Here is a 72,089-nt window from a genome sequence, read left to right on the forward strand (position 1 = left end):
TTTTGTTTGATCAGTATCGTCTGTGATCCAAGCACCTAGATATTTATAACAGGACACACGCTCAATCGTTGTATTGTCTATTACAAGATTAGCTCTGATGTTCTTTGATTTCGTGATTACCATAAATTTAGTTTTTTTCAAATTAATTTTCAAGCCGTAACTGTTACAGTACATATTGAGACTTTGAACGAGATGTTGTAGTTCTAATAGCGTTCCCGTTAGGAGAACCGTATCGTCAGCATATCTTATATTGTTGATCGTCTCACCATTTATTATCAGACCAAGATCTTCTTCCTCGAGTGCTTGTTCACAAATAGCTTCACTATACAGATTAAATAAAAGTGGCGACAAGATGCATCCTTGCCGGACTCCTCGACGGATTTGAATTTCTTCTGTTAGTCTACCCTCAACCTTCACATTTGCTGTTTGATTCCAATATAGGTTGCATATAATTCGAATATCACGGCTGTCTATATTTTTCTTTATTAGAATTTGTCTTAGTGGTTCATGTTGTACTTTGTCAAAGGCCTTTTCGAAATCAATAAAGCAGGTGTAAATTTCTTGGTTCATGTCTAAGCATCTCTGTAAGAGAACGTTCATTGCAAACAGAGCCTCCCTTGTACCCAGCCCTTTTCTGAATCCCATCTGAGTGTTACTGATGTCTGCGTCTAATTTCCTATAGATCCTATTATGGATTATTTTCAGGAACAGTTTTAGAGCATGACTCATCAAAGCTATCGTACGATATTCGCTGCCTTTCCTTTATGTGCCTTTTTTGGCAGTAGTATAAAGGTCGAACGGAGCCATTCCCTAGGTATTATTCCAGTTCTATATATTGTGTTAAATAGATCTAGGAGTATTTTAATAGATTCATCGTCCATAAGTTTGAGCAGTTCTACGGGAATTTCATCAGGACCGGGGGCCTTACCACTTTTCGCTTGTTTGATTGCATAATCTATTTCTTCTCTGATTATATCAGGCCCTGTATCATCTGTATATTCGTTTGAGATTTCTTGTCTATCTTTGTCATCAAAAAGTTGTGATATGTATTCTGTCCATCGATTCATTTTTTGTTGTAAATCTGTTATGAGTATACCATCTGTATCTTTGATCTGTCCTATCTGTGTTGTTCTTCTTCTTCCTGTCAATTCTTTAATCTTTTTGTGTACATTTAAAAAGTCATATTTTCGCTCCAGTTGTTCAAACTCCTGGCATTGCTCACTTAGCCAGCTTTTTCTAGCTTCTCTTATTTTCTTTTTTATCAGTTTATCTGTTTCTTTGTATCTTATCGGGTTATTTGTTTTGTGTACCCTTCTTTCACACATCAACTGTAGTATTTCCTCATTCATCCATTCTTTATGTTTCCTTTCTTTCGGTGTTAAATTTTCTCTCCCTGCCAGCATTACGGCATGTTTAATATTCTCCCATTTTTGGTCTATGTTATCAGTATTTCTATTCAGTTTCTCTATATTTTGTAAATTTTCTGTGATGTTTACTATTGTTTTCTCTTTTATATGTTGTTCACTCAGTCTTCTCACGTCAATTTGTTTCTGTATGTGTTTTGAATGATCTTTAGTTTTATTCTTAATGTGACTACTACAGGATTGTGATCCGAGCCTATATCTGCTCCTGGGTAGGTTTTAGCTGAGAGTATAGATTTGCGGAATCTTTGTCGAACAAGGACAAAGTCAATTTGATTTCTGACTACTCTATCTTTGGTGTCACTCGGAGATTTCCATGTGTACAGTCGTCTGTTAGGTAACTTGAAAAGAGTGTTAGCAACTACTAACTCCTCCGCTTGACAAAATTGTACCATACGGTCTCCTAATACAAGCAGTACGTAAAGGTTATTGTTACAGAATGGGGAACAAAGAAATCCAAATATTATGTATGTTATGCAGACGACGCCGCATTAATCGCCGAGATAGAAGACGAGCTCCAAAGATTAACACATATCTTCAATACAATAACCAAGAAATACAATATGATAATATCAGCAGAAGGAACCTAATGTATGCCATCTAAATACCCACTACGATGTAAAATCGAAATTTATGGGATAATAATAAAGCAGGAAGCAAAGTCTAGATATCTGGGAATAGATATAACTGGTTACGGAGATGTTGAAGAAGAACTACAAACAAATGAACAAAGCTTAAAAGTAAGTAAAGCGGCGGGATCTCTTAATGACCCAATCTGGAAGAACAAACACCTAAGACAAGGCACAAAAACAAGAATCTATAAAGCCGTAATTAGACCTATATTAACATACACGGCGGAGACAAGACCTGGCACATCTAAAACAAGACGACTATATATGTACTAGAAACAACAGAGAAGAAAATACTTCGACGGATATCAGGGAAAAGTCTGTTGGATAGGGAGAGAAGCGAAAACGTAAGAAGATGCAATGTAGAAGATAATAAATGGATGAGTGACAAAACGGAAACAGGACTGGAACCAACACATTAATAGAGTGGCAGATGATAGGATAATACAAATAGCACGATATAAGTCATCAAATGGACGAAGAAATATTGTCAAACCAAGAAAAAGATGGTGCGATAATTTAAACAATTTAAAAAGTTTTTACTTAATAAAAGTTTTTTGGTACCAATCGACTTTTATTTCAATTGAACCGTACACTTGGTGTATGACGAGTAGTTTTATATCATTGAACCCGACACACAGCTACTATTTGACACAATCCTAATGCTTGTCTTACACGTTTTGATACGTCTTGACATAGATTCTATATTTGGTCACAATACTTGTGTTTTTTCTTTGTTTTTTTATATACGTTAGATATGAAAATAGATTTGTCAAAAAAGATTTTAATCTCTTTGTTGCACGTTATCACTATTTTTCGTTTGGCACAAAACTGTATCAAAATTGAATTCGATTATCTATTCTTTACCCGTCAATCATTTTCTGGTATATCCTTATACATACGCTTTTCATACTCGAAGTCTAAAAAATATATTTACCAAGTACATATTTACACTCGCTACGTTCTTTTCAATCCTCTCAATTCCTAAAATAATATCCAACAGTCCAATATTTGCATAGATATGAATCAGAAAATACATGTTTATATGTTTTCCATGGTTTTGTTTTGATTCGTTTTACAAACAACCGCGTGGAGAATCGTTTCCAAGCTCTTTAGTTATTTTCCACGCACTGAAACTGACGTGTAATTATTAAGAAACCAAGAGCTGTTACTCCGCTATATTTGAAATTGATATACAGCTGAATATCTCGACATTCAATTGGTTGTTAGACCAGACATCTGAAGGTAATTTTTTTGTATACTAAAAAAACACGAATCTACTTAAAAATGAAAACGATATAGCACGTGAAATGTTTGTTTATTTATTTTGTATGCTTATACAGAAGCTAAATAACATTTATTTCGCTAGTGTTTAACGTTATTGGAAAATTGTTTCCAATATAATATGTATTTCTGTTGCTTTTGCTTCGTTTTATACAATGCGTTTACAAAGTGTGCAAACTCTCCACTATTTTATAAGTTGATTATTTTCGGAGGTAAAGTTCAAATAGATCGATTTCGTTTATATTTAAGGCCCGTTTTCACACTACGTCTTATTGTACGTTTTGTGGGTCATATAAAACGTACGACAAAATGTACGTTTTGTCCAGTGTATACACACTACGTTTTTCCTTCCGTTTTCTACCTCATTTCTAATTCAGAGTCTCGAGTTGTGTGAAGTTTGTTTAGTGATTTTTTTTTATTATGGATGAAACACGGCTGCTTTCTTTTATTTTTTCAACCATAACGACACTATAACTGAGGAAAAAGGGGATGAGGAGGGAAAAAACAAGATGGTCAGGAGAGTGGGCTTCTAAAAAGAAGCCAGTATTCCCACGTCTCGTTACTAAAAGAACTGAGAGGCGAACCAGATGACTGGCGCAATTATTTGCGAATGGACACCTCAGCCTATTGTCAATTGCTAGAGTTGGTAACATCATACATATTGAAATAAGACACCTCATAAGAAAAGCCATTACACCCCATGAAAGACTCACAGCAACTCTCAGATATCTTATAACAGGACGCAGCGTCAAGGACTTAGAGTTCACAACCATAATATCCAAACCAGCGTTAAGCCAAATAATTCCTGAAACCTGTAATGCAATCTACTTGGTTTTAAAACAGAACTACTTAAAAACTTTTATACAATTCAATAAATTCCCCGAGAAAATCGTGGATGCATTGCCGCAAATCTGACAATATTAGGTTTTTTTAAGAAAAATGAAGCGAACTGCAGTGGAACTAGTCGTCAAATAAGTCAAGATCGGACGACTTGTCTGAACATGTATTTTCACGTAACGTTTTATCCTATCAGTTCTCGCAAAACTATGCTTCTCCCATCATTTCTACGATCTGACCTTGGATTTCATTTCGATTCGACGTACGTTTTGCTGTTTACATGCCACGTTTTATTGTATAGGATTTGTCCTATCCAACAAAACGTACAATAAGACGTAGCGTGAAAACCGGCCTTTAGATTTTGAATTTTTTTTAAACCAAACTAATTACTACTCACAGTGTAGACTAGAAAACTAAGGTTTTTTACTCACAACGACAGTTGTTTTGAGTAGTATGGATCTATATATCAAAAACCTATATATCTCCTGCAGTCGACTTTTTGAAATTAATGAATTATTAATAAATTAAGGTCAAAAAACGGTAAATTTTTAAATTTTCACTTTTGTCGCCCATCACCAAAAAGTGAATGGTGAAACATTCGAAACAAATTTAATAGTAATAATCGTATAATGACTTATAAAGTCATATAACAACCTTTAAAATGGCATTTTAAAATGTTTTATCCTTATTTAATACTTAGAAAGTTGCAAAATAATTCAGAAATTTCTGTTTTGTAATAATTTTTATAATTTTTTTAAAAATGAACGTAAACGTTTATATTACACAAAATGTTGGGTCTTTAGTGCTTAAAATATGATCAAAATTTTAAAGCCATCGGTTAAACTGTTAAAAAGTTATTTTATTTGTATATCTCCAATAAAATCTTTAGTCTAAAACCGCGTTGGTATTCGCCAATTATTTTGTCCGAAAATGATTCAACACTGAGATGACGTCAAGAATTTATAAAGCCAGTGTAAGACCAATAATGACATATAACTCATAAACAAGATCTGATACAGCCACGACGCAAATGCTACTGGAAACGGCAGAGATGAGAGTACTGAGATGAATTACAAGAAATACGCTAAGTGATCAAAGCAAGCAAGCAAGCAATTTAATTAAACCCAGCGGGGTTTAAGAATTACGTTCCGGTGTAACAATTCATTGGAGCGAGGTGTATTAACTCGAGTAAAAACAGGAGTCACTCCACCGCGCTCCAATGCTCCAGATCATCCCTTTCTCCCATATAGCACTCTGATGCACGATAGGGGCACAACTATCAGCCAAATGCACTTCATGTCTTCAACATGGTTTCCTAACCGAATTCAAAACTCAGGACAGCACATTGTCGCTATAATCCTGTTATCTTACTGTGGCTATCCGCGAACTAAAATTGCTCAAGTCTCCGCTCTGAGCCAGGCTTAGTTCCGTGACTTGGTGCTCAAGTGGTTGGGCCCTACGTGCCCGGATTTTTAATGGTTTTTGTTAATATTTTTTTTGTTGCTTGCGCCAGTTTTTGTTAGTAGTTCTTTGATTTTTTTGGTGTCCAAAGCCGTTTTTTGTGTGTTTTTTTAATTTTTTTTTTGTAGGATGCCTGAAACATAAAATCAGAATTAGTGCATATTAGTATAATAATTATCTACTTAAAATTAACTAGGTCCACGCTGTACGTTGCGATTGTCTACGAGTTTTTTGAGCTACGAACTATCTTCTTGGTGCGTTGTTTTTGTTGTTTTTTGTAGTGTTTTCTCTCTGGTGTATTTATTGATTTTCTGTCTAGTAGGTACGTTTGGTTTTATTCTACTATTTGTTGTTTGGGTCTCTTGTGCTTCCATCTGTGGAAAGCGTCGTACCTCATGATCTCTCGCAATATGTGACTAGTATGGTTCTCTATCTCCGCGAACTTTGTCCTTGCTTTTTCCTTCATTATAGCAGTCACTCTAATTTGTTGTAATTCTCTGAAGAGGAATCTTTCTGCAACGTATCTCGGTACGTTGACTACTTCTCTTAGGCTGCTGTTATCTGCCGCTTGTATTTTCTTTTTTGTTGTCTTACATGTGTGTCCCCATGCTAGAGATGCATATGTTAGTATAGGAAGAATTATACTATTTATTAATCTTATTTTCGTTTTAATTCTGAGTTTGCTTTTTGTTTCTGCTAGGCCTCTTATTGATGCTCTTGCCATGTTGGCTTTTTGTATTGTAGCGTCTGCTTTTGCTTCGCTTTTCCACTCGATAGGATTGTCTTGCACAGTCACCTGTTCTTCTGGTTGTTGGTGCCTCTTTTTGAAAAGTACAGCCTGTGTCTTTTCGGAGTTCTGAGTCTTTTCGGATATCTGGTTGTGTATATCGTGTACAGTAAAGGTGACAGTACCGCTCTCAGTGGCAGTACAGCCTCCAGGTTCTCGAGTTCGGATAGGACTTGTCCTATTCGAACTCTGAAACTACGATTGCTCAAGTACGAAAAGATTAGTCTTGTCATTGCTCCGCTGTAGCCGTATCTTCTCATTTTGTAGATCAGTTCTTTATGCCAGACTCTGTCTAAAGCTTTGCTTACATCTAGGAAGGCAGCTCCTGTGTATTGTTTATCATTTAATCTTGTAGCTCACTGGAGTGTTCTGATCTAAAACCGAATTGGGCTTCCGGTATTATATCTAGTCTGTCTATTGTAGCTTGGAGTCTGCTGAGTATTACTCTCTCTACAATCTTGCTGATTGTAGGTAGCAAGCTTATTGGCTTGTAGTTTTGTGAGAATGTGCAGTTTTTTCCGGGCTATGGTAACATTATGACATGGGCCCCTTTCCATCTGTTTGGAAATTTCTTGAATGTTAGCATCGCATTGATTATATTTGTAAAATATACTATGGCTCTCGCTGGTAAGTATTTTAGTCTGGGTATTAGCTGGCTTAGTATTGAGTCCTGTTCGTTATTTGATCTGGACCAGGTGGCTTTTTCGGCGAGCTGTTTTTAATTAGCTCGTTTAACTCCTCCGGTGATGTAGGAGGAAGGATTTCGTTTGAATTTTGGTTTTTCTCTTTGTCTTTCGACTTCTTCTTTGAAGTAGATGTCCTCTTCTGGGTGGTAAGTTAATATACACTCTCTCTCGATAGTACTCCTCATTACCTCTGGTTTTTCCACTGTAGTGTAGACTATATATAAACCGCAGAATTTGCACGGCCAACAGATGCTATTTTGGGCTCAACCTCCTTCTTAAATCCACAATTATATCGAGAAATACAAAATAATAATACGCCCAGTACTAACATATAGTTCAGTAACCTGGACTCTAACAAAAAATAATGTAAACATGTTAGGGTGTTTTGAACAAAAAGTACTAAGATGAATTTATAGAGCAGTGAATGACAATGGAGTGTGGAGAAGACAAAACAACTTTGAACTTTATAGAATATACCAGGAACCTGATATCGTAAAACATATTAAGATAGGACGTCTGAGGTGGATAGGGCATGTAATGCAAATGGAACAAAATGACTCAGCTCAAAAACTCCCCCTTGATAGACCCATTGGTCAGAGAAGAAGAGGAAGACCTAGAACAAGATTCCTTGATAACATTGATGAAGACATGAGAAAGATGGGAATACGTGCTTGGGGGAGAAAGGCGAGAGATAAGGACGACTGGAGAGAAATTCTTGAGGAAGCTAGGACACACGTAGGGTTATAAAGCCAGAATGATGATGATGTGTTTTTGTTATTTATTAGTTGTTGGCAATCTTGGCCAAATCATTCCTCACTTCTTTTGATTGAGGTTTCGCCTAATGTTTCCTTTGCTGTATTGGTAATTGTCGTTTGGATTATATTCCATTCGTCTTTGATGCTATTTTCTTCTCCTCTCTCATTTATTATTTGCTTTATTTTGTCTAAATAAAGGATAAAACCTTTATACATACACTCTTAAGATCCTGCGCACTACGGCATCTCTCAGAACATGAGATAAGAAAGAAAGTCATATTTTTAGATCAAAATGAGCCAGTTTAAAAAAAATAACAAATATTAATTAAATTCCCAGTACATTTACTTTTGCATCTATTTTTTATATCATATTCTCAGATTATTATTTGTTAATTTTGTGTTTTCATATAATTTTACGCTTTATATTATATTTAAATGTTTTACTTTTTTTCTCTTTTATTTTACCCTGAGCAAATTTGATTAAAATATAGCTTTAAATAGATACACAATAAAATCAATTGCTATTAAAATACAAGCAAATAGTATATGAAGTCATTAATCTTACCGATGTCTATATTTTAATGAATCGGATCATGCCAAAAACAACATTTCGCTCCGACTCGCAATATTAGTTTGAACAATTACTGTTGTTTAACAGCTTAATTATTAAGTAGTTGTTATTTCCCATCATTTAATCGTTATATACTATATTATTTGTTTTTGTACTACACGAATGCATACATTTGCAGCTGATTATCATGTTGATAAACAAACGGTAGGCATTTAATTGTGTTATTTATTATGCAATATTAGTTTTAGTGTTTATACAAAAATAATAATAATAATAAGTACCTATACCCACTCCGTTTGAAAATTATTTTTAGCACAGTTTTTATGATACAGCTTGTTCAATTTTTCACTTGCAAAAATTATGTTATATTTTCGTTGTATTATTTTCTATAATGCTCAACCTCAATATTAAAAATCATTACATTAAATCAACTCTTAAATCTGTATCAAGTAATAATTTCTATTCCCACTTTAACCCCACCTGTTTAGACAAACAAACAGACAGTTTTAACCCTGCGTTAGTGTGCCTCGATAAATTAGCACGAGAGGTGTGTAAAATTTTTAAATTTAATCATTTATAATGATTAATCTTGTTTTTTTACTTATTTATGATTCAAATAAATTAAAAATGATACTGTAAAAGTCTTATATTTCAATGGTAAACATCATTTATCTAACATATTGCAATTATGCTAGTCAAAAAACACGAGTAAACAATAATGTACTCAGATATTATTAATAAATAAACTTATAGCCTAAGATTCTACAAATTAAAGAAAAAAATGTACGCCAAAATACATTGACTCAAAATTGTCGCAATTTGAACACGTCATTATTGCTTGTTCCAAGTAAATTGGAGTATCACATCGCATGCATATGTAAAAAGTCTTCCTATCTCTATTTCTTGGACAAACAGAATATCTACTGGTTGTCCTACGTCGCTTAAGTCCCAACTGATGTACCTCTGGTTGCTGATTATCACGTAGTGGTCGACTCAACGAATGGTTTTGTCTTTGTTGGTTTCGAAACTCAGAAATCAGCTGCACACCCAGTTCTTTCAAAAAAATTCGTCTTTTTAATTTATCGTTTTTTGTATTTGTTTTATATATAACTTGAGCATTCACTCCAGCTGTATTCAAAAACGAAAAAGCTAATGTTAAAGTCCAATGCCGACTATTTCTTGATACGCTATAATTAGCAGATAGCTCATCCAATGTGTCTACACCGACTTTGGTTAAATTGTAAAAGTCGATCATTTCAGGTAATTTCTTTTCACCAATTTCCTCAATTATACTATCTTTCATCATGATGCGATGTAGAAAAGAGGATTACATTTTTTGACTTTTTTGGCACATATGAGACAGCCGTTATATCGTCTTTGAAGGCAAATTTTGTGTGTTCAGAAGTGCTGCTGGAATTTACCTTTTGTTCTTCCTAACTATCCCAACCAATGTAAGATGATGAGTCTGAAGTAGATTGATCATAAGCGGATAACTGGTAAACCAGTTATTGAAAGTAATATTACCTTTAGTACTAGAAACTGGCACAATCAAACGTTCAACTATGTTTTGCGGATTGTTATTTTGTCGGAAAGATTCTTCTGGCTGTGTGCCGACCTAAACTTCCATATTTAAACAGTAGTAAGTTTTACATCCACTAGCGCAAATAATTTTAAGCTATACTTCTCTGGCTTATTCGGTATGTATCGAAGAAATGACCCACGTCCCCTGAACGATTCCAGTTTTTCGTCTATTGTAAGATGTTGGTATATATTTAATGTGTCTTACAGCTGATCAGTTGATCAAGATACGATCAGAACGAGTTGATCAAATATACCTCTAATTGCTGCCAATTTGTCGATCTTTTTCTGCTCTACTCTATTTGAAAATTGTCGAATCGCAAACATTGCAAGAAAATGGAATATCTTTTTTGTAACATTGTTGTTCGAATGAGATCAATAGCTTCCATCAGTATTCTAAAGATCTGAAATATTTTGTTGGTTTGACTTGTAAAGTCCCGTCAAATAGAGCAGACCTATAAAAGCTTTGATTTCTAATTTTGTCAGTCTCTTTGTATGTTAGTATGTTATATTGTACAAATTTTACATTCGTATAGTCAACAATGTCATCTAATATTTCTTCTGCAAAGAATAACAATCAAGAACACACTGCTTTCCTCGTGCTATTACTTTTACACCAGGTTAATATGTAATTAGATTTTCCGACCTTGTTCTCACTTGTTTGTTTTTTGGAAGCTTGAACCACTTTGATTTGTCTTTATCTAAAAAGTATCTCTTACCATTATTCTCACCACCATTTTTTGAACCACTTGAAAATTCACTTTCTTCTTCAGCCTCCACTTCTTCAGAATCATCCCTTTTGTGTGCTGTCTCTCCTTGAGCACCTTCTACCAATATGATTGCCTCTTAACTTTCTAATGCGGTTTGTTCTTCCTCAGATTCACTATCAATGAACGATTTATCATCGTCAGAAATACTGCCAAACTCCGCCCATAATCGTTTTAACCTTTCCTGCTCTTGTTCGTAAGACGTAATTATTCTATAACTGATCGCAGTATCGCTGAAAGAAAAATAAAAATCATAGTACACCTCGAAAAAATATCAAAAATATCATGTAAATTTACCTCTATACTCTACCTCGATTTTATAGAAATAAAAGTAGTACCTGGGTATGGTATATCCCAGAACACTAAACGAGGGTTAAAATAGCAAACAGAAAAACGCTGTCTCTGAATATAAGTGTCTTTCCGGTCTCTCTCTTTCTCGACTGTTGACTCCCGATAGCAACAGACTCTCGTAGATGGGTCTAATGCGAACAGCTCTCTCTTTGATAGTTCGTACCGCGAATCCTTTTGACTCTTAAATCATATAGACAGCAGACGCAAATGTGGTCTATCTCTTCCAATTTGTCGATCTTAGTGTTAATACCGCGAGACACATGTGTAAAACCGCTAAATACAGCTCCCCCCGTACGAGAAACAACGGCGAATGAACAACGCGTATGGACGCCTGCGTATATAAATACCACGAGTGTGTATGTGTACCAGCAATATTGGTAAGCCTTTTTTATAAACCTGATTTGGCTATTATCTGTTTAACCCTTTATTACCTCTCCTATTGTGAACCAGCCCTATGTAATACAATTCTTATACTCTAAAATTATATTAATAATTTCACATGTATACAAGCCTTTTTGTACACAGCTGATAATCTCAAACATAATACTTCAGTGTACCACAGATTTTAAATCCGAATTTCATCAACATGCACCGATATACTTAGAATTTTAGCCGCAAGTAGGGAATACTTTAAACAAAATATACCCTATTCCAAAGTATGTTTTACCCTGGGGGTGGAATCCACCTCAACTTGGGAGAGGGAACCTTTATATTGAAAATAAACTCAAGAATCGATAGAAACATGTATTCTAATCAAAAAATGTTTTATAGAGTTTTTTTTTTTCGAAAAGTCAACACTTTTAAACTTATTCGTGATTGAAAATTGAAATTTTTCTTATGTTTTCGATCGATTTTTTACGAATATCTTTTTTTTATTGTTACATTGCATGTTTACAATCTACTCGATACACAGAGTAATAAGTGAATAGTCTGTAAGTAAATTAACGTGAATTAGGTACCGTCCAGTGACAGTTCTCGTATTATTGCGGTAGATCTTTTGGCAATACCCTCTTCAATTTTCTTTGTCAAGTGGTTGGGTGAATAAATTATTTATCAGTTCGTTGTTGTGATCAGTGGTACGATTTTTATATTTTATTAAGTGATTAAAAAATTTACATTTTATACAAATAACCCAAAAAAGAATAAATATAGCTTATTGCTGTAAAACAACAAGTTATATTAATACTCCTAAAATTGGCTTTAATAGAACCAGCAAGACAACACCATGTTCATATTTTAGTAATCCCTTTACATATGTCACATAAGCTTCGGCCTCTTGACGCAAGTCTCATGTATTATTTAAGCAATTATTATACTCTATAGATTAGAAACTGGCAGAAAAACAAACCGAATAAACTTGTTGAATTACAAGATGTAAGGCAAATATTTGGTAAAGCTTATGCAAGTGCAGCCGCACTGTCAAAAGCAGAAAATAATTTTAGTAGAAAAAAGTCAGCAGGTATTGTCCCATAAGATAATACCAAATTTGTAGACATAGATTTTACACTGTCAAAAATAACAGAACGAGAAAATATTTTTGAAAAACCCCCAGATCATTTTCCAATAGCTTATGTTCAACCTAAGGCAATGAGTTGTGAACCTTTGGCTTCTCGTGATTCAAATACTCAGATATCTAAAGGAACAGTTGAATCTCATATTGAAATTTTAGTAAGTAACTATCAGACAACTCTAAGCAGGAGTGATTTAGAAATTTATTTCGTTCTTCTATTCTTCTTATAGATTGATACCGAGTTCCAATAAATTCCAATAAACTTCACCCTTATAAAATACGATTACTTCATTAATTAAACTATTAAACTAAACTAAAAATTAAACTAAAAAAATTGAAGATGATCCTGATCGTCGGCTTCAATTTTGTGAAGAGTTTAGTGAAATCAGAAATAACAACCAACATCGATTGTACAATACGTGTTTTTTAACGAGTGTACTTTTATGTTAAATGGTGAAGTAAATAGACATAATTGTCGTTATTGGAGTAACATTAATCCTCATTTATTCATGGAGACACATACACAAACACCTTAGAAATTAAATCTATGGGTTGGCAATTTAGGGAATCACGTTCTTGGACCATTATTTATTTCGTAAAGGAAATCTGAAAGGAACAACTTATTTAAATTTGTTAGAGGATATTATTGATCCTTTTATCACTGACCTATTGGAATCTGATAATAATCTTTTAGAGGATGAATTATCTTTCCAACAGGATGAAACACCCCCACATATCTTAATGTGGGAGTGTCCCATCTGATATACGCGTAAGACAATTTTTAATTCAACGTCTTTCAGGGCGATGGATTGGTAAAAGGGGTCCAATAGAGTGTCCGGCCAGATCACCGGATCTTTCGCCTTTATTTTTTTTTTTGTGGGGATACTTCTTCTTCTTCTTTTGGTGCCTATCCTCTGTGGATGTTGACATTCACGTTGGTCCATACAAATTGTTGACAGCTGCTCTAAATAGATGTATGCTAGTCATTCCTGCCCACTGTCTGATGTTCTTCAACCACGATGTCCTTCTGCGTCCTTGAGATCTTTTGCCTTCTATCTTGCCTTGTAAAATTAGTTGATTGATACTTTTCATTGCGCATCACATCCCCTAAGTATGTGATGCATGATCATGACGAACATGATGGATACAGGAAATTCTGAGCATGCGGCGGTAGCACCACATTTCGAAGGCTTCTAATCGTTTTGATGTTGCCTCCGTCAAGGTTCAGGCTTCGACTCCATATAAAAGGGTAGAAAATACATAGCATCTCAAGACTCGTGTTCTTATATCAATGTTTAGGTGCATATTATATAAAATCTTCCTGAGGCGATTGAAGACAGCTCTCGTCTTTTCTATACGACATCTTATTTCCTGTGAGTGCTCCCATTCCTTATTTAGGCTGCATCCAAGGTATGTAATTTTGTCGATTATTTTCAAGGGTTCATTATGAGCTGTGAATTGGTGCTGTATTACGTCGTTTTTATTTACTACAAGAATTTTGTTCTTCTTACAGTTTAATTTCATGCCGTATCTGTCACAGGCTTCCACTACACGGTCTATTAATGTTTGCAGACCCTCCGCATTATCAGAACCGTATCGTCCGCATATCTAAAATTGTTTATGATTTCACCATTGATTTTTATACCTTCTCTTAAACCATCAATAGCTTCCCTGAACAGCATTTTCGAGTAAGTATTAAACAACGTCGGTGATAAAATGCAGCCCTGACGTACTCCACGTCTTATCGTGAATTCTTGTGAGGTTTCGTTGTCTACTTGTATAGTTGCCCTTTGATGTAAGTATAAATTTTTAATTAGGCGTAAATCTTTGTCATCAATACTAAATTCTTTCAGTATCTGAAATAATTTTTGATGTTGAACCTTGTCAAATGCTTTTTCAAAGTCTATAAAGTATGCAAAGACTTCGCAATTTACGTCTTGAGCTCTTTGTATCAATACTTGTATGGAAAATAGGGAATCTTGCGTTTCCAGTCTGCTTCTAAACCCAAACTGAACACTGCTAATGTTTTCTTTAAGTTTTCTATATATGCGAGAGTGAATAACAGAAAGAAGGATTTTAAGTGCATGGCTCATTAAGATTATAATTCTGTAATCAGAGCATCTGGTGGCATTTGCCTTTTTGGGGAGAGGGATGAAGGTGGAAACTAGCCAATTGGTAGGAAATTCTGCAGTTTCATAAATTTTGTTCAGTAGACTCGTTAGGAGTTTAAGTTGATTGTTTTCGAATAGTTTCAATATTTCAGCTTGTATGTTATCAGGTCTAGGTGCTTTTTTGGTTTTTAGTCTTTTTATTGCATATGTTACTTCACTGAGGGTGATTTCTGGTCCTGAACATCCAGAAACACTGATTTCTGTCTCTTGCTCTTCCTTGAATAATCCTTCCTGTGGGGATACATAAATCAAAAATATACGCTACTCCGCCTGCAGATCTTGCAGAGTTGCGACAAAGAATTGTGACAGAATGCCGATTATTTACACCGGATATTATTACTGTGTTATTACCAAAATGATCTTTTTAAAGTTATTTCAAAAATAAAAAAAATAGAGTATTGTGCAGAGAAAAAAAAATATCTTTCAGAGAATGTTCCACTCGACCACACTTGTTATTTAAAAGCAAGGGACGGATTTTTCATGAAAATTCGTCCCCCTCCCAATACAAATTAACGTGTTTTTTAAATTTTGAAGAAACTCTTGGTTTCTGAATTCCTGGGGGAAGGGGAGTCAAATTTTCATTGGAACACAGTGTATGTAAGTTATCTGAAAGTAGCCAAAGAAAAAAATATTTTTAATTTTGTTCTGCCTAAGGTTGATGGCGTCTAGAGTTCCACGAAAATTTACCCAAAAGTTCCCAAATTTTACCTAGCTATATCGTTTAATTAAAAAATTCAGTACATTCAACTTGTCTAATCTAATCATCGTACGTTGTAGTTATATATATATATATATATATATATATATATATATATATATATATATATATATATATATATATATATATTGTTGTGATCTGCTTTATGATGTTTTATTATTGATTAAGACTAATTTAATTAATCCAATTATTTAATTAATTAGTTCACTAATTTATGCAGAGTCATACAATTCAATTACTATTAAAAATTCTCAGGGTGCCTTTTTAATTTTACTTTAATCAGTTTACTTTATATATCTCTTCTAGTGGGTTCAGTATCTCCTCGTTGCTCATAATCGGGATAGAACAGGAAACGGAACTAACATTAAAACAACAATATGCACACAAATTATTATTTATTTTCAATAAGCAATACGGTGAATGTTAATAAATAACTTTTTGTGGGCAATTATCTTTCCCAACAAACTCCTATACTCTAAATTTAACTTTAATTAACAAACTATCTATTGATCTGTTTTATAATAATATCTACAAAAAAATTGACCATATAAAATATAATTTATTCACAAAAAAAAATAACTCTTTAAAACTTGGAATCTTAGTTCGTATGCTTATATTTGATTTTATCTTTAGAATGTCTTAAAGTTTTCTTTCATTCAAATTATTTGACTGACCTTTATTTTTTTTTACACCAATGATGTCTCCTCTCGATCAAACCACAGTTCCTTCCTTGATTGATTATGTCCGGCTACCATCAAATCTTTCCCGTTCTCAGCCTCGATCCAAACCGCATACCAGCAAACTACTCCTCCGAAAAACACAAGCCCAAGCCTCTTTTGACCGGTACTCTTTATTCACAAATTCTCCTTTCTTTCTCAATTAGATCTCGTGGACTATGCAGACTCAAAAGAGGTATTAATCTTCTCGTTTTTGATCTGCTCTCAGCTTCCACCTTTTTCACTAACAAACGAAAAACACTCCTACTCCGATTGACTACACGAAAAAACACGTCTTCTCTTCTGGTCTGCCGGTAACATAATAATCTTTTCAATCTCCCCAGACAACCTTCTCAAACTCTCTCATCCCCCATCATTCCTTTTTAACCAATCATAAGCATTCATCTTTCCCACTAATTTTCGATTTAGAAAATTTCCAACATAATATTTAAAACAAATAAACTACGTTCAACTCAAATTGCTTTTCAGAAACCATTAACAATTTTGCCTTTTTCAAAAGAAATAAGCTTCCAAATTCTTGTTATCTCATATCTAAATCTAATTCTTATTTACTTTCGAAAAATGTCCACCGCACAATACAATTACAAAGTTTATTCCTTAAATATATAATTACACGAGTTCCATTGTCCTTTCACTATTCACTTAGTCTTTCAAGGAAAAACTAGTCCGTCACGGAAACAATGTCTTCTCTTATTCTAACGATTACAAATAAGTACAGGGTTGTATTTTAACTTATATGCCCGCGGTATATTAAAATAATAAAAAAACTCTTTATTCTATTTCTGATCGATAAACTGATCCATAACAAAATATATATATATATATATATATATATATATATATATATATATATATATATATATATATATATAGGTATATAAACTAGTATTAAATTAACCAATATTTAATTTCTTTTATTAGAATTTAAAAACTTCTGTTCCAAGGATGATTGTGGAGGACCTTTACATTTCCGTACCTATTTTTGAAGCGATACAACCTTTACTGATTACATCGAGATTATTTGGGTTATTTCCAATCAATTATAAGAAGAATGGAAATACATACAGCCTTAAATGGTCAAATTTCTACGGTATTTACAGCTACTCATTATCAGTAGGATTATGTAAGTAGTCATTCAAACGTTAATATATATATATATATATATATATATATATATATATATATATATATATATATATATATATATATAGTCTTTATTATTTAAAACTTTTATATTGACTCTGTAACTGTACTTATAAACAAAAAAGGTGAATGAAATGTGCATCAAAACAATCCATAAAGCGGGTTAAAAATGAAAATACAAAGAAATAAATGACAAATGACAGTATTTTTCATGTTTATGAAATATTTATAACCAACAGTATATCTTTAAAATTGCTTTTTATTGTTCCCGTGGACAATATGTCAATAACGCATGTTTATTTCTTGTGTTATTCAGTTATTCAAGCACCAGAACGTTTAGTTTATTTCTGATTTAACGTAAACAAACAGTTCTGTGTATGACAATGTAAATATGGTATTTACGTAGAAATAAAAGTGAAAACGAAACCAAATATTCGTGATTTTTCTATTTACATATCTAAAAAATATGTCAATTATTCACGATGTGGATCATAGAAAAAATATAGGTTATGTTTTATGTGTACCTAATGAAAGTTAAAGTATTATTGGTAAAAATTATATATAATTTTTTATTTTTGCGATTTTTTAGTGACGTAATCATTACAAATGGTAGACGGCTGTCGTCATTCGGTGGTTTGTAAGCTAATTTTAAAAGGGATCATATGTCAAGTAATACCTACCTTATTTCACAGGTAGTTTTTAATACATGTAAACAATAATTACTAGTTTTTAATCAAAGTTTTAAAATATTTATTTGAATTATATATTATAATTAACACATCACATTTTTCAAAAAATATGAATGAAATTTTCTGATAACTAATCTAAGTTAGGGTAACTTTGGTAAGCTACCTGTTTTTTGCACTTATATGCTTGCGAATTAATCCAATGAAGACTGGAGAGGATAAATTTATTACCAAACTTTCCACATTTCAGAGAGGCGTAGTTGAACGCCTAATTGCTTCAAAATAATTATTAAGGACCACTGAAGCAAAAAAACACTTAAGACGTATTTTTCTTTTGATTTATTTACAAGTGAACATAAGGACTGATTCTACATTGATAATTATCGCAATTCTGATAATACTAAAAAGAGTTATACAAATATCATTAGATTTACAGTGCTAGGAGGCAGTAACAAAGATACAGAGTATTGAGAGAAACAAAACTGTTGACGGCTTAACACAAAAGACCGGTTCCCGTTAGCGCATCTGTGACTCACGCACTTTTCGACAACATACCCTGTCCTTGCTTGCGGAGAAGCCAATTCGCACTGTCCTTGTCCTAAGTTCTATAACGGGGGTGGAGAGAGATTATGAGGGAGAAGGTCGCAAACACATTAACAAGAGGGCTGACGATCTGAGCGCACAAGTTTATAAAATAACTATATTACGATGCCGAAGCCGAGGATGATTTAGAAGAGAAAGGCTTTTCTGACGAAGAAGACGACATCTATGAAACATTACACCATGAAAGTGACACAGAAGAAGAGCTAGATTTTGAAGATACTCCAGAAATTTCGGCTAGCACTAGCATCTGTAGAGGTAGTAATAGGCACCTTTATATATATATATATATATATATATATATATATATATATATATATATATATATATAATTTCGGTTTACAACGTTCTTCGACGTCTTCCGATTTCCAATCTCCATCTCATTCTATCGTTCCATAGATCGTCCTCCAGTTCTCTTTCTCTGATTTCTTTATCAACTTCTTCTAGGCCTTCCTGGTCTTCGCCTACCTCTTGGTTGCCATTCAAGAATTTGTCTTGGTATTCTATTCTCCGGCATTCTCCTTACGTGTCCGTACCATCTGAGTTGTGTCGTTTTGATGTCATCAACAATATTATGTGTAACCCCCATGATTTCTCGGACTCTCTCGTTTGTTATTCTGTCGCGTCTGGAGATTCCCGCCGAGCGGCGCCAGAAGTCCATTTCTGTTGCTCTAAGCATTTTCTCTGATCTGTCTTTTAGGGGCCATACTTCGCATCCAGATGCTGTGATACTTTTTATTATGGTGTTGTATATTCTTCTTTTATTGTCTTTAGAGATGTTTTTATCCCACAGTACGCTGTTTAGTAAGGCTATGCCTTTCCTTCCCTGTGTATTTCGTTCATTAATGGCTGCATCTAATTTTTCGTCTTGAGTGATCTTTACTCCTAGGTATTTGTAGTTATCACATAGTTATATCTTTTAATTTGTCTCTACGAGAAGGTTATGTTGATCTCCTTCGATACTCATGTACTCAGTTTTTTTGATATTCACTTCCAAACCCCACTCTGTAAACTCTTCTAATAGTTTTCGCATCATGTAACTAAGGTCTTCAGAGTCCTGTGCGATGATGACCTGGTCATCCGCAAAGCACAGAGTGTGCAAAGTTAAGTCTATTAGTGGTATGCCCATATTCGTACATTTTTTCTTCCATTTGTTGAGTGCTGCTTCGAGGTATATTTTGAATAATGTTGGGGATATACAGCATCCTTGTCTTAGTCCTTTAGTCACTTTGAATCCCGGTGTTATCAGATTTCCTGTTTTAATTCTTGTTGTTTGTTGGTAGTACAACGTTTTTACTGCTTCAATCAATTCTATATTTATATTTGTTTTCCCCAGTGCCTCCCATAATTTATCAAGCGGGATACTATCATATGCTTTTCTAAGGTCTACGAACGTCAGATGGACTTCTTGGCCACGAGTAACTTTCTTTTCAATTATCTGACTAATAGAGAAGACATGGTCTATTGTAGATCGACCTGCACGAAAACCAGCCTGTTCTTCGGCTTCCATATCTTGGTATTCTTCTTCTATTCGATTTTTTATTATTTTCCCATATATTCTGCTAATACTACTAGTAACTGCAATTCCTCTATAGTTTTCAGGTTTCGATTTATCTCCCTTTTTATGGATGGATAGACATCTTTATTATAGGCATCTTTATTATACAGCAAAATATGGTATTACAAAATGGAATAAACATGTGCCAAACCAGCAAGTGGAACTCGAAGTCACAATATAATGTCACATATGCCTGGTCCCATAGAAAGTGCGAAAAACGCTAGAACGCCTACTTTTCAATGTTTTTTTGATGATCAGATGATCAACATATTTGTCGAAAATACCAATATTTACATCTCTACACTTGTAACTCGTTACAAAGACTATTACGATGTGAAATTGACGAACGTAACAGAAATGAAAGCTGTCTTTGGATTGCTGCTTTCAGCCGGAGTTTTAAAAGGAGGTAGATAATATCTGAAGGAGTTTTGGTCAACTGACGGAACGGAAGTGGAAATTTTCCGGCTATGATGTATTACATAAGAATAAAATTTTTACTTAATTCACTACGTTTCGATAATATTAACACTCGCAATGAAAGAAAAAAGAGTGATTAAAAGATTAACTTCGAGAAAAAGAACCGATTCGAGAACTGTGGGAAACGTTTGTTGGCAATTGTAGGAATAATTACAGCTTAGGAGAGTATGTCACGGTAGATGAGATGCTCTATGCATTTAGGGGAAGATGTTCGTTTCGCGTTTATATCCCAAACAAAACTGGAAAGTATGAGATTAAGGTATTTGCAATAGTAGACTCAAGAACATTTTATGTGTCAATTTTAGAAATATACGCAGGAAAGCAGCCAGAGGTACCTTTCGCAATTAGTAATAAAACTGAAGCATTGGTACTCAGGCTTTGCGCTTCAACATTAGGACCAAATCGCAATTTAATATTTAATAATTGGTTTAGCACCATATTTTTTGTTAATAAACTTCTAGAAGACCATAACATAACTGTAGTTGCTATCATCAGAAAAAACAGAAAAGAAATTCCACTGGAATTTTTAAACGGTAAATTACGACCAGTGAATTCTTCAATGTTTGGTTTTGAGAAAAATATTACCTTAGTATCACATATTCCAAAAAAAAGGCAAAGTGGTTCTTGCTGTCTCCTCCCTACATACAGATGATGCAATTGATTTCGAAACTGGTGAAAAAAATAAACCTAAAATTATCACATTTTACAACCATCACCATCACAAAAGATGGTGTGGATTGTGCTGATCAAAAATCAGCTGCCTACAATGTTAGCAGGAACACCAGAAGATGGCCTATGAAAATATTGTATAATATAATAAACATTGCCAGCATCAATGGACATGTAGTTAACAACGCAAACAATCCCGACGAAAATTTGACCAGGAATATTTATCTCAAAAATGTTGGTCTTGATTTAGTTAAAGAAAGCATTAATTCTCGAGCAAAAAAAATGCACTTAAAACGAGAAACGCGTGCTATTGCACAGCATTTAACGATTTCAGAAGTGGCCATCCGATAATCAACTGACGGTATAAAACATGGAAGATGCTACTACTGTCGAAATCAGAAAACAAGATATTGTTGCAGAAAATGTAGAGAATAGCTTTGCCTGGAACATGTGTCAAGATTGTGTTACACAAAATTTTGAAGTTTGAGAAATATTTGCAAAAATTTAACATTGTTGTCTTTTTTTTAGGTTTGCTTGTATCAGTTTCAAATAAAGAATTGTTGTTTAAATTGATAAAATATGTTTTATGTTATAAAAGAAGGTAGACAATAAAAATTGTATCATAAAAAATTGTTTTTTTTTTTCATTTTTTGTAAAATATTTAAATACATGATGTGTGTCTTCGGTGTTAAACAAATTCACCCGTGCCACGAAGGGTTAACCACACTGCGTTTTCAACCTTAGTCAAAATTTAACCGTTATGCTTGCTTTCACTAAAGTGGTTATACATATTTCAGGTAATATTACACTGATGATAGACTCTTTAGTCCAAAAACGTTCTGTGATGTAGCCCGATAGGGTACTTTAATTATATACCTTTTATAAAGGATGTTTATAGTATATAGGATGTAGAGAAGGAAGAAAAGATGCGGATGAAATAGTAGGAATATACGGAGAAGACACCACGAACAACAATGGTGAAAGATTCATAGATTTATGCAACCAGAATCAACTCAGAATCTTAAATGGATACTTTCCACATAAACTGATACACAGCTATACATGGACTCAGGAAACACAAAACATAAAATCAATAATTTATGTAATATGTAATAAATTAATAATTATATTGTAAAAAAACAAAAAACCCGACTAAGAGTACAAGATGTAAGAGTTCAGAGAAGCGCAACATGCGGTAGCGATCACTATTTATTACGTTCAAAAATACACTTCCCAATCCGAAGACAACAGAGAGAAACACGCATAGACATAAACACAACAGAAAAGATACAGGAACGAAGATACAACATCAGAAGCCTAGATGAAGAAAGTACCCAAGACTTATTTAAAAATAGATTGGATAAGAAGCTACAAGTTCCCGCCCCCAAGAATATCGACCAGCTATATAAACATATAAAAACTGTTTACACGAAGCAGCATTTGAAGCAATGGGACTCTACATAAAACCCAAGGTAAACAAACCATACTGGTGGGATAACGAAATAGAGGAAGAAATAAAATGTAAAAGACAACTATACCAACAATATTTAAGTTCTAAATCATTACAATACAAAAATAAAATATAAGGGAAAACAAGCAGAAGTACGAAGGAAAATCTCTAAGAAGAATAACGAGTCTTGGGAAAGAAACTGCCAACGAATAAATACTTATCTAGGAGGAACCAAAAGCACAGAAAGCTAGAAACTGATAAAAAAATTGACAAAAGAAAAGAATAAAGAAGTAATACAGAGCATAAAACCTGAAGACTGGGAAGAGTATTTCAAAGGACTTTTGGTAGAAAATAGAGTCGAACTTCAGGAACATAGAAATCAAAACCAAGATAGAATTTCAATAGTTGGTTCGCCAATAAGATTAACAACAGAGGAAATTAAAAATGTATGTAAACAGCTGAAGAGGAACAAGCACTCGGACCAGGAGATATACCCGGAGAAATGTTTAAGTACGGAACGAACAAATTGTACGAATGTCTTCGACAACTTTTTCAAGAATGCATAAACACAAGCGAAATCCCTACGGAATGGAAGATATCATACCTCAGCACTAAACATAAAAAGGGTGATAAAAATAATTTTGAAAATTACCGAGGAAAAGCTGTAACCGGATCTATGAGTCGAATATATGGAAAGGTGTTAAAGAACCGAATCGAGAGAGAATACTTAGATTATGAAGCAGAAGAACAAGCAGGATTTCGTACGGGTTGATCCACTATTGACCACATTTTCTCCTTAACCCAGATAATAGAAAAAAATATGGCACGGAATCAAGAGATTCATATGTTGTTCGTCGACCTACGGAAAGCCTACGACACCGTTCCACTGAAGAAGCTGTGGCAATCAATGGAAAGCACGAATATTAATATAGAATTAATAAAAGCCGTCAAAGTGCTATACAACCCACCAATAACAAAGATAAAAGCAAGGACACAAATAACAACAGGATTTATAACATCAAAAGGATTAAAGCAAGGATGTTGCTTGTCTCCCACTTTATTTAAAATATACCTCAAAAGTGCTTCAATAAGATGCAAACAAAAATGGAGGACAATGGGGATACCGCTCACCAATACTATGGTATATACGCTTAACTTTGCAGACGATCAAGTAATAATGGCTCAAGATTATGACGATTTAAACTATATGGCACGAAAATTAATTGAAGAGTATGATATATGGGGTCTAAAAGTAAATAAAAAGAAAACCGAATACCTGTGCATTGGAGCAGAGCAAAAAGATCTCATATTAGACGATAACACTACGATAAAGCACTACTGTGACTACAAATACCTAGGTATCACTATTTCACAAGATGGAACATTAGACAAAGCCATAAGCGAGAGAAATACGTCAGGGAGAAAAGCCATCACAATGTTAAACACCATTTTATGGGACCAATCCATCAGCAAAGAAAATAAAAAGAGGATATATGAGACTATAGTAAAAAGTATCACTTTATACAGCTGTGAGGTATGGCCACTGAAAGAAAGAACACTGTCAACGCTGAAAGCGACGGAAATGGATTTTTGGAGAAGAGCCGCAGGAAAATCTAAAAGAGAAAGGATTACCAACGAACGCATTAGAGAAATAATGGGAATCAAACGAACAATCACAGATGACCTAACAACAAAACAACTTATCTGGTTCGGACACATACAAAGAATGGACGAACAACGAATGCCAAAAGAAATACTAAAGTGACAACCAGAAGGAAAGAGAAAACGAGGTATACCGAGGAAAAGTTGGAGCGAAGGAATAAATAAAGAACTGAGAGAGAGGGCCATAGAAGAAGATCTATGGAACAACCGGTCTAAGTGGCGATTGGAAGTCGGAAAACGGCGGAGAACGTTATAAATCGACAAGTAGTAGTAGCAATATAAAGGATGTTTTAATAAAATATTTTGATTCATGTCTACAGCCAATTATCTATAGGAATTTCATTTTTCTTGTGGATGATCTTGTAAATAAAAAAGAGTGTCGTAATTATTTCGTAATCCTAAAAATTCATTCCTTTAACACATTTAACAATATTGTTAAAATTTATTTTATGTTAGCTAACGGTTTTAAATGCTACAATTTTGATTATTTTTATATTTCAGCATTTTTGACAGTTACGGGTATGATAGCAGACATTAAAACTGATCCTAGACATTCCTTAAGAATGACTGATGTGAAAACCAGATTTGTGACATGTGGAGACATTAGTATTGTAGTGGTTATAGTTGTATTTGCAACAATGACCTTGCATTTAAAGATAAAAATGTTTTGGAAACTCATGAACATATTAAATCAAGTAAGAATTAGAAACTAGTTAATAATATTAAATGTTGTGAACAAATAATAAAATCTAAAGTTTATATTTTTCATATTTGTCTACAAACGCCTCACATCGACTGATATTTCATATTGATGGAAATATTATAAATCGAAATAAACGGTTTTAGTAATAAATTCATTTAGTTCATTGAATTTGTCTTAAAGTTGAGACTCTTCGTTTCCGAATATGAATCTTTGGAATAACAGAAATTTAACAGTGGTAATAAAAATGTTGTGTTTTCTCTCTGGTTACCGAGTTATTAATAAAAAACAGGGCTCTAAAATTTAATCTCTAGTTAAAAAGAATAAAATAGTGTTATATTTTTATTAATCTAATTAATTGTCTTTATTTATTACCAAAGGTTTTACATTTATAACAATTACAAGTTAATTAAAATCTTTATTTGTACAATATAACTAATTTATTTCACACTAATAATTTTATAATTTATTTACATTTATTACAATACGTGCGTTACATTTTAAAACTCGACGCGATGTTCAAAAGTAACTGTCCCTTAAATAAAAGGATTCTCCTTTTGAACAGACGAGAAGGTCACCCGGACTGGTTTTTTATTCGACCTTCTTCTGGCAACATCGAATCGTAGGTGACCCGTCAGAATTTACCTATGGTTTCTGTCGGCTGGTGTATGATCCAGAAAAGACTTGAATGAGAAAGGATGTTTACAGTTTAGATATTATGCGTCATTATTTATCGTAACAATAGAATAGAAGCATGTACAATTGTTTTTGTGTGTACAGAAAATTGAACAATTTTATGGACAAAGTTTACAAAATGTCAGAAAAATAACAATAACGATTTAAAATTTACTGAAATTGCAAAAATCGTCAATATCACAAAATACAAGATAATAAAATACACAATCCATTGAAAAAGTTAAATAAATTTCAAATTGCGTTACCTTACGACTAATAAGTTTGTTGCTGCATGTGACACCCAAATATATTCAAAAATACTTTGGTTCCTTGTAAATAAACGTACTGTAATTTCTTAGTTATTCGTTAAGAAACTCTTCCACTGAATAATAAGATGTTTCAGGTAGATAGGCTTTTGTCACTGTATGGAACTTAAGGGAAAAAAAATGCAGATTTAAGTTGCAAAGGGAGAAGGTTGTATAATTTTTATGGCGAATATAATATAGATTTCTTTAATAACTAAGTGGACGGGATCGGTAAATACACATCAAAGGTTGAATTTCTAGTGGATGAGTCATTATTAGGTCTTGTTGGAAAAACATGTAGTTGTTTACGAATTGAGCAAACATTTTCTAAAATATATAACCCTTAAATGCCCAATCGGGGTCACTATGGGACCCCAGACATACATTTTTGGCTATAATATCTTTATTTGAAACATTTGGCAACCGCGCAATCAGGTATTTGTGTGGACGTGTCTCCTACGTTTTCTGTTAGTATACCACGAACATTCGTGAGGTGCAGTGGTCTGTAAGAGAGATTTAGATAAGTGGGGTCTCGCTGTGACCCCGATTGGGCATTTAGAGGCACCAGAATATTTTTATTATTTTTAACATTTTTCGTCAGTTTACATTGAAAAATGGACCGTAAGAGAATGAAAATGACAATAAGCGACCAAGAACATGAAAAAATTATCCTAAATATAGAAGAAGGGATATCAGACTCCGATTTCAACTATGAGATTACCGACGAATCAGATAGCGAAGAGCAAGATGTTTTTGAGGAAAATGTTTCGGAAACTGAGGACAATTTAGAAGTCAACAGTGACGAGGAATCAGATGCAGAACCTACCGAAGTGGACGATAATATTAGTGAGGTTAGTGGTCCAACATATACATCCAAATCTGGAATGCAGTGGAATAGCCTACCTTTCATGAGATCCAAGAGGCAACAAACAAATATTATAAATGTACATCCAGGCTTAACAAACTATAGTAAAAATTCCAACACGTTTTTAGACTATTTCAATTTATTTTTGACCGAAGAGATGAAGAATGTCATATGCCTTCATACTAATGAAGAAGCTGTTAGGCGTTATCAAGAGTGGAACGAAAAACATCCGAATAACAAAAAAGAGTGGACGGTACTTACCAACAATGAACTGGATAGCTTTTTAGGAGCACTTATCAAAGCTGGTGCTTTAAGGTGTGGGAAAAAATCGACACGAGAGATATGGTCTACAGACACCTCAATACGCCGGTCATTTTTTACAGCGGCATTCGCTAGGAACCGATTTGAAGAATTATTGAGTTTCTTGAGGTTTGATGACAAAGTGACCAGGGTGGAGCGGAAGGAACAGGATAAGTTAGCGGCGATACGAGTAATTTGGGACATGTTCGTCTCTAACTGTGACAAAGCCTTTGAACCATACGAACATATAACCGTTGACGAACAGTTAGTGAGTTTTAGAGGAAAGTGTCCTTTTAGACAATATATAAAATCAAAACCTTGCCGCTATGGGATAAAAATTTGGGCTGCCGCGGATGTTAAAACATCTTATTTATCAAAACTTCAGGTGTACCTTGGAAAACTACCAGGTGGTAGAATAGAGAAAAATCAGGGATTTCGTGTTGTGAAAGATCTGGTGGAACCATATCATGGCAGTTGGAGAGGAATTACAACTGACAACTTTTTTACCAGTGTTCCTCTTGCTCAATATCTTTTATCTAAAAACCTTACTTTATTTGGGACCGTCCGCAAAAATAAACCTGATACACCACCACAACTAAGTTTGACAAAAAGACCTGCGGAGTCGTCAATATTTGCTTTTACTAAAGAATTAGCTATGGTTTCGTACATACCTAAAATACACAGGATGGTACATCTTCTTTCAAGTCAACACGATAGTGATATAATTTGTCAAGACTCTCAAAACAAACCCTTGATGATTTTAGACTATAATAATACCAAGGGTGGTGTTGATAATGCCGACAAACTGATTAGGGAATATTCCTGTAAAAGAAGAACTGCTCGTTGGCCATTCAGGCTCTTTATGAATATTATAGACATATGTGCACTAAATGCCTATATTTTATACATTGAAAAAAATCCTGATTGGAAGAAAAATAATTTTTCACGAAGACGTATTTTCCTGTTACAATTAGGGGCTAAGCTTGCTCGAAACAACATGGAAAAAAGAGCGAAATATATAAAACATAAAGCCTATGTAAAATCTGCTCTAAAAGATTGTGGCATACCAATGGTAAACCCAACTACCGAAGTTGCAACTCAATCCGTCCATTCAGCTAAGAACCGTGCTCGTTGTTACCAGTGTCCGCGAAACTGTGACAGAAAAGTGAATACCGTTTGCTCTTTTTGCAAAAAATTTATATGCCAGGTGCACAGAAAAAAAGAAAAAACTATTGTATGTAAAAATTGCAACTAAAAGTTATATGCTTATATTATTATTTAATTTTAATTTTGTTCGAATTGAAAATAATTTGTTTCTAGAAAAGCCGTTAATTTTGTATGAAAAATAAATAAAAATTATTCAAATATGCTTAAAATTATTTTTAACCGTGTTTTCCTTTTAGTCAGTGCTAAATGACGTTACTAAATTGAAAATTTTAGTGGGGTCCCTAGGAGACCCCACATGGGCATTTATGGTTATTTTCATATCACGGGCATTTAAGGGTTAAAGAGGAAAGAGTTAAAATCCCGTGATTTTTGAAAAAGCTTCTGCAATGTGTTATTCTACCAAGGCCAAAAAGATAATGTATTGCTCTTTTTTGTAATTTAAAAATAACATCAGATCTTAAACTTAACCAAAAACAAAATTTAAATGCAATAACTCAATGTAAGTGTAAAAATGGACTCTCGGTATTACAATTATTGAAATGTGTGTTTTGAAGGATGCTGAAGATTTCGTGGACAGAGCACGTGACCAATAATGAGGTGCTGAAAAGAATGAGGATTCGGAGAGAACAACTGCTAAATATTGTAAACAAGAGAGAAACGAGTTATCTAGGACATATTTACAGAGGAGAAAAATATAACTTTCTACGACTCATAATGGAAGAGAAAGTAAAAGGAAAAAGAGGTCCAGGAAGAATAAAATGCTCCTGGCTAAAAAATGTAAAAGACTGGACAGGCATGGACACACATTCAATACTAAGAACAGCTTAAGATAGAGAGCAATTTGCTGTAGTTATAGCCACCCTTCTTTAATGAAGAAGGAACCCTAAGAAGAAGTGGAAACCGCATTTTATTTAAATTAATTTATTCAACAAAAAACATAATTTAATTTAAGAATAGTTAGTTCTATAATTAGGCATATTAGGCTACAAGTTAGTGAAATATTTTTTTACTCTATTGAAATTTTTTAATGGATGCACATGAATGCTAGAGTGCTAAACGAGTTAACCTTTCCTCTGAAGTTGTATTTCTAAGCCAAGTCTTTACACGCTTAACCATAGAAAAACTATGCTCTGCTGTTGCTGCACTGACCGGCAGTGTAATTAATATTTACAGAAATATTCTGATATTTGGATACATATGAATATTGCAGTTTTCTAATACTTCTCAAATAGAATCAGGAAGATTTCCATTATTTTGCACGACTCTTTTCCACTTTTGAATCCACAGTGAAAACTCTTGTTCTACTGTGGAATATGCAGTAGATGGTCCAATAATGGAAGGTGTCAACAATTTTTTTAATGCAACTTTATCTTCTGGTGTGTTATCAGTTTTAGGTAAAACAACTCGAAGATTAAATAGATTCATAACTTCCGGTAAAAATTATACTTCTAAATCAGTTAAGATATTGTCTAAAAAGGGTAAATAAATAGATCTTCGGAAATATTCTTCACAATAGTTTGCAGGTTGGTTTTGACGAGAAACTGTACGAGGCATATTCAATTCGTCTAGTTGTTCAGCTATTTTTTTAACTTCGTAGTAAAGTTTGCTAAAAACAGATTTAGCATTTAATCTTTTATTTTGAAAAATGCATTTAGTGTCTCTTTGGCATCAGTCGCCTTCTTCAAATCTAATTTTGGTATCTGAAGAAGATGTCTAAGTTGTAAAGTTGTACCTAAAACATCACTAAGACTTCTTCTTCTTTTACTTCTTGGAGATCTTTCGATCTGTTTAATTCTGAAGCTGCCTCTGGTTAATTTTTCTGGGAGGTAGATTGCCAACTATCCCTCCAGCTTTTAGGTGGCCTTCCTGGAGGTCTTGAACTGGGCGGGTTGTTTTCTATGGTAATTTTTGGGAGTCTATTCTCATCCATTCGTCTTACATGACTGTACCACATCCTTTTACGCTGCCTTCCCCATCTTATAACATCTTGAATTTTGCACTGCTCTCTAACGTTTGTATTTCTCACCCTGTCTCTTCTTGTTTTGCCCACTATTGTTCTTATAGTTTTCATCTCGGCAACCCTTAGCATCTGTTTCGTTTTGTTGGTATCTTCGCTTACTTCTATGCCATATGTCATGATCGGTCGTATGCAAGTCTTGTAGATTCTAATTTTACTATCTGTGCGCATATACGGATTTGATCAGACTATCTCCCGCAGACATCCCGACAATGCGCATGCTTTATTGATCTAACTCCTTAGGTGCTTTACTGGGTCGTGTCTGCTTGATATATCTATGCCCAGATATTTGAATTGCATCACCTGTTCTATGGGGTTGTTCTCAACCACTAACTTAAATCTGAGCGGATCTTTTGGTAAATTTTATCACCTGTTCTATGGGGTTTTTCTCAACCACTAACTTACATCTGAGCGAATCTTTTGCTATTGTCATACATTTAGTTTTGTTGGTAGAAATGGTCATATTTAGTTGGCGGCTTATTTGAAAGAACTGAAAGAACTGAACACTAAAACATCACTAAGACAAACATCACTAAGACAAGAACATCAATAAGACAGACTACTGAAATAAGAAATTCTGGGCTCCTAATAGTTTGCGTTAATGAAAATGCATCAGCTGACGTTTTACTGTCCTTCCACGTAGAAATTGTTTCAAGAGCGTTGTATATTTTGATGACTGATTCGCCCTGGAACTGAAGATGACCTTTATCGCTTTCAACCCAACGAGTTTCACAAATACCTTGGATAGCGGCCCCCAGTTCTTTCTTAAAAACATGTCGTTTAGGAGAGGCATCAGCAAAAGCTACTACTTTTCTCATAGTTCCTGATGCATTACGACATGATATAACTTTTGAGCAGCTTGCCAAGGAATTATTCAAAATATGATTGCTACGTGGACAACGCATAGCATGTTTGGCCGATTTTTTTAATTCGTGAACCGGCACCTTTCGTTTACTGAGCAACTGTCGACACCAAAACCTACGCAAAAATTTAAATCTATATTAAAATTCTTTACAGAATCTTCAACAATGTGGCCTAAAGCAATTCCAGTTAAGCGGCGTTCTCCTTCTGAATTGACGTCTTTTTCTCGAATCGAATCGTAGACGTTAACAAATGTGATGAAATTTTCTCTAATCTCATTTAAATGAAGAGTAGTTTTACTAATTAATGTAACATTAGCCAGAGCAGTTTCCAAATGTTTTCGCAAATCATTATCGCCAGAATCTATCCTAAACCGAAGCAATTCTCTAAAATTGCCATCATTTTTTTTCTGTACCATCGCTGTTTACTTTTATATATTATCATACTTTTAATATTTTTATTATCCCTATGCCCTCTCAAAGAAATATTTTGTCTACCACAATGAATAACAGTTTTTATTGTTGGATTCAAATTCTTCCTATTTTCTTAAATCATTCAACTCTTAACTTCCTGCTTATAGGGTTGATGGGTTTTAATTTTTTTTTTTATTTTTTGATTGATATTCATTTTTGTTTGGCGTGGGGTCATGAACCCCGTGACCCCCCTTGGATCAGCCACTGAGTGTAGATTATATAAAAAATATAGTTGTATATTACTTAATGTCAAATAATTAGAGTGCCTATTAAAACTGTCATAGAGTCAAAACGTTTAAGCAATAATTAAGTGTTTTTATTTATGACAGACCGAAAAATCCACGAATTGAAAAAATTTCTATTTACAAATTCTATGTATAAGATTAAAATGTATCATTTTTATTTATCTCTTTTTTCTAATTATTGTCATATTTTTTGGTAATAAAATTACTTTCCAATTTATTTACTACGTTTTTATTTCAGGCGGATCACATCATTCCATTTAAAAACCCCAAGAGAATTAAAAAAGCGTCAGTCATCTTCATAGCAGCAGTCATATTCACCATCGGCCTAATTTATGCCTACGATATCATTTTAAAATCACGAGGGAAAAGTATTTCGGCGTACATAAAATATTACTTTGCATTTTATATGCTCTACAGTATTGTCATAATGATAGAAGTGTTCTATTGGCACATAATCCTTTTAGTTAAAGTCCGAATCTCTTTGTTAAACCAGGATCTTGTGAAAGTTAGAGACCGAACAAATATTAGTAAAAACGTATTCTTAGAGGATATCGTCGGCAAAGTTTATTTAAGCAAAATTATTGTTAATGGTGATAAATTAGCTAATAGAGTTAATAACGGAAGAACATCTTCTATTGATCCCTACGTAAAAAGCGAGGAATCTCAAAATATAGGTAAATGGTTAGTTTGGTTATAATATACACATAATATCTGAAAAATCTAGGAATAATTTTAAATAGATATAAATCGAATTGTAGTGGTTAATAGTATTGTACAACAAAATTGGTTCAAAAGTCAAAAACAACGAGAATGACTTTAAGTATAAATAAAAAAAAATTAGGTCATCACAAAATATGGTCGTAATAAAAAAAAATAAAATAATACAACGTATGGCGTCTAACCTGGGCTTAATAAACAAGCTGCAAATTATTTAATAAGGGTATTAGAACCATATTTGGAAGAAGCTGTTTATGCCTCTAGAATACCCAAAATATTTAGGGTTAGTATTACTAAGCTGCAGTAAATTTAAAAATATATTAGAATATAACCACTAAGTCAAATCTTAGTGGTTATAACTTAAAAATCTCCCACATCGCCTTTTTTTTTTCTTGCCATCTTTTCTTTCAATTCAAAATATAATTGAGAATGTCCAATATTTATGATTTAACAACTCAAACAAGAAAAAAAAGACGTTCACGTAACGTAAATAAAACAAACATTCAACAAGCGTAATGCAGCCAATAAACAACAGGGCCAACCCAAATTTTCAGCAGTGTCAAAATGATAAAGTAAATATCCCCAGTTTTAACTACAATCGAAATGAATGAGAATCGCTAGTGATTGCGACTGTCATGGCGTAGTCGCTTTTAAATTTCGACATCGAAATGAAATAGAATCAGGGCCCTGGTTCATTACCGTTCTGCAGACAAAATGAGAGTGTCGATATCCTGTTGAGGTATGTTTAGCCAGTCTTTTATCAGACGCTCTCGAAAACAAAACTGCGTGTATGTTATCCATGTTTTTCGTTGAAGCGTGTTTCGTATATGCTACATGAGATTCAGGTCTAGGGATTATGCTGGTCAAGGAAACACATCAATCTTTTTGTTGACAATGCCAGTCTGTCACTAGGTATTCGACATGTGGACAAGCATTATCATGTATGAGGTAGAAGTTTTGACGAACAGCACCAGCAAACAGACGAACATTAGTTTTATGAAGGGTATCGAGGTACTGCTGAGCTGTAAAGAAGCTGTCTGGAAATATGAGGTCCATTCAGTCACCGATTTTATTCCACCAAATACTATGACTGTATCGCCTCTATTGTGTAAACTTCCTGGACATGTCTTATTCGTTCTACATTCCCAAATTGTCTCCATACTCTTATTTAACGAGAATCTGGATGAAATCCAAATTTAGATGCGTCGGAGAATAAAATTGTAGCCCAATCATTTGCACTCCAGTTTTGATTTTCTTGACACCACTCTAATCTTGCACTGCGATTGCTTGTAGCATAGCTGGATATATCAATGGCTTTCGACTGTAGAAATTGTCTTTATTTGGACGATTTCTTACAGTATCACGGCCTATGGTTACCTGGTGTGCCTGCTGCAAGTCGCTAACCAATTTAAGTGCTGTAGTTGTTGGAAGTCTTTTAGCGATTAACACTAAAAATCGTTCTTGAACTGCAGGTTTCGCAGCTCAATGCGCTCATGTCCTGGATGACGCATTTAGATCAGAACAGGGTCAAAAGTAGGGTAAGATTCAGAATTTTAAACATATAAAATAGAAAATAGGTTTTAAATATGAACGACAAAATATAAAATATAGAAAGATTCAAATATATAAGCAAAATAAAGAATATAAACAAAAAATAAACATTAAACTAGAAAACAGACTAAATTATGAAAACTTGGATGAAGAGTGGGAAGGGTGCAGAAACATCATAAACGGAACAGCTAAAGAATTACTAGACATGAGTAAACAAAGAAGAACAAGAAGGAATGGCTATTTTGACGAAGAATGTCAAATTGTATTCTGGTAAACAAACAGTTTGCTGCCGGAAATTTTTTTACTGTTTCTAGGTAATTTGGATCTGTTGAATGCAAAAATCTCAGAGTTAAAGGTGAACACACTGACTATGTGAAAATCATGCGTGGAGTGAGGCAAGGCTGTATTTGTCTTCTCTAATCTTCAATCTGTACTCTGAAAGAATATTTATCGAAGCTTTGCACGAAACTGAAAAAGGTATTCTACTAAATGGTTACCAGCTAAACAACATCAGATATGCAGATGATACCATAGTATTTGCGGACAACTTAGAAGACCTACAAGTTCTTATGAACAAAATCGCGTATTACAGTCAACAATATGGACTCAACATAAACGTTAAGAAGACAAAGCTTATGATAATTAGCAAGAAAAGAATAACCGAAGGTAAAACTCTACGTCAACCAATCCCCTGTAGAAAGAGTGACGCACTACAACTTCCTCCGCACCATAATAAATGAAGAATGGACCAACAACCAGGAGATTAGAGCACGCATCGGAAAAGCTAGATCCACCTTCAATCGGATGGGGGCCTTCTTCAGGAGTCACAACCTCTCTCTTGATACAAAAGTTAGAATGCTGCGATGCTACATCTTCTCTGTCCTTTTTTATGGTGTTGAATCGTGGACCTTGAACGAAGATATGTGCAGAAAACTGTAAGCATTTGAGATGTGGCTATATCGTAAAATAATTAAGATCCAGTGGACTGACCGAGTCACAAATGAGGAGGTCCTCAGAAGAATGAGTAAGAAGCGAGTGGTACTGACCATCATCAAATCCCGAAAGTTACAGTTCGACGGACATATTATGCGAAATGAATTCAGATATGCTTTCCTTCAAGCCATCCTGCAAGGAAAAATATTTGAAAAATGAGGTCTAGGAAGAAGAAGAACATCTTGGTTAAAGAACCTCAGAATCTGGTTCAATACAACATCTGTGCAGCTTTTCTGCGCTGCTGCAGATAAGATAAAGATTGCCATGATGATCGCCAACATTCGTAACGGATAGGCACATCAAGAAGAAGAAGAATGCAAAAATAATACCAGATTTGCTCACAGGAGAAAGTTCACCATCTTAAAATCAACACAGATCGCTTACTGATGTTGGTCATACTTGATGTTTTTTAGCACCAGCGATATTGTTTTATATTCTTTTTTCATTTTTGTAGAACCTAGATTAGATTAAGAGAGGTGGCCTTTCGGCCTATTCCACTGCGACCTTTTCAGATCTATTGTGGTCCTCTAGTCCTAGATAACATTCTCTAGCCTGACCCTTTTTATTCTAGCCTGACCCTTTTTATAAAGTCTAGTAGCTTCGAGACTGTACCTTCCATGTAGCTATTTGCCGGTGGATTTTCTTCTCCTAATGCAAAGAACCGCACATTTGCCAGACTGTCACACTGACATAAAATGTGCTCTGCTGTTTCTTCTTCGAGGTGACAGAATCTGCACAGGTCATCATCTGATAATCCCATCAGCTTCAAGTGCCTATTCAGCTTACAGTGCCCTGTTAGAAGACCTACTATGACCTTGACTGTTTTCCTGTCTTTGCTTATTAGGTCTGCCGTAAATTTTGGCGAATGTTCTGTAATGAACTGTTTCGCCTGTCTTTGTCCTGGTGAATTCCTCCACCATTCCAGAGATTTGCGAGCTACCCACTTCCTTGTAGCTGTTCTTGTTACTGATTTAGCAACTCCGCAGAAGGGTTCCGGTCCAATAAATGGCAATGATGAGCCTTGTTTGGCCATTTCATCTGCTTTTTCATTGCCCTTATTACCCTCGTGCCCCGGTACCCAGGCTACCGTAACCTTGCTACGGTCTTCTAGTTTATTTAGGACACACACGCAATCCCATACTAGCTTAGAATTGACCTCTACAGAATTGAGTGCCTTAAGCGCTGCCTGACTATCTGTGAAGATGGCAACTGAACAGAACGTTCTTTCCTGCCTTTCTATTTCTTCCACGCAGTGATGGATTGCAGTTATTTCCGCCTGGAAAACTGTCACATCCTTAGATAGACTTACCGGGAAATCCATCCCTTGATTTGTCCCTACTATTCCGGCTCCCACACCCTCCGATGTTTTTGAGCCATCCGTGTACCAGGTAGCAGCAGCTTGTATGGGTACACCTTTATTCCAGTCTTCCCTGCCTGGATTTCTCTTAGTTGTGATCTTAATTGTGAACTTATTGTTAAAGCTATATCTCGTAACTGTTGCATCGATAGATTTCCCCATCACAATATCGGCTTTTAGCTCCTCGATTAGCTTTCTTTTGTCAGTACCATGTATCTGGCTTATATGTCGCTGACTATGGATTAATCTGTGCATCACGGATCTGGCTTCGCCCTGTATAAAGATATGAAGTGGTGGTAGATTCAACAGGACTTCCAGCGATGCAGTAGGAGTTGTTTTTAAGGCCCCCGTAATACACAAGCATGCTAGCCTTTGTGTACTACCTAGCAGCCTTATTGCTCCCACTTGCTGCGTCTTTGTCCACCACGTCACCGAGCCATAGGTTATCATGGGTCTAATAACCCTTGTATATAACCATAGAGTCATTTTGGGGTTAAGTCCCCAATTCTTACCGCACATTCTTCTACATCTGCCCAAGGACATAGTAGCTTTCTGTGTGGTTTTTAGAATGTGAGTATTCCATGTAAGCCTATGATCAAAATATACCCCAAGGTATTTTGTTTCTTTGGCAAATGAAATCTCTGTTCTTCCCAGCACCGGTGGTTTTAGGCCTTGTAGTGCTGTTTTTTTGGTGAAATTGACAATTTGTGTTTTCTGAGCATTGACTATCAGTCTCTCTTGTTTACACCAGTCGTCAACTATATTTAGGGCTGCTTGCATTCTCTCAGACACTACCTGAACAAACCTGCCCCTGACAACGATTGCTATATCGTCAGCATATCCTAGACAATAAAAGCCTTCTGTAGACAGATTTCTGAGGAGATCATCTACCAAGGTTGGCCAAAGTAGAGGGGACAGAACTCCTCCTTGTGGACAGCCTCCACCTACTTTTGCTTTGATGGTTGCTTTACCCAGAGTGGATATTACTGTCCTATTCTCCAGGGATGCCCTTATCCATCTGCATATTACCGCAGGTGCGCCTCGTCTACTCATAGCCCCTATCAAAGAGCTGGTGGTCACATTATTAAATGCCCCTTCTATATCTAAAAAAGCGGCCATTGCTATCTCATTGTCTTCCATTGACTTTGAGATAAGCCTATTTAGATCATCCAACGCAGAGTCCGTAGATTTACCAGGTTGGTATGCATATTGACGATTGCTTAGAGGATTATCTTTTAGCACTTCGTCTCTGATGTACCTATCAAGAAGCCTTTCCAGCGTTTTTAATAGAAAAGAAGATAGGCTTATCGGTCTATATGACTTTGGTGTTAGGTCTGATACTTTACCTACATATCTACATATCTACTTTACCTACTGTAGAACCTATATATCTATATATCTTTCCAGTGCCACTGTGAGAAGCGAACGCGTGGATCTAAGCGAATAATCTAATCTAAAAGAAGAAGATACATCGCATAGGTCGACGTCGTCGTCATTCTTGTTATAATTGGCGTTATTTTTATTATTACAAAGATTAAAATAGAAGTATCAATATTTATATATACATTCTATAAATCACGATTTTTCCGAAACTCTATTAAGATATAATTTTGATACAATTGCTTACTGAAACACCGGCTTTTAATATTCTCATTCCCGACAATTTTGCGGGTGGTTTTCATCTGATATTAAATTTGTCCCTATACTACCGTGATCTATAAAAATGCAAATTAAAAATTAATCTTATTGAAACGATTTTAGGCAAATGGTTATTATCTCTATCAATATTCCAGGATAAAATTTTTGAAGCAACTTCCACCATTAACAACTCAATGGAATTATGTATACATGTAAGTAAATTGTTTTTACTTGTAGTAATATAATCACTTAATGACTCTACTATAACTATGTACGTATACAATAGCTTTTAGGATGAGTTTCTGCAGCACCACAATTGTAGAAGGTAATTATTATTACTTCACTAATGGATGTTACAATGGATGTACTGTATTTTTAGTAAAAAGTACAACTGCAAATATGAATATAATAGTTAAGACAATGATGTTACAAAGAACAATATTTAGTAGTGGTAAAATGTGATCTATTAATATAAGTTTATTTCAAATATAAGGAGTTATGACGACTATAAGCTTAAGCCTTGATTTATATTAAATATTGTGGCTGTCAGCACAGAAAACAAAATTAAACAAAATCAGACTGTAATATAGATTTTAATCTCTTGTTAACTAATTATGATAAGCATCAGACAAATCCACAATTTCTAAAGACTTGTTTACACGAGTAGAGTTGTGAGGAGAGTAGAGTAGCGAGTAGAGTCGACTCTACTCGCTACTCTACCAAAAATGGTTTGATACCGTTCACACGAGGAGAGGTACAAGTATAGTACTTATGCTAGTATACTGTGGAGTAGGTGTTTGTTTAGTACAAAATGAATTCAAGAAGAAGAAAATTGATTCAAAATTGTTTAGCTACTGTTGCAAATGCATTTGTAACTGAGGTTGCTTTGTAACAAAGAAAAGAGTGGATGAGAGAGTTGCTTAAAAGAAGGACACGGGGCCTTAGCTGTTTTATCTTGATAAGAATCACAGCCACCTAAAGCTTACAAGCCGTGAAATAAAAATGGCAACGCCGCATCAGCTGTTAGAAGTAGTCCGACTGTAAAGAGCCCAACAAAATAATAAATAAAAGAGGAACATCATAATATTCGCTATAAAGTTAGAATTAAGTAAAAAAATCGTACAAAATAGTCTGATAAGGTACATATCACATCTATTAAAACTGCAAAACATTGAATACAATGAGGTGTAATAATAATAGAATTTAAAAGTAATACAAGTGCATTCAGCTTACATTATTTACATAATTTAGGTTAAAAAAAAAAAGAAAATAATCTTTTAATATTTTTGTAAACAACTTGCAGTTTATTGAATTCTAGTATCCCTTGAGCGAATATTATATTTATTAAGAGTGGCTTAAAAAAATGTTATTGACATTCCAGGTATTTATTTTTTTAAAGTTGAAAGCTTGCGCTTTTTAGATAAACTTTTAGTTAGTTTCTTTGTCATAATTTCATTATTCTTGTTTTTTGTGAAGTTATTTAACAAAGTATTGGAGAAAATCACAGAAATTTTAAAATATAGTTCTCTAACAGCTGTTCCACAAACATCTGTTTATGTCCTTCACATAAACAGATACAAGTAATTCCTTCCTAATGTTAATGTTTGAAATAACTTTTATACACTCATCACTGCACTGATTGTCAATATTTAATAAATAAAAACAAATCCTTTCTTTTTCAGTTTTTTAACTCAACCCTCTCACTAACACTTTGTAAAAATTTCTTGAAATCCACGATAAGGTCTTTGTTTTCGAGTTCTTTTATATTATTTTCTTCCCAGAGACTTATTTCTGCTCGTCTAGTTTCAGGATTTTTTCTTGTTGGTGGTTTTGGGTTAGATAAATATGACGGTTGGTTTTCAAAAATTCTTGGTATCGCATTCTCTTTCAACTTGGGAAAAACCAAATTTCGTTGAAGAACCGTACCATTTTTATCAATGAATGACTCACTTTCAATAATATCCGTTACATCAAAATGTTTTTTACATACTACCGAACTAGAAGTTACTGTGAAATCTTCACGGTTAATAGATCTAACCCACTGAGTACGAAGGTGATCGTTTTTGGGAAAGGAGAATGTACTTTGGGCCTTTTCATACTTTAAAGTAGTTGCATAATTTGATTTGCAATTTGGTACGGTACACTGCAGTGTCTCGGCATCTGTAATTAAAAAAATATGTTAGAATATCATATTACTACTCCCTGTACCAATAAATTAACATCGACTTGGGGTTTGTAATTACTAAAGCAGTGTCTGAATTTGTGAATTTAACAGTTTGTACGTATTATTTGTCTGAATAATATATATCTAAATGCTTCATACAATTATTACAATATACGTAAAAAATACATACCTTTTTTTTAATCGAATAATTTACCAATAATACAAGAAATACAAACAAAATTAGCATAATCTCTCCAAGTAAACACAGGGCTATCGGACTACCTCCAACGTTGCCAATTTTCTCACTTCACGGCTTGTAAGCTTTAGGTGGCTGTGTAAGAATACATTTTTTATTTCTTATTGTATTTTTTATTAACAAGTAATAAAAACCTGTAACTTGCCCGTGAGCCTTCAGTTTTCTTGTTTCTTTTTGCACCTTTCATGATTGCTTCCATAGGAGTGAACCATTTCACGTTCGGAACGTATACATCGGCTGAACCTGAACCCCATTTTTTTATTTTTGTATTTTTAAACACTCCTAATTATAAGTGCACCTTATATTCTTAATTTTTTGCTTGAGCTCCGCAGCTTGCCTCATACTTTTATTTCTGTAGTGTACACTACCCAAATTCCATAAACACTGGTACCATACATCTCTACAAGTTTTAAAGTGAAAGTGAAATGAAGTTCATCTTCGGTGAACTTCATTTTCACTATTTACACAAAACACAACTCCAGACGGAACGACAGCGTCCCTATGCACTCTCCTACCTACTCTACTCTACCAGAATCAGAATTGACCGCGTTCCATGGGTAGAGTGCGCAGGCGAGTGGATATTTTGGCAGTGGTGGTGGTAGTAGAGTAGAGTTACTTTGCCACATGTTGCTAGTTACTCTACTCTACCACGTACTATGCACTCTACTTGCTACTCTACTGCGCTGAGCGTTTTTACGGGTAGAGTTACTCTACTCTACCAAGAACTTGCATCATTACTCTACCCGTGTAAACGGGTCTTAAGGCAAAACTTTAAAGAATTAATTGCTAACAACAGATTTGGTCAAATTGTATACACAGATGCTTTTAAGAGTCCTATAGATGTTAGATGTGCTGTAACTTCAAACACAGATTTAATCATATCTTCTGCTGCGTACATACGGCTGAATTCTTCTCTATTCTCCAAGCTACAAGCTTACTATTACCAGAATATAAAAAAGTAGCAATATGTACAGACTCTTTAGCATCTATCTACTCTCTCAAAAGTATGTACACTGTACATCCTTTTGTTTAAGCTATTCAAAACTCTTTCGATAGTTTAATCTTACTGGGAGTATCCATAACCATGATCTGGATTCTGTGTCATGTAAGAATTCCAGGTAACAAACTAGCCGACCTCTTTGCAAAACAAGAAAGATCTTAATATAGAGACTGAAAACATACAATTACATACAGATTTACAGTCGTGTTTTAAAAAGATTATCCAAATGTCTTGGCAAGATCACCGGAATAAAATCCCTGCCAAGCTTCGTGATATCCATCTCACCGTTAAAAAGCTTGAGTTTTTTTCCATAACACGAAAAAATAAAATCTTAATTCGCCGACTTAGAATCGGTCACACAAGACTAACTCATAAACATTTAATGACTTTCCAAGATTCTACATGTACACACTGTGGTAATGTTCCATCTGTTAAACACATTCTCGTGAACTGTCACATTTTAAACAACAACTATTGATAAAAGAATCTTTTGAGTCGAACCTCTTCCATTGTTATAACTGTTATTTGGTGATATTTTTTTTTAGAAATTCTAGTGTTTTATTTATTGAATAAAGCGTAACGTTTTTTAATTTATCTATTTTTTTATTTATTATTTAAAATATAATGTTTCATTTTTTATGTAGGTTATAATGTTAAGCTGTCTACTTCATTTAATAGTAACGCCGTATTTTTTACTCACCGGTTTATTTGATGGAGCAGATCCCTTTTATGTGATACTGCAAACAGTTTGGCTCTTAGGTCATATAGGACGTGTTCTGATTATTGTAGAGCCCTGTCAGATTTGTATTAATGAGGTAAGTTTACTAACTGTTATTTTAATTCTTAATTTTTTTCTATCAATATTTATTTTGATTTACTTGTAAATTTAGATTTAAAGTGCCACAAAATAGTTATAGTTCAGTTGGATAGTGTTCTCTTTATCTACTTTGTGTAAAAATATAAAAATTCAGATCACTTAAAATGATTTAGGTAAATGTAGGGATGAGCGTTATAACTTGCTTCAATTAAAGGAGACGTATCTCCTGGTTAAACTGCACTGCTGCTGAAGTTTAGAGCTGTTTAGAGCAGAGGCATCGAAAGTGAAGTTGCCCACCTTCTTACAGGAGACGACAAGAAGAAGAATGCTCACTAATGCTGTTAGTAATTGAAATTACAAGTATTGAAAGTATTTTTATATATTTTTTTATGAATTATCGAAATAGAAGTTGCTTACCTTTCCCGTGGTGTTTCCACCATACCAACCTTTTTGTGAGCAAAGCAACTTTTCTAATTTAATAATTCATATAAATTAGTTACCTCTCTTGTAGAGAGAGATCTTTAGCTAACATATTGTTTGACTTATGTCGTGATAAGTTCTAGAAACGTAGACATTTGTTAGATATTTTTTTTGCTAGATATATGAACGTGGTAACAACGTTACATGAGAAAAATATAATGTTTTATTTTTTAGCATAAAAAGACTGCCAATTTGATATGCGAACTACTTACATTTGAAGCCGATGAGGAGGTTAAAAAAGCTGTAAGTTTTAACAGATATTAAATACTCTAAAACTCATACTAGCGCCGTCATGTTGTCAATCCTGCTATGTTTGTAAATATCATCATCATCTGTTTCCTGCTATCTTTTCACGTGGTCTGCCTACCTAGTTGGTTGGCTTCCCTAAATTTTTTTGTGGTTTCTGGTTCTTCATTCCAGGATTCGTCTTTTGCACCGCCATCTGGTGTTTTTACTAAGTGCTCTGTCCAGTCTTGAACGCCTGTTTTGTTGGTTTGTTATGTTCTCGAAAGCTCACGCCCAACAGTGCACGTTCCATGACTAGTTGTGTCCCAGATTATTGTAACTATCTGTTTGTTGTATCGTGTTATTGCTAAGAATTTAGTTTTCTCAAAGTTTATCTTTAATCCCGCTCTTTTACACAGAGTTTTGAGCGAGTGTATCATAAAAATTGTGTCGTGTAAGTTTTATGCGTTAATTACTATTTAAATGGGAATAAGCCACAATTAAAGGTTAAAGTACGTTTATTGACGTTTCAATTTCCACTTCGGAAATCGTTCTCAAAATACAAACATTAGTGGCTTATTCCCATTTAAATAGTAATTACTTTAAAATGCCACAAGAAAATAGCTTCAGAACCATATTTTATGCGTTAAATAAAATGCCATTTGCAAACCATATAATTTTTGCAGAAGTATTATTTAGAAAATCTTTATAAAAGGTATATAAGTAAAAATACCCTTTCGGGCTACATCACGGAACGTTTTCGGACTAAAAAGTCCATCATCGATATAATATTACCTGATAATTATGAGTCAAGCCACTAAATATCTGAATAAAAACTCGTAAAAAGTTACAAAATTCATTGTCTTTGACAGTATTGTTAAAATTATGTTGTGATGTTAAAGTTTTTAACATATATCCTACATGGCAACGTAAGACTCCCAATAGGTCTTGTTACTGACCCTCAGAATTTGTCTAAATGGATTCTAGATGGTAGCTCATATATAACTGGTAATATTACACTGATAATTGACTTTTTATTCCGAAAATGTTCTGTAATGTAGCCCAAAAGGGCTACATTACAGAACATTTTTTTTTTTTATTTTTTTTTTTATTTTTTTTTTTTATTTTTATTTTTTTTTTTTTTAATTTTTTTTATTTTTTTTAATTTTTTACCTTTTAATGAAATGGAATCGAAATAAGACTAGTAAAAATCAACCGAGGAGAAAGACAAGCAGACACAATATCTCCAAAATTATTTACAGTTGCCCTAGAAGATATCTTTAAGTCAATAGACAGTGAAAATAAGAGAATCCCTATTAACGGAAGATACTTGAACCATCTTAGATACGCTGATGATGAGCCGACACATGGACTGCACTGAATACGATGATTGACGAGCTACATACAGAATCCCTAAAAAAAGGACTGAAAATGAATTTCAGCAAAATTAAACTAATGTCAAACAAAGATGACAAACCTATGGTAAACATCGAAGGAACATAGATAGAACAGATAGATGAATATACATATCTGGGTCAAAATGTCAAGGTAAGCAAGAAAAATCAGACTATTGAAATAAGCAGACGTGTAAAAATGGGATGGATGGGCAGCATTCGGAAGATTATCATACGTACTTAAAAATGAAAATATACCTCAAAGACTGCGAATCAAAGGGTTTAATTCCTGTATCCTACCTGTACTTACATATGGAGCTAAAACCTGAACATTCACTGAAATAAACATGGAGAAGATCAGAAAAACTCAGAGAGCTATGGAACGACAGATGCTGGGTATCTCACTCAAAGACCATAAAACCAATGAAGACATTCGTAATAGAACAAAAGTAGAAGATGCTGTCGAAGTCGAAGAGGCAGCTAAACTGAAATGGAAATGGGCTGGACATAACGAACGTCTTAAGGATGGCCGATGGAATAAAGAAATCGGGAATTGGAGGCCATATGAAGCCAAAAGACCACGAGGAAGACCGCAAATGCGCTGGAGCAACGATATTAAAAGAACTGCGGGGTCAATGGGAAAACGTCTTACAAACAATAGAGATGAATGGCGAGAATTAGGAGAGGCCTATATTCGGCAATTCGAATAGAAAGACGGGTTTAAAAAAAATTAAGGATTTTTATAAAAAACTTTTGTAATTCATGGCATATAGCCAAATACAGGAATTTCATTGTTCTTGTGGATTTTATATGATTTAATCTTAATCTTGATACCAATATCTCGCCATTGATCATCTTGTTATTCACTCTAGAGCTGCAGTGAACAATTTTGGTGAAATATTGTCTCCTTGTTTACTCCTCGAAGTTAGCTGAATTTTCCTGAAGCCTATATTAAAATATCGAAACTAATTTCAATACAAAATTACAAATTCGAGATTTAATGTTTTCTTTTTTTTTCAGCTGACCATACTATCGTTACAACTAAGTTACTGCAAATTAAGTTTTTCGTCTTGTGGATTCTTTAAAATTAATCGTTCATTATTAACTTCAGTAAGTCTTATTGATTAAGATATAATAATGTAAATTATTTTTTATTGGTCGCGTTTGTGGAGACTGAAACCTGGATAAAGTTGACTGGTAACTGGACCATGATAAAATTTAAGATTTATTTGGTGATTTTTATGTACCAGTATTATTACTGACTAGAAATGTTAATGATACCTGATATTAAAAAAGTAATTTTAATAATAAAAAAATTATAGTATGATTTAATATGACAGTAAATTTAAACAGAGATGGATGAAGTATAGTATGGTTGTAGATGGATGTATATGGATGGGGTATAGATGGATGTATAAAGAATATTTGTAGTATAGTATGGTTAAAAGGTTAAAAGTAGTAGCAAGGCTTTGGTAAGGAAAAGGATTTGTACCTCGCAAATACATATAAACAATAACAATAAACTAAAAAGCTATACCAACGAACAAAGAATATAAAGGATGTATGGAATTATGTAGGTATAGTAGTTTTCAAGATATTTATTTGATTTCAAAAATTGCCCGACATAAACGACCCTTATATATCCACTGTGCAGACATAAGTTCAGGACGATATGCAAGCAAGGTATAAGGGGTCACAGGGTTAGCCTTAACTCATTTTTTATTTGCACAGATATACCCGCATCATCCACTAAGGGTTATTAGCGGAGGGACATGCATAGACATATATAAATATGTTCCGAAAGATTTCCGCGGTTAGTATTATTAAGCCTAAAGCTAAGAATAATACTATTACAAGAATTAATATTAAACTCAACAGTCTTCCGGGTTGAACCACGTTAATTATCACTGAGCATTCGACATCATTTTTGACATCTTCTTCAAGGCTTTCGAGGTCTCGGTCTCCCGAGCCCCCAGACACTACAACACTGATCACTATTGAAGCAGTGCAATAGTAGTGCACATAAATGTAAAACTTTATGTTAAGTACTTGCTGATATCTGTAAATCTTTTAAAAATTTTGTACAGCTCAAAAAGACAGAAAGCGGTAGTGGTACATTATTTTCGTTTAAGGCCATCAAACTAGTTAGCGCTTTTTACAGCTTACCACTCAAGAAGTGGGAAATAGCTGGACAATTCGCTGGCTCTCCGCGTGGGAGTTTGTATCTGCCCGACTGTCTGAAGACGTAGGCTATAACAGTCTATATATACCAATTTATACACGGAAGGTCTGAAGAATTAATCCATAATTTAAATCTATACCTTTCTATATATATATATTATATATATATATATATATATATATATATATATATATATATATATATATATATATATACATTGCATAAAGTTAAGTATTGTATTTTTTATTTTGTTCAAGTCAAGTCTTTATTTTTTTCAGATTGCTGGAGCTGTTACCACATACTTAGTAATATTATTCCAGTTTAATAATACTACACAGTAATATTCTGTATATTTTAGTAGTAAATAAAATATATTTAGATTTTTCTGTTTTTTACTATTGAATGGATTAGATAAACAAAACAAGCTCTGTCATTCAAATTTATGACCATAACTAAACAAAAATATAACAAAAATAACAATAAAACAAATATATAACAAAACAAAAATATTGTAGGTGTGAATGTATTAAAAGTCTTTGGGCTAATGTAACAAATTACAACAGAGCGCCAATGTAACAAAAAAAAACAAATAAATTAAGGCTTTCTGGCAGAAGGAGTCGGAGAGTGACTACTAGACACTCAAAAGAGGATTCGGCCAATTTGCATGCCTTATAGAGACCGTAAAATGTGAAAATAAATGACAAGGTAATAAAAAAATATATATGAATAATGTAAATGAAAGTAATAGACTATAGAAGTTGCTCAAAGATGTAATTAGGCGTCAGAAAAGTATTAACAAATACTTCCTAGGTATCTTGTAAAGCAGTTTGCTAAAATAAAAAGGAAAACAGGTATTAATTGAAATATTTAGTCTTCACCACAAATTTAATACCTAACCAAATATATACAGTCTAATTCTTTATAGCTACCCTCCACCATTTATGTACAGTTAACCTAGTTACTTATATACAAAATAAAATCCCTGGTTATACACAATTGATCCCTAATGATCTGAATTTACAAATAATAAAATATAAGAAAAATTTAATGACTCTACCTAAAAAGGTGATTTACTTGCCTACTAGGGATGTAACTCTGTACTTCGGCTTTCAATTAAATGTCCTAATAAAGTAATAAGGACAGTATCCTGACGGGATAGATGTCCAAGGTTTAAATATATAATAATAAAATATCAATAACGAACTCTCTGATTAAATGTGTACACATAAAACCGTACAACAGAGTTGATAGGGTGGATTTAAAACCTCAACTTGGTAGTTGACACTTCTTCTTCTTTCAGTGCCTATTCGTTCCGAATATTGGCAATCATTCTGGCTATAATTATTTTATTGACTGATGCTTTAAATAGATTCGTTGTTGTTGTGGAGAACCATTTCCTCAGGTTCTTCAACCATGATATTCTCCTTCTCCCAATTCCTCGCTTTCCGAATACTTTACCCTGTAGGATTACCTTCAGTAATCTGTATTTAGTGCTGTTTCTCATTATATGTCCGAGATATTCCAACTTTCTCCTTTTAATGGTATACATCACCTCTCTTTCTTTGCCCACTCTTCGTAATACGGTCTCGTTGGTTATCTTGTCTGTCCATGATATCCTTAGAATTCGCCTGTACAGCCACATCTCGAAGGCTTCAAATTTTTTCTCCATTGCCAAGTTGACACTTACTCCATAAAAATTATTCTGTAATGATTTTAAAAAAATTTACGAATTGACGGGTTTTTATTATTGGGGTAAATAGTACGATTTGAAATAAAAAAAAAGATATTATAAAAAAATTAGAATTAATGAATAAACTTAATACGTATTTACAATGTTCCAAACTCTAAATGAGGAAGATACTTCAGGCTGGTTTCTTGAAGTTGTCCGGGAATAGTAATGTAAGATCTGGACCTCTGAGAGAACAGCTAAGACAGAGAAGGAACAACCCTGGAACCAGATGTAACTCCGACTAGGTAATAACTTAACCCTTCTTCTTAAAAAAAAGTATCCCATAGAAAAACAAAATAAAGAGTTCTTCCCCTTGACTCCTATAGTAAGCGGTTCAGAGTGGCAACAAACCAAACGGGACACTCAAAAAAAAACAAACCAAAACTTCTTGTAACTTCTTCTTCCCCAAAAAAACTTGCCAAAATTGCCGCTTGGAGTCGCTGTTTAATACCAACTTAGAAATTAAAAATTGGAAAATGGATTTTAAAAATTTATTTAAAAGTGATTAAAGAATTATTGAAGTGACGGACTCGTTACAAGCCGGTTATTCGAATGCTATTATTAACTTAAGTATTTAATTAAAATCAAATACGTCACATTTTGAGGTTATGTTGACTGATTTATTTTATTCAATTTTATTATTTTGCGTTTTAATTTAAAATAAACCATAATTAAACTCTTTCTGATGTTAAAGCATGTTAATTTATGATGTTCTTTAAGCATTCGATAAAGTACGACATGAACAATTATTAAATTTCCTGAAATCAAAGAAGATTGACTACAACGACCTCACGGTCATCAAATTTATACTATAAACAGTGAGCAAAAATACTTGTTAACGAACAGCAAATTGAAATTAGACGTGGAGTCAGACAGGGATGCGTATTGTCGCCAATTCTTTTTAATGCCTACTCCGTAGATATTTTGGAAAAAGCTCTTGAGCGTGAAACAGCTGGAATAAAGGTAAATGGAGTTCCCATTAACAACATTATACAGGGATGAGTGCGTTAAGAACCGGCAAAATAACGCAAAAGATAGAAAACATAATACGTTGTGAAATAAAAAGAGATGAAAGTAGTAGAGGTGAGAAATTATCGATATTAACCTATAATTTACTTTACATTACATTAGAATTATCGAAAATTTCCCACCTTTAGACGTTAGCTTATGAGCTTGTTGACTTCAGTCATAGTAATACGTATCAGTATCACGTAATGTAAGTAAAAACAGTTTAAGTAGGAGTATTTTTTTATCCAAAATTAAAGTATTGATCAATAATAAACTATGATTTGAGACTACAAATTACTACTAATTAAACTGTTTACTTACATTTGCTTTATTGCCTTCAATCAGTTTTTACTTTATGCGACATTTAAAAAATGTAAATATTCGACGTCATACTTGTAATATTATGACTGAAATCAACTAGCTAATAAGCTAACGTCTAAAGGTGGGAAACTATCATTAGTCCTAATGTAATTTAATGTAAATTAGAGGTTTCTATCGATAATTTCCCACCTCTACTACTTTCATCTCTTTTTATTTCACAACGTGTTATGTTTTCTATCTTTTGCGTTATTTTGCCGGTTCTTAAGGCACTAATCGCTGTATATGCGGACGATACTGTGATCTTAGCTGAAAATATTGAAGATCTTCAGAGACTGGTGACCAGAATAGCGGAGTATGGAAAAAAATATGGTCTAACAATGAACGCTAAGAAGACGAAATTTATGAGAATATCGAAAACTCAAAGAAATAACGAGAATCTTCTAATAAACGGAACCAACGTCGAACAAGTGAACAAATATGCATATCTAGGAAGAATGATTACCTCCACAAATGATAACAGGAGATCAAAATCAGAATAGAAAAGTCTAGAGCAAATTTCAACAAAATGGAAGGGAAGGGAATGGAAGGGATTTAAAATTGAAACTAAGAGTTAGGTTGGCGAGGTGTTATGTTTTTTCGACTTTGTTTTATGGAATGGAATCTTGAACCTTGAATGCGACAACAATGAAAAAACTGAAATCATTCGAGCTGTGGGTATATAGAAGAATTCTGAAAATATCCTGGACAGATCACGTCACAAACAAAGAGGTTCTGAGTAGGATGAATAAAGAAATAGAAATTTTAAATACAATTAAAACAAGAAAATTGAAATATCTCGGACATATTACACGTGGAGAGAAATACAACTTGGGAAAGATCCAAGGAAAGAGAAGCATAGGGAGGCGTAGAATGTCATGACTGTGCAACCTGAGAGGGTGGTAAGGATGTATCTCAAACGAACTTTTCAGAGCAGCTGTCTCAAAAGTCCGAATAGCTATATGATGATTACCGACCTCCGAACTGGTCGGCTCATATCTCACAACTAAATAAAAAAGTATCAAGTTCAATATTTGTTATTCTCCAACTAGCAATTTATGGATTAATCATATGGAGCAATTTAACCAATGCACTTCAAATTTACAGAACGCAAATAAAAGCTCTCAAAATTTAAGCAGGGGTTAGTTATCTAGAACATTGTCAACCTTTATTTATCAAACTCAAAATTATGCCGCTACCTACTTTGTTGATGTTTAAAGTTCTGACTGAAATTCACAGAAAACGGGTCCCTTTAATAAAGCAATCTGATATAAACGTTCCCAATATGCGAAACTATCACTTACAAACAAATCGCTGTAGATTACGTGTTTCCAAAAAAAATATTAAACACCTAAGCTATAATAGTTTCGAAAAAGTTATAAAAAATCTATGAAACATTGCTTTTACTGATCAGAAGAATATATGACTAATTGCAGATCATCCACTGAACTGCTTACTGTGACTTTGCCATAAATCATTTTTTGTTAATTTGTACTCTTATTTTTTATGTTTTTTTTTATATACTATGTATTTTTCACTTGCTACAAACAATATTTTTATTTGTAGTGTAGTTAAATAAATAAATAATTCAATCTGAAGCCTACAAGACCAGTCCAGTAGAAAGTCTGTATGTAGAAGCTGATGAACCACCTCTTTCAATTAGTACACAAGATACAGATGAAGCCTACAATATTCCGCTAAAATTGGAGCAAACTTTAATAACCCTGCTTCCTCCTACACATTGTCTGACAGTTTTCATTTAATTTTTGAACAAAAACCCCTTCTTTCTGCATCATTTAGTAAAAGAATCACAGGTTTCAATTTTCCGAAAGTTATTTCCAATGAAATAAACTACCCTCCTCCTTGGACCATAAAACTCCCCAAATATAATACAAATCTTCTACTAAATCCTATATCCTTTATGCGTCAAAAACTGAAATGGAAACGGTAGGCGCAGCTTTCGTTGACGAAACAATTAAACATCAGTTCCAGCTACCTGAGGAGTACTCCATATATTCTGCCGAATTGTATGCCATATCTAAAGCCCTACAACATATATTAAACCAGCCCAAATTGGAAGCAGGCATTTTCACAGATTCTTTAAGCGCAGTACAAGGAATATTAAGATTACCCAGACCACCCAATACTATGCCAAATTAAAATTGATCTAGAAGAACTTTACAGTAAGAATAAAAGGGTAGAATTTGTTTGGATTCCATCTCATATGAGGGTCCTAGTATCAAAGTCGGCAATCTCCACTTTTTACCAAAATTGAGTTAGTTACACCAAATTGTTCGTATTTTAAAACACTATACATAAATAAAGAGAATAAGAATCAAAAACGGCATTATCCGCCTATAAAATAGCATATAAATTTAGCCTAAGAATCAAACACGGCAATCTCCATGAACGGTTTAGAATCAAAGTCGGCAATGTCCTGTTTGACCAATGAGAATCCTCGTAGTGACCATGTGATATACCACTAGGAGTCGTCTGGAGTCGCTGTCGTTATAATTTCTCGTAGTTTCTTTTTAACAAAGGTGCCAAGCTGTTTGTTTTTTATTTTGTTACTTTTTTAAAATGGAAACTATTACAACTCCTGTTGAAAACAACAAAGCTCGCAAACGAATTCGCAATCCGTCCACATGGCAGCAAAATGTGCGGAAAAAAATGAGGTACGTTCTTTAAAATTTAGTTGTAGTTTTTACTCGAAAGGTTAGGTTTAAGAGCACATGTCATCCGTATTCAGATTTTATTCATATAATTTTTTGATTTATTTTATTATTAAAACTATTTTACATATTATAAAAAACTAATAAAAAAAACAAATGATTTGTTCAAGCTACTGTTAATTTTATAAGGTCAGTATTATAATTAGTTTTTTGAAATATGTTATCTTTTCAGGTACTTTTCATCACAGTTACCACAATTCCCTACTTGCGGCCACAAAAGGAAGGCCTATCAATGTTCTTCTCTAACAATGAGAGATATCAAGTGTTTTCATGATGCGTTTTACGCAGTTAAGGACAAGCTTAGTCAAGATTCCTTTATTCTAAAATTTTGTACAGTTCAACTACCTAAACGTCACCGTCCAAAAAACTCTAGACATGAAGCAAAAACAACGTCTGTGAAATGCTTTGTACGGAATAGTGTAATAAAGCAAAATATTCCAGTGTGCCAGAAAGCTTTTTTAAACATACTAAATATTACGAAACATCGCCTCACCTACATTATGAAATCATTTTTAAAAACAGGAGAAGCACCAAAGGAAAAAAGAGGCGGTGACAGAAAAACTTCAAATTTTAAAGGAAAACAAGAATCAGTTCAAAAATTTATTAATACTTTTAAAAGTATTGAATCGCATTATTGTCGTTCTTTCACACGTATGCGCTACCTTTCTTCTGATTTGTCAATACAAAAGATGTTCCAAATGTATATTAATCAGTGTTCTCCAGAGGAGAGAGTAAAACCATCATACTTTAGAATGATTTTTAATACTAAGTACAACCTTAGCTTTACTACTCCCCGTACGGATATGTGTTCCCTATGCATTGAGTTTGCAGAAAAAATTAAAAGATCTATGGATGAAGAAGAGAAGAAAAAATTGATTGTTGAAAGAAAAATTCATAAGCTAAGGGCTAATGCATTTTTTGAGTTGCTCAAAGAGTCACGAGATGATTTGATAACACTATCTTTTGATTGTCAAAAAAACCTTGTACTTTCTAAGGTCCCCGACCAAAGTGCCTACTACTCTAGGCAACTGTATTTATATAATTTTACCATAGTCCAGGGAACCTCTCAATCAAAGCTTACTGAAAAAAATGTATTTTCGTATTATTGGACAGAGGACGAATTTGGAAAAGGTTCCAACGAAATTTCTTCCGCCGTTTTTGACAGGCTTAACAAAATTGACTTTCACTCTGAAGTAACCACCATTAGACTAATGGCAGATGGCTGCAGTGGCCAAAATAAGAACACTACGCTAATTGGAATGTGTTGCAAATGGCTTTAATCAAGAGCACCAACACATGTACAAAACATCGAGGTAATTTTTCCGGTGGTAGGCCATTCTTTCTTGCCAGCTGATAGGGTCTTTGGTAATATTGAGAAAGATATTAAAAAACTGGAAGTTATATCGCACCCAAAAACGTATTTGGAATTGTTTTCAAAAATAGCTACACTTACTCACTTAGGGCAAAATTGCAAAGTGTTTAATTGGAAAGAAACAATCTCAAGTGTTTTTAGACCCACCGGTACATGGCATTTTTCTTTTAAAAATACAAAGCGCTTTTTCCTAAGAAAATGCAAAACTGGAAATATTACCATTAGAGGAGAAATTAATTACAGAACTGATTTGCAAACATTTAAAAGTGTTTTAAAGAAAGGTTGTACGATCTATATGATTGACCCCGTTATTATAGAAAGTGGTCTGCAAAAAGTAAATTCACTTAAGCTTAAAGATGTTGATAAACTTCTCACCAAGCACTTTGGAAATACTTGGAGAACCATGGAAGAACTCAAATTTTTTGAAGATATTATCTTTAATAATAATCAACTAGAGCAGCTAGCAGTTCAGGAAGGAAGTGCTGATACAGTTCCAGATACTGAAAAAATGGAGGAAGCAACTTGTGAGTTCTTTGAAGAACTTCCTTCTATTTTAGTATAATATTTATATAATATTTTGTTTCTTAAATTACATTATTCTGAAAACAAAGCTGTTTTATTTTTATGAGCTATCATAAATAAAATTACCTGTAAAACTCTCCAAGGTAACATAAATACTTATTATGTTACTTTTATTATGTTCTTGCCGAATTTTAGTATTAAAACCGGCAATATACACCTCTTAGTATCAAAACCGGCATTCTCCATCTTTTTTTTCAATTTAAAAAAAAACTGTTAATAATTTAGGTAAAACTTCTTCACCATTTGCTGTCATTTGCCATTGTCTTATATATTAGACTATATTTGTTTCGATATCACCTAAAATACAGCCGTATAATTGTTTTGCGTTTTACTCAAAAGTCAAAATGATGGAGATTGCCGACTTTGTTACTAGGACCCTCATATAGGCAAAATAGGTAATGAAAAAGCTGATCGGGAAGCTAAAGAAGCCTGCTATACGAATAGACCAGATAATGAGTTCCTAGAAATTCCTCATTCCGACATTCAAAATACCATCAAAGAATTTTTAATAAAAATATGGCTCGAAAGATGGAAAAAACTTGACGACAACAAACTACAACGCATCAACCCAAATTTGTCACCAAAAGGGATAATGCCACAAAAACGACGAGATCAAGTCATACAACACCGCTTGAGAATAGAACATACCAGGTTAACCCACCAGTACCCAATGAAGAAAGAACAACAAAAACTATGCTATGCTATTGTTAGTTGCCCACACTATCACCTGGAACGACTTGAAAGTGATTTACCAAGTGATCTGAAAAGTTCTTTGAACTATAGTAAATGTGATAAAGTGACTAAGTTTCTAAAACTAACTAAATTGTACAATCTAATATTAAAATAGACTTAAGTTCTCAAAATTGTAATTAGTTGTTATAAGCAAACATCTGATTTTATGTACAACTCTTCCCCGCCAATAACCTTTCATGGTTGACGCGGTTTACTTAATAAAAAAAATCATTCAATCCTTCACATCAAACCGCGTATTATAAAAACATGGATGATGCAAGATATTTAAATATGAGAAAATATACAGGGTGTTCTATTTATAAAATTTTATGTTTGTTTTATTATTAATCACCCTTTAGGATTCGGCATATTATCCAAGCCTGGAGGACAATGAAACATCATATTTAAAAACATTTAATTAACACATTTCTAATCAGATACAATTATTATTTTCATAGATATACTCGTAAAATATAAATTCCTTTAACTAGATTGTTTGTTGTAAAAATATTTTTATAGGGCTAGATTTTTCCACACCAATCAAATCAACGGTTGTCACCTGTACATACGTTCTGAAATATTAATCACTCATCTAAGACATGTTTGTTTTGATTTATCGGAAGGATTTGTTTTGATTTTTGAAAAATATTTACGATTAAATGAAGTATTGGTCAGATTCAGCAGATAGCTACAAGGCTGTTGTATTAACAGATTAAACTTTGGAAATAGAAATTTAAAAAATATTTATTTACACCTGTAATATGATTGTTGAAGAATTGCAGATTTCTATTTTGATGTTCGAGATAATTCAGCCAATGATAATAACGCTCAGATTCTTTGGATTATTTCCGATTGGATATAAGAAAAGCAGTAACTATTGTCGGCTTAAATGGTCTATGGGGTACGGGATTTACAGTTATGTGCTGTGTATGGGTTTGAGTAAGTATAAATAACAACTTTCTCTTTAAATTACAATACATTTTTATGACAGTTTTCTAGTTTGTATGTATACTTATTTTACTACACTTTTTCTACTTTTTCATTTCTACTGATACAGCTTTCATATAAAGTTTTCCTTAGTTTTCGTTACAGATCTATTTCTTATCGTAATAATTTACTAATTTATAATCGGTTCACAATTTGTCGATAGCTCACTACAAGTTTAACCCTAATTAGAGAACTGAAATACAGAGAGGATAGGTAATACGATATAATAGTAAAAAACCAACCTGAAACTGACGTTTTAAGATGTTTTTAACTAACCCACCTTGTATCTGAAGGAATACAATACAGCAGTAAACCTTATAATCCGATTACAAAGGTATTTTGGTTACAGATGACCGACCAGTGTCGTAGAGTATATGATTGAAACATTTATTTGAACTAAATAAATATATTTTTTAAATTGTACTTATGTAAATTGTATTTTTGTTTTAATAAAACTTCTTTATTTTATTCAAAAATAAAAAGTTTCTTGCCATTTGTAAAAGATACATTTATTTAATTAAGGGGAAAGGTGCCAAATGTCGCCTGGCAAAATTTTCAATGTGTTTTAAATGTATCCATTATTTTCGAATCTTTAGAAAACTAATATATATTTTTGAAAAATTTAAACGCAGAATAAAAGATTACATTATTACTGAGGGCAGAAAGTCCCTGAAAACTTCTACAATGTTTATTTTAATGTGTATGTAACAGGGGTGAAAATAAAAGAGGAAATATAGTATAATTTTTAATTGAAAATATTGCATGCAAAAGAAACTTTTTATTTATTCAAATAAATATTTCATTCTGAATTTAAATTTTTCAAAAATGCTTTTTAGTTTTCTCAGGATTTGAAAAAAAATGGATACATTTAAAACACATTGAACATTTTGACAGGCGACATTTTGCGCCTTTCCCCTTTAATAGCTTACGATTACAACTACTACTACTTACCTTATATAATTACGATTAGAAAACTATTTAAATTCAAAATCAATAGGATCAACTTCGGAATCCGAGTCGTCTTGAGGGTTAATAATTAGCGGTTGCGTCTCTACGGTCGCATCAATTATGTTATCAAGATCACACATTTTTTGTTCTTCTATTACATGTCTTACTGCATATTTCCAGTTTTGTTCTGTAATATGTTGTAAAGACTCGTATAACAATTCACGTACACCTTGTATTTTATATGACGTATTTTTCTAGCCACATAACTTTTCATTTGTGCTCAAATGAGTTCAATTCGATTATTTCAGTGGTAGGGTGAAAGTCTAAGGACTGTGATGTTTCGCCTTTCCGCCATTTTGTCAACTACGTATTTCCTGAAATGATATTGTGTTGCCGTGCAATTTTTAAAAGTTCTGCTTTTACCATTCCATCTTCGTAAGGCAGATACTTATTCCGCAGCCAGTCAAGGATATCCTGTTTCTTCCACGCAGTCTTTGGAAGTCTTTCTACTAGTCATAAATGATAAGGTGCATTATCTAATACTATAATTGAATTTGGTGGTATGTGTTCAATCATCTGCTCAAAATACTCTTCGAAAACATCAGCTATCATCTCCTCGTGATAGTCTTTTGTGCTTTTGCACTGAAATTCCAATAAACCATGCTTAACAAATCCTTTTTCACTGTCAATGTGAGAAATTATTAATCTACTGCCTTTACCAGAAGGTGGGGAGATACCAGCAGACCAACCTTACATAAAGGCTTGCCTGGAGCCTAATATATTTTTATCTGACCAAATTTTTTTTATAGTATGACCTGAGTTAACCCACGTTTCATCCTGGTAGAAGATTGGCCTTCCTTTGGCCCGGAATTTTCGTATGGATCTTAGATAATTTCTTCTCCAACATATTATATCCTCCCGATCAATCAAAAGTTATTTTCGGTCTGATTTCTCCCACCGGAAATTTAATTCTTTTAAAACTTGTCACAATTTAGTTCGTCCGATATGAGGCAATTTCGGGTCGTCTCTAACTTCTTGTAAAATTTTGTTTAGGTTTGGTATTTCTTTTTTGAAAAAAAAAATACATTAATTTTCCTTCGAAGACAATTTTTGGCAAATTCATCAATTTTAATAGGATTTTTACCTCTCTTTAAGTGTTCGTTTGTGTTTGGGTTAGCTATACCGTGTTTTTTCTTTCTGATAGGAACCTATATATAGTTGACTTCTTACGCCAGTCATGTTGGCACAACTTTTGACTATGTTGCGAACAGTGTTTGTGGGATTCTGAGAAACCAGAGCATCGTGAACATTTAGGACAATAGTCTTCTCTCTAGGTGAATAGACAGACTTACTGACTGTACGCAACAGTACCGGTGTAAAACTTGATAATGTTGATGATGAAACCAACAAAACAAGCACGAGCGAAAGGTATGTATATGTTCGTAGGTATATGGAATAAAAAATCACTCACGCACTGCATATAATTCGCAAAAGAAATATTCAAGACGCTAATTATTGCCGTAGACGCAGAAACATCGACGAGCCGTAAATTACATGCGATCAAAAACGTACTAAACCAAAAAATTGTTTTCGTTCGTAATAACTTCACCCTTTTAAGTTAAGTTTCGAATATAAACTGAATAGACGAGGCACTTGGCCAAAGCCGGCATCTTTATACCCATTAAATTATTAAAAATCTGGGGAATTCCATCCTAATTATCTTGCAACGAATAGTACCTTCGGATATGAATTCCAGGTTTTCTAGTAAAGTGATTAAAGGCAAAGATTAGTATTGAAATATTCAAAGAGATAAGGTATTCTTATTTACAAAATTGTTAATGGTTAAATTCTTATTTTTATTAATATAATATAATAACCAACATTAGCCGTAAATTTAAAACGCATTAATTTTAATGAATAAACACCTCAGGAACGCCTATGATGATACAAATTTTACGACTGTTTTATGACTTTGAGGCACATTTCGTGCTCTCAAGAATTTGTGAACGGATTGTAAGTTTATTAATAATGACTATAAATTAGGATTTCCATTGTTAGGGTATGCAAAATTTTCTGAAGATTTTGTGTTATTTTCATTATTACTTATTTATTTGTAAATAGATACTGTGTTTTAAATTGAAATTAAATTATTTTAGTTTTATGGACAGTATATTCTATAATCGATGACATTAGAAAACCACTTAAAAGTTCGTTTAGAATGACTGACGAAAAAACGAGGTTTGTTACTGGGGTGGATATCAGCATTGTAGTGATTATAATGGCTTACGGAACTTTTACGTTACACATAAAAATTCGAAAATTTTGGCAATTTTTGGGATACTTAAATCAGGTAAAAGTCTATTTAAATTACTTAAATTGTTTGATATGGACTAAGTTTTTTCTTATTAAATTGTCCATAAACGATAATCTAAATATCTGCGAGACGATTAAAAAATGCAAATGGTATTTTTTTCATAATAATGGTATGAATAATATCTAATACCTAAGATAGGTATTAGTCCAGTCGGGATAGCATTGGACCTTGCATGTCAAGCTGAAATACGCTGTTGCGTCAGCCGCAATCTTGACTCTACAGGAAATGCTCAATATTTTGCGTTTTTGCTTAATATCTCCGCTATTTTTAACTTTTCAACAAAAAATGTACGGACTGAAATTGTTAAAAATGCGATTTCCTGTAATTTCTGTTTTACAATTTTTTCACACGGTTGATAATTTCTGAGTTAAGGGCAAAATAGTGAAGGGGGAAGAATAATAATAGAATTATCTCGTTCATTATTACCTTGATGACATGAATGTACACAAGCAAAAATCAAGAGATTTATATTATTTTTGATCTTTCTCATTTTTTTGCTAAAATCAATATTGAAGCTCGTAGGTTCGTTCCTGATCACGGCTTGCTGCTGATGACGTAACTGTCTAGGCCTCGTTAGGTTTAGGACCTTAAATGTTGATTGTAGTGCAAAAAAACCAAAGAAATCAAAATTGTATAAACTATAATTTTTTCCATTTTTGTTAATTTCTATTTATATGTCGTAAAGTTAATAATAAACGAGATAATTTAATAATTATACTTAGTCACTATGTTCCCCCTAAACTCGAATAATATCGACCGCACGAAAAAAAATTGCAAAAAAGAAATTGTAGGAAACCGTAATTGCAACAATTTAAGTCATTAAGATTATGTCAAAAAGTTGAAAATAGCCAAGATATTGAATAAAAATAATTCTCATAAAACCAATCCCTGCAAGATCTTACGGTCGCGCCTTTACCTCATACTTACCACCTCAAATATAAATTTTAGTAAAAAATTAAAGAGATAAAAATTGTATAAAAATGAAATTTTCCAAATTTTTTGTTTTTCTACACTTATGTATCTATAATCTATACTTTTGTTATAGGCTGAACAAGTGATCCACATAAGGTACTCGAGTAAGTACCGAAAAATATCAATAACATTCATAACAATTTTATTGAGTATAGTTACGGTGTTATTCCTGTATGACTGGTTTTCTTGGAGTAAGCAATTAGAATCTGCAGACAAAGATATTGGAGAGTATTTTAAATCATACATGTCTTTTTATATCCTTTATAGTATGGTAATAATGAAGGAGGTGTTATATTGGCATGTTATTTATTTATTAAAGATTAAGATTTATTTACTAAATGTAGATTTGGAGAAAATAAGAGACAGAATTTATGCAAAGGGCGAATGTTTCCTGCAAAATATTATAAACAATGCATATCTTGAAAATAATTCCGACATTAATATGGGACAGCTTACTGGCAGGAGTCACACGGCATCGACAATTGTAGATAAATCAGATGATTCGACAGAGTTAGGTAAGATTATCTACATCTATCTTAGACATTTTACTTGTTTATAAACGTAAGTTGCCGTTAGATATACATATACATAAAATTTTATTTAAAAATCCTTTATAAAAGGTATAGTTAAAAAGGCCTTTCGGGCTAAATCACAACAGAACATTTTCGGACTAACTAGTCCATCTTCAGTGCATTTACCAGGTTTACATGAGTCAATCTATCAAATAAGTTGGTATGATGTTAAAATTTTTGACAGTCATTCTGCAGGGTAAAATAAGACCACCAATTTGGGGGTTGCTGATTTTGAGACGATATCTCCGTATGGGCTCTAGATGGCAACCGAGCTCCATAGAGACTAAATTATCACGCTAGACCAAACTCTAACCGTTAAATCTAAATTATATCCACGTATACATCATGCAAGTGAATCCAGATTTAGTTCTGGGTTTATTTCAATTAACATATTAACAAAAAGTTAATAAAATCCTTTATAAAATATATATAATTAAAAACCCAATCGGGCTATGTCATAAAGACAGAACGTTTTCGAAAACCATGTTCCATCATCAGTGTCTAGGTATACATGTTTAAAGCCACTAAATATCTGGGTAAAAACCCGTTAAAATTTGTTGTTTAAATTTAAATTACATTATATTGTGATAAAATTCTAGGATGTTAAAGTTACCAGTGGATTTGGTAACATGGCAACGTACGACTCTACATGAAGTTGCTGGTCCTGAGACAAAGTGTCTACGAGGACTTGATGGTAGCAACTACCAACACACAACTACAACTTTTAACGGGTTTTTACCCAGATATTTAGTGGCTTTAAACATGTATACCTAGACACTGATGATGGAATATGGATTCCGAAAACGTTCTGTCTTTATGACATAGCCCGATTGGGTTTTTAATTATATACCTTTTATAAAGGGTTTTATTAATTTTTGTGATTAATGGTATACAGCGAGCTACAAGAATTTAGTTTCCTTGTGAATATATTAACACTTTCGCTGCGCATGACTCCGATCGTAGTCAAAGTGGTCCTTTGCTAGGTGCGCATGACTCCGATCGGTGACAGTAACCCGTTGATTTTTAAGACAGTATATTCTACCATGGTACAATGAATACACAAGGTATGATATTGTGCATGACATTTGACAGCTGACCCAGGAGTGTGACGTAGTTAAGATCGCCTGAACCACCTCGAACCCATTATTACAGCTTAACGTACACATTAATTTTGAAATTATGGTTAAAAACTGATCTAATTTTTTTTTAAATGTTTTGTTTTGGTTATAATTGAATAAAAAATATATTTTCAGTAGCGTAAAACCTTTACTTCTCTTAGAGATTCAGGCAAAATATTTATTTTTGTTTTCATACATATACTAATAATATAAGTACTCTTTTTGTATGCAAATCCCTTGAAATTTAAAAATTTTCTGCAGAGGAAATACTGTGAATAGGTAAATAGTAGTAAATTTGCTTATTCTGATTCACTGTCACTCACTTCCAAGCAGTTTTACTGAAATAAAAACAAAATAGAGTACAATAGAGAAAAATCGGTTTTACAATTCAATATGATATTTTAGATGAGTTATAATGAAATTTAGTAAAATAAAAAATATACACATTACTATAACCTACCGATTATTATATGCAAAATTTACTTATCAAACAATATAATAATATGAAAATAAGACACAAATTAGTTCAAACGCAAAACACAATAAATATCGACTTCAGACGACTTTACACCGGCAAGACAGAAAGCTTGTATAAAAACAAAAGTTCAACAATAATATCGGTTATCAATGGTGACTATTGCAAATTGCAAATTATGAGATAATAATTATATTTTAAAGTATCTTAATACTGACTAAGTCATATATTTTATAATAGAAAAATAATTTAGATATATGCTTATATATGTGTCTTTATACAAATGGTGTTTAGTTACTATTTATTTATACTGAATAGTATATAGTATATAGTAGTTATTTGCCATTGTATATCTGGTTTTGTACCTTTTTCAAAGTACGCTGTGCAATTGCTTGTTGCAATAGTGACAATGAAGATAAAATCTTTAGGTTTCATACATTTCCTAAAGATAGCGTGACCAGAAAACTGTGGATTATATCTTGTTGTAGATAGGATAATTTTAATTGTAATACTGCAAGAATTTGTTATACACATTTTAAAACTGAAGATTACCAAAGAAATCTACAACAGGAACTTTTAAATTACGTTTCTAAAAAGGGTCTAAAACTCAAACCTGAGGCAGTACCTAGTCTTTACTTGCCTAAATCAACATCGGCTACCCTTTTAACCAACCAAAAGAAACGCGTACAAGGAGGCGAACACAGAGAGTCCAAAAAGTATGTTGAGCAGCTTCTTACTACTTCTAGGTCAACAACGTAAGTCTAAATCTTTATTTTTATTAATTATTAGTCATAAAACCTTAATGGTTTTTTTATATCGATTTGTTAAGTAAGAAATTAGCCTCAGCCTGCTATGCAATTTGCAATAAGAACTGTTTCGGAGGAAATCAATTTAGCATCTTCCAAAATAACATATGTTTCTTTGTTAAATCATGTTATCATTATTAAAATATACAATGTTATCATTATTATAAACAATACCAAGATAATTTTATGTGTGAATATTACAAAAATGTCATTTTAAATGTTGTGCAATATTGTGTGCCCTCACTACACTCATATTCGATGGCCAGCTAGCTCATTCGATATAAATAAAGTTGACTTTGTCATTATTTATTTTGATTTTGTGTTTAGTTCAGTAGGTATATATACGTACAAATTTTGTGTACCTCCATTACCACTTTTCTGTATCTTTTTAAACATCTGAAATATCGAACTCTGGAGTATAAGTTAATTAACCTGTACCTACGTGTAATAAAAGATAATTAAAACTTGTCTTATAAAGGATATCTATGTTTTATAAAGGATAAATATTATAATAACATAATTTTATCATATCTTTATAATTACTATAATTAAATTAGCCAAATTATATAAAAAAACTTAAAATTAAAAGTCTTTCTTATACAACTACATTCAAATGTTGCGTTAATAAGCGATCTTGACTACGTCATGCGCGAAAGCGAGCCGATTTTGGAACATTATGTATCATACCTTGTGTATTCATTGTACCATCATATTCTACTTAGTACGACGCCGACGTTAGTTAATGTTTGTCAGGGTGTGAGCGAGGACTTATAGTATCAAACATTTTTACCAGTTCTTTGCTGTGGTAGTTTCGTGATTCAAAATGACGGAAAGTATGCCGGGCTCTTCAGTGTGAAAAACAAGAAATATTCCTGCCTTCAGACATAGTATTTCAAAAATTCCTATGGTTAATAAGTGACGAACAAAAAGAAAGCGTTAGAAAGCAAAACAAAAACCGAAAACAAAATTAGAAAGCAGACAATCTATCACTGCGAAAAATGTCCTGATCAACCCGGATTTTGTGTTGAATGTCTTGAAATTGCTCATATTTATATGAATCAAAATCAAATCAATATGTGAATCTTTCTGTATTTTACAAAATAAATAAACTTATTATTTTTTCTAAAATTCCTTTATATAATTATTTTTCTAGAAAAACGTTCTAATTTGCCTTGTGCCGGAGCCAGTCAGCGATTTTATAAATAAATATACACTTTATTTAATTAATTTAATGTTATTATATATTCTAATATCAAATACAACGATATTTTAGAAAAGAGTTATTGCCGCTCAGTTTTTGCATTATATTTAATCATTTTTGAAACTGTGAATTTTACCGTCATTAAGCGTATTTTTAATTGCCCTTCAAAATATTGTATAGGTATTAATAACAATTATTTATTAAAAAAAATTCTTATGTGTACTATTTTTAGCACGAAAACTGTTCTTTTTTTCTATTTACCATGATAAAATATTTGAAGCAGTGGCAGTAGTTAACAATTCAATGGAATTTTGTATACCTGTAAGTATAATTTTTAATATTAATATACATTGTACAGCTGGTTGATAAAAAAACTGATACGACTCTTAATGCGTATTTTGTAGAAAATTAAAAAGTGTATTTTGAAGGATAAATATTTATTATTTACATAATGTCACTGTCACAGCCAAATCTTAAAATTTGCAGATAACTGATTCTGTTCAACCTTAAAAAATGGCTCCACAGGCTAGCAAAGAACTAAAAGCAAGAATTGTAAGAAAATTAAAAGATTGTTGGTCACTATCTGCTGTAGCGAACCATTTTAACGTAAGCAGAAACACAGTTTTTAATATTAATAAAAGATGGAGAGAACAAGAAACTCTCGAAAGAAAGTTCTGTAAGACCAAAAATATCTACTGCTCATGAAGATCGTATGCTTTTGAAGAAATTAGAAGAGAATCGCGTCTTAGGTACCGAACTGCAGCAACAAAACAAGCTCTTACACTACAGCAGAAGCAATCAAGACATATTTGCTTTAAACCATCAGTTACAAATTGCTCGGTCAACTTTTAATAGAATGAGAAAACTTTTTTGTAATCGCGATATTAATATATCGCTCCGAATAAGAATGCTTGGATGTTATATTTTCTCTACCCTTTTGTATGGGGTTAAAGCTTGGACACTTAAAAAATCCAACATTAAAAACCTAGAAGCATTCGAAATGTGGTGTTACCGACGTATTTTGAAAATATCATGGATGGATCGCAAAACAAACGAACAAGTTCTCGAACAACTAGGAAAACAATGCGAAGTTTTAAATTCCATAAAAATCAGGAAATTGGAATACGTGGGGCACATCATGAAAGGTGAAAAATACGAACTACTAAGGAATATAAGCAGGGTAAAATCAAAGGCAGATCATGGTCCTTATGCTTGTCTACGAGAATTAGGACCCTTCTTAGGAAAGGAAATCAAGGTCTTAAGACCGACGCCTTTTTGTTGAATAACCAGAAGATTGGATTCTACACAGTCGTTGAGGTTTTCTACAAAAGGTAGCTCATGTGAGACCCATTCATTTATGTTTCAGTTGTTTGATTATCTCGGCCTAAGCGAATCTCATGCCCTAGATATTTTTGTGAGCTATTACTTATATCAATATGAATATAAGGAGCTATATGAAACTAATTTTTATTTTCAGCTAATTATGTTGAGTTGTTTGCTTCACTTAATCGTCACACCATATTTTCTGCTTGCCAAAATAATATCTGATGATACAGATATTTACTATATATGTTTGCAGAGTATTTGGTTTATAGGACATATAGGCAGAGTTTTAATTATTGTCGAACCATGTCAAAGTTGTATAAATGAGGTAAGTTTTTTTTGTCTTGGATTAAACAATAGATAGAATAATAAAAACATTTTAAAACTAGAGATCTAACTACAGAGCTAATAATAAAACAAGCATCCAGAGCACATTAGCAAAAATATTAGCTGCTGAAAAATTCTAAAAGTAATATAAAATATTACTAATTGCATAGAATATGCAAAATATGCATACTACGCAAACTATGCAAAAAAGGGAAAATATGCAAAATCGACAAAATAGTTAATAGTTATTTAACCAACAAGTGTATTAATAAGGGCGATTAACAATTGAGATATTTCAACGCGTGAGCGAAGCGAGCGCGTTAATGTTCGAGATTGTTAATCGCCATTTTAATTCACGAGTTCGTTACAAAACTTTTCCGTCGACCGTACTTTTCAGAAATAAAGATATCGTAGTTTAAATATTTATTTACTTAACGATAAACAACAATTTTTTTCAGCTTTCATTGACTTTATTCAAAGTGTCCTTAGTGGTAGTTTTATTATAGTAAACATTAATATTTGAAATGGTACAATTACTGAAATTAAAGGAAGATATTGATAAATGATTATCTGCTGTATAGCATTGTGACAAATTTATATTCAAGTCTTCTTGGACCTCTGTAAATTCTGTGATAGAAGAATTTAAATTTTGGTGGAGTTAAATTAAACTCTTCGTCAATATCCATCCTTTGATTTTTTAAATACACAGAATTTTAAACAATAAAGTAAATAATGACATACAATGACAGATAGTACTAACAGCGGCTACTTCATTTTAAATTAATTTTTTAGTGGGAATATAAATAGGTATATGTTTGGTTGCCTACACCACAGATCACTGCCAATTACAGAGCGTTTAATTTATGCAAGCAATGTATGTTGTGTTGCCTATAATGAAATCGTTCATTAATAGAAAATCATTCATTATTAGGGGTCATTAATAAATGATTTTGAGGGTGTTAAAATTGATCATAAATGGACGGTCGACGAAAAAATGTTTAAAATATTTAAAATATGTAAAGTATGCAAAATGTGCAAAATATGTCTAATATACAAACCATGCCAATTGTGCAAAATATGAAAAATGTGGAAAATATGCTCTATGGATATTTGCCTAAGCCTGCTTATAAACCCCATGAACAATAGTAAAATGCAATAGAAAAAGTAAATAAATACAAAGATAAGAGGTGTATACTAAAGTTAGGTTTAAAAGGTTTTATCTAGTTTTCTAAAATTATTTCTTTATAACAATATGAACCCTTAAAGGTCCAATTTTGGTAAAGTGAACTCAGAAATGGCATTTTTTGCTAAATTATATATTATTTTTTACTTAACGTGAGTGTTTATTCCAATGGACAATAGGCCTCTTAATAAATTAAAATCTTCGAAAAGAAAAATCATAACTTATAAAATAATTGCTCCCTCAGACAAAATATAAATTGTAACGATTATTTTGCTTACCACATAGGGTATTACTATGGGGTGTTGAAAATTAAGGACAGAAATTAATTTGGTGGAGATAGGACAAGCAAAATAAACCGAAACTTTGACGAACGGCCACTCAGGGTTTATTTGAGAGCTGGGTCGTGGATAAGTTAATGGCAAGGGAGTTGGATTGGGGCAACTACAAAAATAAAACAAAAGGAGTACTTGCATGAATCTCCTGGGCAAACAAAACACAAGAAGGTTCTCAAGCTATTTAAAATGGACGAGGCTTAGAAGAATCTTCCTGCTGGATGAAAGAAAAAGCTCTTCTTTCCTAAAAAACACAAAAAGAGGTTAGAAACTTTTTTAAAAGAAATAAACAAATTGGTTTAGAGAAAAAATTTAATATTTATTGTTGTCTTGGATCACCACAAACACTTACAAATAAAAATAATAACAATAAAATACAAAATATCAAAAACAAACTTACTATGTTTTATCAGTTTACAAACTCTTGAAGTTGTAAGTACTACAAAACTTACAATTGCTAATGGGCGACAATTTGTAACGGAAAAAATTAGAAATGAAAAATTTATATGAAGTATTTAAATGAAACTATGCATAGAGGTTAACCTTTTTCTAAAAAAAAACAAAGCAAAAAGGATCTGTTATAATTAGGTATTCACCAAATGTAAAAAAATAAAGCTAGCTGTCAGATGTCAACACTAAATTTTAAAACTAAGAACAGTTAATATGACAGCTAAGCCACATCCTATCATCTACAATTTTAATTACTTCAATTTTTTAAACTGTTATGAAAGAAATTATTATTAGAAAATTTTTATTTTTCCTTTAAAAATCACCACAAAGAGTTACCTGGATTTCACTAAAATTTCTTTTAAATTTCTGGGGGTGAAAACTGGACTTACACTCTCTGCCACACGAACAAATTCATCTCCAAACTGCGAAAATATTCTGAAACGGCTTCTTAGGACAAACAAATTGGGGTTGGAAGTTGTTCACTGGGACGCAAATTTCAGACTCGACTTCTTAGAAAACTGGAACATATGTGGGTACCTTTCAAATCTGTTGGAAACGCCGCAAATCTCTTAGATACAAATCTCTTAGGTGGGAGACGACATAAAACAAATTAGGTGATTACTCTTATTAGAACTGACACATTACATTGAGTATAAACAACTTTTTTTCAACAAATTTGCTGGTTCTTGACGCCGACACTCACAGCGTCTTGACTGTTCAAAGATTCTTCCAAAACTTACTGTAACTACACAATTACACAGTCAACTGCCACAACACTATGGACGAAAAACAAAGAATAATTACAAATTTGAAGAAATATTTGGACTAACACTGAAACCAACTGCCCCTAACAGCGGCCTCAGCGAGAGTAATGTGCTCCGCAAAACCTTCTCAGCAATCTAAGTGGATGTTCATTTCAGGTGCAATATTAAGCAGAAAACGATCAAAGAATATCGAGGAAATACCCATCTGTGATATATAAACAAACTTTAAAATGTGTCTATTAAATACATTGAAAATATTCTTCGCTGTTTTAACATATACGAGGGGATTTCAATATATACCAAAAAATTTAATGATGGTACAAAATCAATATTATATTCATTGCTAAACACGAGTTTTTCTTTATAAGCAGTGTTTTTATAGCGTGTAGCTTTTTTTGCGATTCTCGTATTCGGTATAGTGATCAAGTAAATCAGTTTGAATTTCCCTTAATGGCCTATATTCGCATGAATTCGAGAGTATGATAACAACTGGTTGATTGATAGGTGAACGTTTGTTTGTTAGTATGTGAAAAAGTACCCACTAAATGGGCACTTTTTCCTTTTTTTAGCTTCTGGTACTTTGCTTCTTTCTTTTTCGTTTTATTATTGTGTTTCTGAAATTATAACCCTATCTGCAAGACATATTATATAAAATAACTTAAAGAAATTTTTTTTCTCTACTTTTGTACTCTTTTCTTTTGTTAATTTGATTCTGTTCCTTATCTTCGATTTCTCCTTGTATTCCATGAATCATTTACCTGTTCAGCAGTTAATCGCCTAAAAGCGTTAAGTTGCAGGAGCGTGCAGAACATCTTTAAACGTGGGAGTCTGATTATAACAGAGAAAGTTTGTAAAATATCGAGAATGTCTTTGTCTGTGAAAATATCGAAATACCCCAAGGCTACTCAGTCTGAATAAAATGAGTATATTAGGCAAAACTAAGGGTAATATTAGTTGTTGAAAGCACAGTACTCGTTCTGTTACCGTTCTTTCATAATGCATTATGTAAGGAAAGTAGTTTATAAAGTGTGTTTAAGTTAAAAGAAGATTCATCACAACGAAGACGCCATGAGTTATTATCGTTATAATATAGGATTGAGTGGGGTGGACAAACTGGACTAACTTTGATTCTACGATCGAATTCACGTAAATACCAATGGTTTTGCACCGTATTGAATGATTTTGCTTGCATAAACAGTTGTATTATACCTATATAAGACAGAAATAGAAAATAAAAATGTACCAAAAGATATAATAGATCTACTTTACTCATCTGGAATAGCACCATTTTTGAGAGAGTTTATTGACTTTATTTTAGAATCCTTATTAAGTAGCTTTATATTGAAAGAGTTAATTATTTTGATACTGCACTATATTATAATAATTAGGCTTATTATTTTTAGCATCATAAAACCTCAAGTGTTATATCTGACATGCTAACTTACGAAGTTGACGATACTATTAAGAAAGGTGTAAGTATTTACTTTTACAATAAATTATTTGGTTTTGTACATTTTTTATTACACTGTACATAGTGTGGGCAGAGTGGCTCTAAACTGAATCTGATTACTCTGCTGTAAAGAAAGCAATTCTGTGTATTTTCGAATTGGGATCAGATAAATCTTTACTTTTTTAAAAGAAAGACAGTTAAGATTTTTGCTTTAATCCGTGCCCTTGAGCATTGCAAGGCAAAAAAGACGACGCTAAACGATATAAAGAGAAATATGAAGAATCTAAAAGTTACATTCCACAACATATCTCCTCACATAAGCAAAAATCCTTGACGAGCTGGTGTCTTCTACTCATAAAGAGTATATCGAAATAAAAGAAAGATTTGATTTCACGTATGGTGCCTTTGTAAGTCATCTATTTACATCTTCGTGGAGGCTTCTTTTACGTCCCCCTTCCAAGTCAAAGTTTAACATTGAGCTTATTTTTAGCGGCTATTTATAAACTTTTTTTTATTGTTTTAGATGACAATGTTTTCACTTCAGTTTAATAGATGGAAACTAAGATTTTCTTCATGCGGATTTTTTAAAATTAGCAGAGCTTTGTTGACATCGGTAAGTTTAAAAAAATCAACGGCAACGGTAATTCAACTCAAAAAGGCCTTCTGCGAAATAATGTTGAATTTATCAGCTTTTGTGCTTTATCTGTTTCACAACATAAACAAAACTGCGTAATAAAGTAACATTAATCGACATGTCTTACACTTTATTTGATAGCCTGTAGCTCTCAAAATAGTGAAACATTTTATACATTGAAGTGTTAATGTTTAAATATAATCTCAATTTTCATTGTAACATATCAGGAGCCTAAAAGTCAAGGGGTACAAGTGCAATTTTAAACAAACAACAAGAGCACTAAGTAGTTGCTATGGAGTCAAATATTGTTGTGGCAAAGGGATACAAGCGTATCACTGTACAGTGCTGCAATCTAGCGGATGGTATAAGTACTACCTCAAATATTAGCTGTTTTACTGAGAAGCCAAGAGGTACAAGCGTCACTTGTACCCCTTGGCCTCCAACTGACTGTCATCAGAGTTGTTTGTTTTTGAATGTTATACACGCTTGTCGACACTGTTGCGTTCGTATCTTTTAATTCAAACTTTACCCATATTATTCTATGATAGTTGGCAACTTTAAGAGTAAAGTAACCAAAGTCTTGCTACCTTAATCGAAATGGACATCGCAAGTATTGTAGATGAAGAAAAACAGGCGTCTCAACGTAACCTCTTTAGATTAGATTAGATTAGATTAAGAGAGGTGGCTTTTCGGCTTATTCCACTGCGACCTTTTCAGATCTATTGTGGTTCTCTAGTCCTAGATAAGATTCTCTAGCCTGACCCTTTTTAT

The 72,089-nt window shown here is 33.1% G+C and overlaps 2 protein-coding genes across 2 annotated transcripts in view; both read left to right on the forward strand.

Moving 5' to 3' along the window:
• Positions 1-3,180: 3,180 nt before the first annotated feature.
• LOC140446263 (gustatory receptor for sugar taste 43a-like) lies at positions 3,181-55,517 on the forward strand. The gene is made up of 10 exons (XM_072538801.1): positions 3,181-3,295; positions 17,185-17,386; positions 25,010-25,203; positions 32,355-32,790; positions 38,496-38,584; positions 42,437-42,607; positions 43,264-43,332; positions 45,729-45,818; positions 54,366-54,612; positions 55,066-55,517. Exons 2-10 carry the CDS (start codon positions 17,209-17,211, stop codon positions 55,515-55,517), a joined length of 1,926 nt encoding a protein of 641 aa, XP_072394902.1. The 5' UTR covers positions 3,181-3,295; positions 17,185-17,208.
• Positions 55,518-65,089: 9,572 nt separating this feature from the next.
• The window catches only part of LOC140446173 (gustatory receptor for sugar taste 43a-like), an 8,852-nt gene continuing 1,852 nt past the window's right edge, over positions 65,090-72,089 (forward strand). Inside the window, exons 1-4 of the mRNA XM_072538706.1 lie at positions 65,090-65,176; positions 66,333-66,506; positions 70,638-70,706; positions 71,208-71,297. Of these exons, the coding sequence (XP_072394807.1) occupies positions 65,159-65,176; positions 66,333-66,506; positions 70,638-70,706; positions 71,208-71,297 (351 nt within the window). The 5' untranslated portion in view covers positions 65,090-65,158. The remainder of the gene's footprint in view (positions 65,177-66,332; positions 66,507-70,637; positions 70,707-71,207; positions 71,298-72,089) is intronic.

This window comes from Diabrotica undecimpunctata, chromosome 7 (genome assembly GCF_040954645.1).
Source record: "Diabrotica undecimpunctata isolate CICGRU chromosome 7, icDiaUnde3, whole genome shotgun sequence".
Lineage (NCBI taxonomy): Eukaryota > Metazoa > Arthropoda > Insecta > Coleoptera > Chrysomelidae > Diabrotica > Diabrotica undecimpunctata.

What these genes read in the sequence shown, in the direction of transcription:
- LOC140446263 (XM_072538801.1), top strand. Translation starts at nt 17,209, where the DNA reads ATGATTGTGGAGGACCTTTACATTTCCGTACCTATTTTTGAAGCGATA. An exon ending in ATGAGGAGGTTAAAAAAGCT is followed by an intron (nt 43,333 to 45,728) that starts GTAAGTTTTAAC and finishes TTTTTTTTTCAG; the next exon opens with CTGACCATACTATCGTTACA. An exon ending in AAAAATGGAGGAAGCAACTT is followed by an intron (nt 54,613 to 55,065) that starts GTGAGTTCTTTG and finishes TAGGCAAAATAG; the next exon opens with GTAATGAAAAAGCTGATCGG.